Source organism: Choloepus didactylus, chromosome 10, assembly GCF_015220235.1.
Source record: "Choloepus didactylus isolate mChoDid1 chromosome 10, mChoDid1.pri, whole genome shotgun sequence".
In the NCBI taxonomy this organism is placed as follows: domain Eukaryota; kingdom Metazoa; phylum Chordata; class Mammalia; order Pilosa; family Megalonychidae; genus Choloepus; species Choloepus didactylus.
In genome coordinates, this window is record NC_051316.1 from 32,630,986 (window position 1) to 32,686,947 (window position 55,962).

At 41.8% G+C, this 55,962-nt stretch overlaps 2 protein-coding genes across 2 annotated transcripts; both read right to left on the bottom strand.

Annotated features, from left to right (window-relative positions):
* Nucleotides 1–3,030: 3,030 nt before the first annotated feature.
* On the bottom strand, nt 3,031–3,546 carry LOC119504991 (gamma-aminobutyric acid receptor-associated protein-like 2). Its single transcript, XM_037797645.1, has one exon. It carries the CDS (start codon nt 3,473–3,475, stop codon nt 3,122–3,124), a length of 354 nt encoding a protein of 117 aa, XP_037653573.1. The 5' UTR covers nt 3,476–3,546; the 3' UTR covers nt 3,031–3,121.
* Nucleotides 3,547–5,745: 2,199 nt separating this feature from the next.
* Nucleotides 5,746–49,075, bottom strand: FBP2 (fructose-bisphosphatase 2). The gene is made up of 7 exons (XM_037797596.1): nt 48,906–49,075; nt 43,089–43,251; nt 40,725–40,817; nt 37,879–38,019; nt 33,282–33,419; nt 9,450–9,569; nt 5,746–5,940 (listed from the first exon to the last, which is right to left on the bottom strand). Exons 1-7 carry the CDS (start codon nt 49,073–49,075, stop codon nt 5,746–5,748), a joined length of 1,020 nt encoding a protein of 339 aa, XP_037653524.1.
* Between the last annotated feature and the right edge of the window lie 6,887 nt (nt 49,076–55,962).

A 55,962-nucleotide genomic window follows, 5' to 3' on the forward strand; every position in this document is an offset into this window, starting at 1 on the left:
AGAGGCAAGGAAGGATTCTCCTCTACAAGCTTCAGAAGGAGCGCGGTCCTGCCCACAACTTGCTTTTGTAGTTCTGGCTTCCAGAACTGTGAGAGAACACATTTCTGTTGTTTGTGGTAATTTGTTACCACAGGAAACTAATATACCTGATCATGCAGTTTTATGCTCACTTTAGCAACACACACAGCACAACAAGGTCAGAGCGTACAGCCGGGACAAAGTCAACCTTGCTAAATGCCCAAACCGCACTAGTAAGTAATCTGTCAGCTAAAAATCGGTCACAGGCATTTATCACGTGTTCGCTCCTTTGAGGTCTAGTTTTGTTTTGACAAGCTACAAAATCTAGCTATTAAGGATTCTGCTAAGCTCAATGAAATGCTACAGTTCATGCAAATAAAAAAGAGACTACTATAAGGAGAAGGTGCCCAAGTGGTTTAACGGGTATCACCAGGAGCAGCAGACTTAGGGATTTGCCAAGCAAAAAAAGAATACGAGACTGCTTCAGTACCTTTTCCCATCCTTGCATGACATCTTTCATCTAAATAAAGCACTGCCTGTATTTCATAGCAGCAGTAATGACTTTTATGGAAAGACATTCTCAAACATTAAAATGGACGGATGCACCCCAAAGACAGTTTTGTTTTTTTTTTTTTAAACTGGGTGATAATTAACATGTTCTTTGTTTTCTGGCTCTACTTTCATCTCATAACATCACGTGTTTCCTTTTTTCTCCATGAGGAAGGAAAAGAACACAAGAACAATATGAAAGAAAAGTAGGAGATGATGCAAATAATACTTTAATATGATTTATGCTGCTCAAAAAAAATAGTTCTGTAGGAATAATATGTAAACTCATAGACATAAAATCTAGACTACAGGTCACCAGGAGATAGAATGAGGCTAGAGAATGGGGAGTGGTTGCTTAATATGTGCAGAATTTTTAACTAGGTTGAACTTAAAACGCTTGGAAGTGGATAGAGGTGACGGTAGCATGTTATTGTGAGTATAATTAATAGTGCTGAGTTGTGTGTGAATGTAATGGAGAGGGGCACATGTGTCACCAGAAGGAATGCTAGAGGTGAAAACATGGGAATCTATAACACAGTGAATATTGTGGTGGATGATGACTGTGATTAACACTAAAAATATTAAAAAGCTTTTTTCATGTACCAGAATAAATGTATGACTATTACAAGTTGCTAATCATAGAGTGGTACATGGGAAAACATGTACCTATTGCAAAATATGGACTATAGTTAACAGTAATATCTTAATTTTTTTTTTTTTTGGAGTAATGGAAATGTTCTAAAATTGATAGTGGTGATGAATGCACAACTATGTGATGATACTGTGAGCCACTGATTGTATACTTTGGATAGATTGCATGGTATGTGAATATACTTCAATAAAATTGCATTAAAAATAGTTCTGAAAAGGGGTGGCTCACACTACAATGGGAAATATTGCTGGTCTCTTTGACACTAAAGTCCTGGTCTCCAATTACAAAGTAGATTTGTGTCCTCTCCCCAAAAAACATATGTTGAAATCCTAACCCCCAGTTAGGATGTGACCTTAATTGACAATAGAGTCACTGCAGATGTAATTAGGTGAATCGAGATGAGATCACACTGAAGTAGGGTGGGTCCCTAATTGAATATGATTGTGTCCTTATAAGAAGGGGAGAGGAGACAGACAAGAGAGAAGACGACCATGAGACGACAGATACAGAGACCAAAGTGCTGCAAGGAAAGCCAAGGATGGCCAGGAAACCACTAGAAGCTGGAAGAGACAAGAAAGGCTCCTACTACAGGTTTCAGAGGGAGCAGGAGAGAAAATAAATTTCTGCTGTCTTAAACGACCGAGTTTGTGGTCTTCTGCAGTATTCCTTGGAAACTAAGAGAGATGGCTCCCAGGGTTTTGTGGCCTGACCTTTGCTTTCTGCTGTTTCCTTGGGCAATTTTTGTTTTCCTTTCATAGCTCAAGTGCAGGAAGTGAGTTAATCATAGTCTGTGATTCATGATGTACCGTCATCAAAGTTTCTTGTGAGACTTTGGGAACCTTTTGTCACATGACTGTCATGCTGGCCTGGGTTTCTGTTTAACTCCCAAGAAGAAGACAGCTTAAAGAGAGATCAGCAGCATTTCCAAATAAAAAGCCCTCAGGTGCCTAGAAAGTTCCCTTGTTAAAGAACAGATCAGGAAACATAGTTTCAGCTGGAGTTAACCATTCATTGGATGAGAACCTGCATTTTATTTTTTTTTCACCGAGTTTTCTCATCTATAAACTGTCAATCAGGGCCATTCCTGAGAGGTGGTTGAGTAAGGTCATGGATGAGGAAGGGCTTTAGGTTCTTTCAGAAGAAGGATGCTTAGAAACATGAATACAGTATTTTTATATGTTTTGATAGATAAAAGTTTGCAATGCTTTCCCCAGTGTTCACCTGGCTTCTTCCCCTCCCTCTGAACTTGGCTCAAATATCTTCCTCCCTTTCCTTACCTCCCTATCTAAAACTAAAATAACCTTTCCCAATACTGCCCGTTCCCTTGCCCTCTTTATTTTTTCCATGGCATTTATCACCATCAGGACACACTGTGTTTTTTTTTTTTTTTTTTTTTTTTTTGCCTTTATAAGAGGAAGTTTTATTGTTAATTATTTACCTTAATAGTGTCAGAAAGAGAAACAGATTAGCTCAGTCCAACATGATTGGTAGTTGCCAAAATCTAATGAAGCAAGTGTTTTGATTGCTAAGGATTTAATTTGGATGCTTTTAATACTTAGCCATCTAACACTTCAAACATAATCCAGAATAAATGCATCATCTCCCTCCCTTTTCACTTTAATACCCCACCTACCTCACTTCAATACGGAAATATCTTCATTAAATATGATTTCCAGAGGAACAAGTTACCTGGAGAATATAGCCATGAGGACAATGCACAAAAAGAACTCAAAATAAAACTCTGTATGATAATTTACTAGTCTAAGGAAACCTTCCAATATATTAAGAAATAAATCCAGTTACAAATGCACTATTAGTGAAGAGGTTTTGTAATAACTGAAAATGGCTGGCTATTTACAAGATACACAAGCAGGAACAGTGCACCTAACCCAGCACAGGCCCTCAGGCGCCAAAAGTGTTCTCTCCGCTGTAGGCCACATATAAGAATCCATCTTCATCTTTTTCCTTCTCGTAGAGCTGTCCCATAGTTAGGCTGGACTGTGGGACTGTCTTATCCACAAACAGGAAGATTGCCTTTTCAGAAGGAAGCTGGATCCTTTTCCTGATGATCCACATGAATTGAGCCACAGTGATGTCCGATGGAACCAGGTACTTCCGTTTGTCGATATCAACAATTTGAGAGCCTGAGACTTTTTCCACAATCACCGGAACCCGGTCGGGATATTTCGCTCTGATCTTCGCGGATTCCACACATCTGTGTTCCAGTGAGTGGTCCTCTTTGAACATCCACTTCATGACGGCGGCGGCGGCGAAAGGATGGAGCCGGCTCTCGGAGCCGCGGAACTCAGCTCACCCACCACAACAACAACGACGGCAGCAGCGGCGACGGCGACTCCACACTGTGTTTTATTTCTTTGCTTTCTTTATTGTCTGTCTCCACACATTAGCACTTAATCTCTACAGAGGACGAGGAATTTTGTTTTGTTCACGCATTTATCCTCAGCACCAAGGACAGTGCCTGGCAAAGTGGAGGCATGGAGTAAAATCTGCGGAATGAATTAATAACTGATAGATACAAGTTAACCATGAACACATTCTCATTGTTTTAAGAGTCAAGCAATGAACATAAAGCAGAGATCCCCGTTGGTGCGCCATCTCCCCAACAACCATTCCCCTCCCCCAGAGGAAGGAAAAAAGAACAATTATGAGCTCAGATATCTCTGTCTAGTTCCCTTTCTGTGTCTTTACACAAACACACATGCGGATTTGTTTGCCTTGTGCTTCTTTTACTCTATAAAAGCGGCATCATGTCATACGCAACCAATCATCTTTTCAGACCTGGAATAATTTTCGCAATACTCCTGAAATCTTTGGTAGGTAGCTTCTAAGAATGGAATGACAGTCCCAGGTTTTTCCTAGCTTCTTGTTCTTGGATATGACATGCAGGGACCCAGTGTCTCAGCTTTATGAACACATATGAACCTTGAATGGCACTTTCCCCTGAGCATCTGCCACATTCACCAAGGTAACGTACGCCATGTTTAAAGGCGCTCTCGGCTTCGTATCCAACATATCCATCTCCCGCTGGGTGTACAGTCTTTAAACCACATGACATGAACTCACCAAATCAAGGTATTCATAAGATTTTTTTGAAGTGAAGATTTCAGTTTGAATCTTTGGGATATGTTTCAGAGGAAGTGTCTAATAAAGTACACTAACTAATAGCCCACTGGTTTGAACCAGAATTTTTCTCAGGAAAAGCAAATCTTTGTTCCTTCTTGGAAGGATGAAAAATTTTCAATAATGAATTAAAATTTTGCTACTTCTGCTACTGCTGCCAAGCTGTAGCGGGTTGAGGAGCAATGCTGAGTGCTGAATTATTCCCCAAGTTGAAACAAGGCTCTAGGCTGTGTTAACCACCCTGCCCAAAGCTAATTTGGAGGAAGGAGAACGTGGTTCCTCCCACCCCTTCTGCTAGCCCCACCTCCAAACTCCTGTGTATTTTTTCCCTTAATATTATGAATTACTCTAATAGATATTCTAATGTTGAATCATTCTTGAATTTCTGGGTTAAGCCTGATTTTGTCCTGATGCATCTTTATTTTAAAATTTCAGTAAGGAATTTGGCTTCCAGGTTCACATATGTATAGCAACTCTTGTTAAAACTAGCTGGAATTTCAGACATACATGCCACTTCCCACCCCAAACTTGACATAATTTGGACAAGTGAAGAGTTATCTTAACCAGTGCACTCTGGGTAGGCCCTAAGATTGATTAAATAATTCAAAAAAAAAAAATGAAAATGCAAGGTTGAGTGGATAGATGAAAACATTTCCCCCAACATGAAAATGTAAGATTAAAAGGTTGAGAAAAACAGGTATTCCTTTTTAAATATTAACTCCACTTAGTGTCTGACTTTCTCAATGGGTGACCACATTTTCCATTCAAGTAGTAGTTAGTCATCCAAATTATTTCCTCTCCAAAACAGTCTTGATCAGAAAATTTAGAATTTAATAGCCATGAGTTTTCTGACTCAAAGCTTATCCACACACAAAAAAAGAAAAGTTCTCCCAAGAAATTAAGTGAGCCATTAAAAAATATATAGATATAGATAGATTAGATGGTAAATAGGTAGATGATGATACATAAACAGAGATAAATGAGGAAGAAAATTAATACCACAGTATAAGACCCTGGGTTCAAATCTGAAGCCAAACAAGATAAGTCCTTAACTGATCTATACACTTTTTGCCCATGAGTGGAGAGCTGGCAATTACTTGTCTTGACAGACTTAGAAATTACAACCGTCTGCTGCCGTTCACTACAGAAGACAAATCAAAGTCATTCTTTTCACACATAGGTTTTTATTTTTAGCCCTCTGCATTGACCACAAAATTACCTCTGGCTTCTGGACCCGTCATTAGCAGTTTGTTGTTGCTCTTCTGTATGTGATTGGGTGAATGGGTCTTTTACTTTCTCATCACCACCATCTCTATTAATCATTAATTCAGGGTCCTCAGTAAAAGGTACAAGGAATGAGAGAAGGGCTTGCAAGGTCAAGCTCACTAACTGCCTGCCTGGTTTTTCTGTACACAGGTGAGGTACTCTTGCACGTCATCCGGGGACCCCAGGATGAGGGGGACTTGCTGGTGAATGGTTTCGGGCTTCACGTCCAGTACTGGCTGGGTGCCCGTGGTGGCCAAGCCACCCGCTTGCTCGATGATGAAGGCCATGGGGTTGCACTCATACAGGAGCCGGAGCTGCAGAGAGACAGAGTCATGTGGGCAACATGTGCAAGTGGCTGAAAGTCCCAAGTCGTGCCCCTAAAGCACGGAATTTGAACTGCTGAACTCCAGTGTGTCTCCTTTGCACGAGTGTACCAGTGCCCCTCCTGAGACTGGGTTTCCAGAACCCATGACTAGACAGGCTGTGTGCCTTGGTGGATGTTCATTGCACCTGCCTTTGAGGTCACCTGTGGCCAGGTGGCTGAGACACCTATCTACCTGTCTTGTGCCCTCTGTGCATACTAGAGACTGCCTCTTGACTTGGCCTTATGCGATCTGGGTACCTGTTTCTTGTTGGTGAAGCTCTGAGGCAAGTGGATTCTGCAGGCCTGGTTAGTTAGAAGCCTTGATATGTGAGGTCCATGGCTGGTAAGGAATTGTTAGGATGGAATCCTAAGGTCACCTGGAGGGTGCTAGATGGTCTCTCTGGGGATTACTACAGTGGCTGGGCTCATATGGAGGAAACCCACATCTAGAGTTTCAACTTAGTTAGTCTGCTGGTGTTTAAATGGCCCTGTCTTTTGAGCCCTGAGATGAAGTTAAATCCCATTGCTATCCACTCCCACAGTGAGCACACCAAAGTCTGCTTAACACCTGACTTCCTCCCTAGTCTACAGGTTCCTTGAGGGCAGGGACTGTGGCCTTGGTTGGACACTGTGGTGTCTCCATTGCCCTCCACAGTGCCAGACACACAGGAGGTGTCCAACAAGGTCACTGTGTATCTTGCACAAGGGCTCCCAACTGAGGACAGAAATGGGGCTTATAATTAACCTGCACCCTACTTATGAAGCTATGCGCAAGGATCCCAGGTTGAGCCTGTTCAGAGGAAGAAATGCCTTTCTGATTCCTCCAAGGGCACCATAAGAGCTAGCAGGAGCCCTGTGTCCAAGAAGTACACGGTGAGTTGAGCTGGGTCGGGCTGAATGTCCTTTTTGATCTATTTCTGTGATTATCCCGTGATCTGCCTTACTCCCCTCCCACCTTCACATTAGACTCAGGGCCAAGTTCCAGCTGGATGCTCTGCTGCCATGTCTCTGGCTGAGTGTCACAATATCTTCTTTTTCCTTCTACTCATTGGTGCAAAATTTATTATAATAAATGAGAATGTTGACCTTGCTCTCTGCAGCCTTGTCCTTTCCATCCTTTTCAAATTCGTGTTGAATGTACTTTTGAATTGCTTTGAGGAAGAATCATATCTTGTGCTGATTTTATTATTATTTCAGGAAGAGGAACAAAATCACTTTGGTTTAGGTTGGAGACCCAGGAATTCAGGGCAGAGTGAGTTATGACTTCTAGGGGCATTTGGGGCTCAATTCTGCTATTTTGATATAAATGCCCTACACCTCTGGCTCTTAGAGTAGTGGACAGCCTGGAAGGGTGCAGAGAAACCCCCAAGCATATGGGCAACCTTGGGTCAGCTGATTTTGTCCCTGATCATCTCCAGGAGGAGCCCTGGAGGCCACATTATCCTGGACAGGCTGCTGAGCAAGACCTCCACCTTGGCAGCTGGAGGGCTTGGCTTTTTCCTGCCCCTTGCCCTTGCCCTGGGGATTGGGTGGGATTTGGGAGAGTCGGACAGAAAAGTCTCGTATTGAAGCCAATGAGCCTTAGTTTTGACCATGTTGTTTCAGGGATTTTAAAAAGAAGAAAAAAGCTCAGCGTTCAGAGGAAGTACATAAAGCCTCTCATGCAGCCAAGTTACTTTTCCTCTGACTGTAGATACCCCTGTTTTAGTAAACTTATCTTAAAGCCAAAATGCCCAGGTCTTTATGGGGCTTTGGCTTGCAAGCCATATGATCTGTTTTTTCTACAATAAAAAGCCACACTGTTATGATACAGTCACTTTGGAAGAAAGTAGGGCGGTTACTTAGAAAGCTAGACATAAGTGTATCATACAATCTAATAATCATGTCCCCAGGCAGTTACCCAAGAGAGCTGAAAACTTATGTCCACACAAAAAACCTGCACACGAATGTTTATGGCAGCTTTATTCATAACTGCCCCAATTTGGAAGCCACTAGGATATCCTACAATAGGTGAATGGATAAACAAACTGTGGTACATCCATACCATCACTTTTTATTCAGCAACAAGAAGAAATATGAGCTATCAAGCCATGAAAAGATGTGCAGGAAACTTAAATACACATTACTAAGTGAAAGAGCCAGACTGAAAAAGCTCCATACTGTATGATTCCAACTATATGACATTCTGGACAAGGCAAAACTATAGAGACAGTAAAAAGATCAGTGGTTACCAGGGGATGGGGTTGTGGGTGGAGGGATGAATAGGTGTCACTCAGGGCATTTTTAGGGCAGTGAAATTATTCCATGTGATACCAAAATGGTGGTATCATGGCATTATGCATTTTTCAAAACCCACAGAACTGCATGGCATAAAGAGTGAACCCTGATGTAAACTACTGATTTTAGTTAATAACATATCAATATAAATTTATATACAGAATTATATGTGCTTATGGGAGATGTTTATGTAATTATATGTGGATATCTTCTGGCTCATTTATGATCATTTAACTGAATAGGTGGCATGAGTGATTTCATTTAAGAATTTCTACATCTTCTATTTGAGTTCACTTAAAATTCAATAGCACTTTCCCTCCCTTCAGCACCCCTTGTGCAGACTCATCTGTGATACTTAGTTCAACAGCTTAATATACATGAGTTAAACATTCACACAAAGAGAAGTGCCTGATACACCACCCTATGTGTTAAAATCTATTCTCTGGTCTCATGTGAGAGGTTAGATTTTTTATTGTGGCTTTAAGTCTGTCTTCTGTCATTCTAATAATTCAAATGGCAATGTCCACACTAATTGACAAATGTGCATCAGAGAAGAATGGCAGGTCTTGGTTTTGATTTGGCTACCCAATGGAAAGTTCTATTCAGGATAGACGGATTTGGATCATAAGATTTCCACTTGATAATACAAGTATTTTCATTAAGTTGCAGTCAGACCTTCCAGGAACTAAGCATCTTTCCAGCAATACTGAATGAATGGGAATTCTTATTCTGGAGTTTGTGGGCTCTCTAGGGGATCCTTGGGTAGACTTCAGAGCATCTGCGAAACACCTGAAAATGAATGTAACATGTGCATGTTTATGTGCATTTTGATTCTGGGAAGTGGGTCCCTAAGCTGCATTAGCTCCTCAAAAGGGTCCGTGATCTAAAACCAGTTGGTCCTAAAGCTAAAAATGAGACACAGCATGTAGAAAGTGGGAGATGAACACAGCTGACTCATGCTGAGTGATGGGAGTAAGAACAGGGGAAGGGAAGATAACCAAAAATCACCAGTGACAATAACCAGCCTTCTCCAAGCCTTCAGCCACAACCTCACAATTCACAATGGGATATATCCCTGGTTTCTCTTCCCCTCGCCAGTCACAGACAGAGACACCAAGGAGCAGGGCAGTGGTGGAAATGGAACTGCAACTGGCTCCTCGGCTGTGGACAGTGGGGAGTTACCTTGCCCTTGGGACTCTTCTGGTTGGCCGGGTACATGAAGATGCCTCCGTACACCAGCGTGCGGTGCACATCGGCCACCATGGAGCCCACGTACCTGGCACCATAGGGAGCACTGCCATCCTAGGAGACACAGAGAGGAGAGACAAGGTCCAGTGGGTTTGGCAATTTGGCAGCCCCAGCTCCTGGGTCACTCCCCACTCAGTTGGTGCAGCCTCTGCATTCCTGGCTCTCTGTCCCCCACCCACTAGTTTAGGAAAGGACAGCATTATGTAATTGAGCACTTCCTTCATGAAGAACCCCCAAACCTCAACCAGTGACAGAATGCATTAAATGCAGAACTACTTAAAGTAAGGAACAATATACTTACAGCAAAATTAAAGAGCAACTAACCAAAAATAATAATAATAATAAATAAATAAAAATTGGAATTATACTCTGTATGGCTTTTGTATTATTTTTGCAATTGTCCTGTATGTTTGCTTAATAAAACAAATATACACGAACAACAATTGTTCGGCAGCCCCTTGAAGTTCCATCTTGGTTCATAGTACTTTCCAGCTTTCTGAAAACCAGACTTCCTTGAAAAATCACAAATTCCACACCCACAGCAAACAGTATTTATTTACTGGCAAAAATTTAAACGACTTTAGAAATCATTCAAAGAAGTATGACAATTTATTTGTAAACCTCATTTCCACCTGTGATGTATTAAAAAAATATTTGTTCAGAGAGAAATACGTTAAAAGGTAGGGCATGGCAGGTAATGCACAACTATATGATTAAATTGCTCCTTTAGGCAGGTTAGTTTTTGTCCCCATTCAGTGGCCCATTTCTTTGTCTAATCTAATAATTCTAATTTCTTTGTCTTATTTGATAAAGTGCAAGTGAAGATAGCAAATTCCTCAGGGCAGTCATCCAGTGTTTTGTGTTTGGACAAAGCTTGGGAAGAACTCAGCATGGTATAAACAATGAGTAATGATAAGTGAAGACAAGCTTCAGGATAAGTACTTGGTTTGGCAAAAACAGACAAACAAACAAAAAAACTTTACAGGCTTTAAAGAGTTGAACCCCAGCTGGAATGATTAATGGATCAAGTTGAATAAATAAAAGTAAAATCAAAGGTTCCAAACTGGTGTCCTTTTGGAGGTGTTTTGCTTAGAAATCATGTTTTGTTTTGCTTTTAGTTACCAACATTTGGAAACTGGACCATTTCTCATAAACATTCAGGTTTAAAAGACTGGCAACACTGGGTCTCCTTTAGACCATGAATTCTGCAGAAAGCCCTGGGGCCTCTCCACCCCTGTACACCCAGGTTGGCCAACCTGAACTAGATATTCCCGTACTCACATCCTTTGTCTAGGAGGAGGGGAAAGGAAAGGGTATTGACTATTAAAGGCTTCCAAGGAAAGAAGAAAGACCTGTAGAATTTAGACTTGGTTGGGCAGGCAAGAGAAAGTCATCCAGCAAAAGAGTCTGAAGAACATCAAGGAAAGGAATAAAATCAGGTCCTATAGCAATTTCAAACTCTGACTATTATTATGTGAACTAAGTAGATGGCATGCAAAACCTGCCATGTACTTTCTTAGGTAATGACGCAAGTAAGTGCTGTTCAGAAATTGTGGGTAAAACTCAATTCAATAAATAATTTTCCAGCACCAACTTTATGCCTTGCACCAGACTAGCCTGAATACCAAGATTAATAAAATAGTCTTTGCCCCAAAGAAGTCACTACTAATGGAGCAGACTGGCATAACAGGGAGGAAGGAAGCATTGTTCATTTGTTGTTTTTTTAATGGGAGAGATTTAGGGTATTTCTAGGTTAGGGAAGGAGGCAAAAGAAAGGATGAGATAGAAAATACAGGAGAGAGGAAGTTCACATTGGAGAGCAGTCCACCTTTACCCCATAAGTTTGAAATCTCTCTTTTATCATAAACAAAATTCCCATGTATATTTGTGTTTGGCTCTAGATTTTCTATTCTGACCCACTGATCTATCAATCGTTGTGCTAAACTATGCTGTTTTAAATTAATGAGGCTTTAAAATACATTTTAATATTTTGGTAGCACCCTTATTTTCACCTCACTGTTCTCTACTAGCTATTATAGTTTGCTTATTTTTTTCACATGAATTTTAGAGTCAGCTTGCCTAGTACAAAAAAAAATGCTTGGTGATATTTTTATTGAGAATAATTAACTTTTTAATGTGTATTTGTTGTCTTTATTTTATTACTCATCTGCCCATATACTGGGAGTGTCAGTCACAAGGTTTTCACAGTCACACAATTTCAGAGTCATTCAATAAAAGCTATATAGTTATACAATTATCATCGAGAATTAGGGCTCCTGCATTACAATTCAATAGTTTCAGGTACTTTCTTCTAGCTATTTCTAATACATAAGACACTAAAAAGGGTTATCTATGTAATGCATAAGAATAACCTCCAGAGTGACCTCTTGACTCCTTTTGGAATCTCTCAGTCACTGAAACTTTATTTTGTTTCATTTCTCTTCCCCCTTTTGGTCAAGAAGATGTTTTCAATCCCATGATGCTGGGTCAAGGCTCATCCCCGGGAATCATGTCCCATGTTGCCAGGGGGATTTACACCCCTGGAATTCATGTCCCATGTAGGGGGTTGAGAGAATAATTAACTTTTAATTGGCCAATTCAATCCACATGGGTTCCTTCCTTCCATTCTAAAACTAACCTACATTTCGAACTTTGCATTGTAAGTACTCTCAACAACAGAAAATTGAGGAAGGAAAATCACAAAGGTGAGAGGGAAGAGAGAAAGAAGAGTAGAGCCGCAGAAGAGGAAAGAAGAAAGATTCAAGACAATGGCAGTGGTCAACAGATTCAAGTGATCAGAGACGGCAAATAGTGAACAGAAAGAAACAGTTCAGTAGATTCAGCCACAGGGCAATTATCGTTAATGTTGGCAAGAACAGTTTCAGTGGAGTTGTAGGGACAAAAACCCAATTTCAGAAGGCTGAGGAATACATGGGAGAAGAATAGGAGACTGAAGGAATCATTTCTGTGTGAGAGTCTTCATTGCAATGTGAAAGAACGGGATTGGGTGATGGGCGAGTGGGGGGTTGTTTTAAGATGGAAGAGGTGAAACTTAACAAGAAAACCAATAATCCAATCTCTAAATGGGCAAATGATCTGAAAAGACATCTCACCAAAGAAGATATACAGATGGAAAATAAGCATATGAAAAGACACTTAACATCATGTAATTTGGGAATTGAAAATTAAAATAACAATGAGATATACCACACCTATTAGAATGGTTAAAATCCCAAACACTGACAATACAAAATGACAACAATGACGTGAAGCAATAGAAGCTCTCATTCCTTGCTGGTGGGAAGGCGAAATGTACACTGCTTTGGAAGACAGTTTGGCAAATTCTTACAAAGCTAAACACAGTCTTAACATGGATTCAGTGACAGCACTCCTAGGTATTTATGCAAATGAGTTGAAAACACATCCACACAAAAAAACTGCACACAAATGTTTACAGCAGCTTTATTCATAATTGCCAAAAACTGGAAGTAAAACTCAACAATAAGAAAACAAACAACCCAATTTTAAAAATGGGCAAAAGTTGGGAAAGAAGCTAGTATGTTCATAGGCTGAAAGGCATGGAAAACAACCAGCAGGGAGTAAGAGGATGAAAATAGAGAAGAAAGATGCAGCAAGGATGAGGCGGTAGAGCTGAGAGCACAGGTAGAAGAAGGAACCTTGGACCTGGGAAGGCATTTTAAAAAGGAAGGGAACCTCAGTGTGTTTATAGGTGTGGGAGGGAGAGCTGCCAGGAACTATATTTTCAGTTGGTAAGGACCAAGCTCAGTGAGAAACACTGAGAAACCAGTACAAGTGATAGCGCTTTTTCACCTGGTTATACTCCACTGCCTGTGCACTGGAGTGGAGGGTCACCAGGGATGACTTAGGGATGGGAGAATGCAGAAGGTTAAGAAAGTGAGGGAGTGGCAGATGCAGGTGACAGAAAAGGTGATGTCATCAACCACAGGGTGTAGGTTGTTTAGCTGCTCAGTGGGGTCAGGAGAGGAAGAAAGGCTAGGGACATTAGGACAGGGACAAAAGGAAAAGATCAAGGGGAATGATGGACCCCAAATCAGGGTTAGTGGACAAGGGGGTGGGGTGGTGTATAAGAAATATTGAAAGGCTGTGTTTGGAGAGTGAAATATGACCATCTACAATTTCATAAGTACAGCAATTCCAATAGTTAATAATACCAAGGGTTTAGTTCTGGGACCAGGTTGATGAATTGAAACATAGATGAATATAACTGGAGTTAAAGAACTATAAGTACTAGTTACTGGATAGGTTTCCCTGTTGACCCTGAAATCACCCCAGATGGTGGCAGCAGTCAGAGTGGAGAGAGAGACTGAGAATCACATGTCACTGTCTTGATAACAGTCAGGGAGAAGCCAAAGAGCACAGCAGGGCTTTTCAAACTTTTTGTTTCCTTTAAAGAAATTTTACATAAAAATACAGTGTGCATGCTTACACACATTCAAAAATATTTCTTAGATTTACTCATTTCCTTCTCTTCTCTTCCCTTCCCCTCCCCTCCCCTCTCTATCCATCCCTCCCCTCCCATCCCCTCCCTTCTCTTCTCCATTTCATTCCTTTCCACTCTCATTTCATCATCCACTGATGGGTTGTGGAGCATCCACCGGCTCTGGATCCAGATGGCTTAGATTTGAACCCTGGTTCTATTAGTTATTAACAGGGTCACCTTGGAGAAGTTACTGGACTGTTCTGCACCTCAGTTTCCTCATCTGTAAAATGGGGGGTTGCAGCATGGATACTTTTCTCGTAGCTCTGTGGGAGAATTAAATGGGTTAGTATGTGGAAGCCCTTGTGTCAATGCCCAACATAGCGTGTACTAGCTGCTGTGGTCATGACCAAGTGGAAGAGTGCAATCAGGGACAGGAGATCCTCTATAAACAGGGGATGGAGAAGGCAAAGGAGGACTGAACTTCCACAATGGCAGGGGAGAAAAGGAGAGAGACACCTGTGCCACTTCCTCTCCCCTGGGGGTGCTGACGGTGGGAGCAGGGCTTTCGCTATTTGAAGATCCTGTAGGGAAGCAACAGCCTCAAGGAAGAATCAGGAATGGGGGGAGCACTCAAGAAGAGCACTCAGTCTGCTCACAAATGGCATGGGGCTTCCAGAAGGCGCAACTTTGGGTAAAAGGTCAGCAGTGGAAAGAGAAGTCAGGGGTTCAGACGGCCTCAAGAGACAAGTAAGGCAGGCTTGGGGAAGCTGCCTTACCTTCATTTTCATAGACATGTGCAAGACATAGCAACAGGTCATCGATAGTGATTAGCAGACACCAGCTGGAAGGCTGCTGGGTCACCCAAGCTTCCCTCCTCAGGCCAACGTACCAGAAGTTTTAAGGGCCGTGGTCCCACAGGTATTGCATGAAGAGCTGGGGCAGACACTCGGCAGGTGAACTCCTGCCCTCCCCACTACGTGGGACTTGACTCCCAGCAGTGTGAATCCCCCTGGCAACGTGGGAATGACTGCTGGAGATGAGCCTGGACTCAGCACTGTGGGACTGAGAGGATCTCTTTGACCAAAACGGGGAAGAGAGATGAAACAAAATAAGGTTCCAGTGGCTGAGAGATTTCAAATGGAGTTGACAGGTCACTCTGGAGGGTATTCTTATGCACTATATAGATATCACTTTCTAGTTTTTAGTGTGTTGGAATGGCTAGAGGGAAATACCTGGAGCTGTTGAACTGCAACCCAGTGACCTTGGTTCTTGAAGATGATTGTATAACTATGTAGATTGTGTAGTGTGACTGTGACTGTGAAAACCTTGTGGGTCACACTCCCTTTATCTTTGGACAGATCAGTGGAAAAATGGGGGCAAAATTAGATGAAGAATAGGGTGGGATGGAGGGGATGGAAACAGTTGGGTGTTCTTTTTTGCTTTTATTTTTATTTTGGAGTAAGGAAAAGGTTCAAATGTTGATTCTAATGATGAACACACAAATGTATGATGGTGCTGTGAATAACTGTGTACACTATGGATGACTGTAAGGTGTGTGAATACATCTCAATTAAACTGTATTAAAAAAGTAAATGAACAATGGGGGGAGGAAGGGAATGGAATGTTTTGGATGTTCTTTTTTAATTTTAATTTTATGTTCTGGAGTAATGAAAATGTTTAAAGTTTGATTGTGATGATGAATGCACAACTATATGACGATACTGAGAACAACTGATTGTACACTTTGAATGATTGCATGTTATGTGATTATATCTCAATAAAATTGCATTAAAAAAGAAAAAAGAGCCAGGGCAGAACCCCCAGTCTCTTAACCTGATTCATTTGACTTTCCCATACAACACATTGCCTCCCTTCCAGGAAGAGGGCCGCTCAACTCTAGAAACAAATGATTCTTCTCCTTCCTTTGGCAGTAAAACTATTCTGTCCCAGAGTTTACATTTTGAGAATGATACCCCTCCCTAACCACCCAAGCCCCTAACGATATCCCGACAGCTTGTTCCCCATTGCCGTCTAATTCTCTGAGTCCTAATGATGTGATATACATGCTGTGTACCCAGTTCCATGCTGATGGCCGTGGATTTGTCTCCTCAGCTCCTACGAGAACAGGGGCATTGCTAGAATGTGCCCCATTCATTCATTCAATGATATGAACTGGGGTCCCAGTATGTGCTGGGTACAAAGTGCCTGCACTCAATTAATATTCAATACTCAACTCACGACCAACTCTTTGACTGGTTTGGCTCCAGAGTCGAATGCTAAAGCCCACATAGGGCATCTGCATTTTTGGATTTAGTGTCTGGACCAAAACATGTTATAACCTTGCCACGAGATGCATGGGTGGGACAACTGGCTGTTTTCTCCATGAGGTCCGGCCCTACACCAGTATGTGCCACAACCACACGATGGCCTCCAGCCTAGCACGGGAGCAGTTCTTGGAAGTGTGAGCTGTGGCCCCTTTTATCAGTGTGGGGCACTAAGAGTCAGGGGTCACTGCGAGGGCCGGCAGGGAGCCACATTGAGTGAAGGGAAGACGGATCCCGTCCAACGCATCTTGGGCAGCCCCCAAAGTTTGAAAAGCAAGGACTAGTGACCAGCAAGGTCTTTCTGGGTGCAATTCTCTAGAGCCCCTCCCCCATCACCCTGTCTCCCACCATGTGGATGAATTACAACAGGCAGCAGGAAAGTCTCTGGGGAAAGTGTGAAAAACACACCTAAAATCACATGCTAAAGAATATTTCCTCCTAAAAAGAAGGAATCTCCAAATTCTTGGATGAAACTTCCTCTTTTTTCTTATTTTCCCTTCAATCAACCCTTTGCAACGTGGACCAAACAGAAACTTCCATTTTTACTCAATTTCATAGTCTAATAGAATGGCTTTGGCCAACCACACTTTAGGCACTGAGAGATGTGTCATTCATATTTATGAGAAGGGGGGGGTGCATCCAGGAAACCTCAGACTTGGGGGGTCCTGGTGAGCGAGGCTTCCCCACTGCTGCCTGCCCCCCTATTTTATGATGCTTCTGTGAGCTGGGGACCTGGTTCGGCAGCAAGTGGGAGCCTAGCAGAGGAAATGGGGGACAGCTGCTTTTCCTTTTTTCTTTCTTTAGCCTGTTTCTTTTTTTTTTTCCCCAATTTTACTGAGATATATTCACATACCATGCAGTCATACAAAGCATACATTCAGTTGTTCACAGTACCATTATATAGTTGTGTGTTCATCACCAAAATTAATTTTTGAACATTTTCATTACCACACACACAAAAATAATAAGAATAAAAATTAAAGTGAAAAAGAACAATTAAAGTAAAAAAGAACACTGGGTGTTTTGTTTTGTTTTGTTGTGTTTTTTGACCCTATTTTTCTACTCATCCATCCATACACTGGACAAAGGGGAGTGTGGTCCATATGGCTTTCCCAATCACATTGTCACCTCTTATAAGCTACATTTTTATGCAATCGCCTTCAAGATTCAAGGGTTCTGGATTGTAGTTTGATAGTTTCAGGTATTTACGGCTGGCTATTCCAATTCATTAGAACCTAAAAAGGGTTGTCTATATTGTGCATAAGAGTGCCCACCAGAGTGACCTCTCGGCTCCTTTTGGAATCTCTCTGCCACCGAAACTTATTTCATTTCCTTTCACATCCCCCTTTTGGTCAAGAAGATGTTCTCCATCCCACGATGCTGGGTCTACATTCCTCCCCGGGAGTCATATTCCACGTTGCCAGGGAGATTCACTCCCCTGGGTGTCTGATCCCACGTAGGGGGGAGGGCAGTGATTTCATCTGCCAAGTTGGCTTAGCTAGAGAGAGAGGGCCACATCTGAGCAACAAAGAGGCATTCGGGAGGAGGCTCTTAGGCACAATTATGGGGAGGCCTAGCCTCTCCTTTGCAGCAACAGTCTTCCCAAGGGCAAGTCCCGTGGTAGAGGGCTCAATTCATCAAAACACCAGTCCCCTATGTTTGTGAGCACAGTAGTTTAGGCTGGATCACATTTGAGCCTTTGGGTGCTTCCTGAGCCTCTTGAGTCAATGTCAAGAATCAAAGAAGGCCCAAGTGGCTTTTCCCTGGGGCCCCTCCTGTCCTGTGTGGCTTTCCCACAGGAGGAACACAGGGATCCTATCCCACCACAGGGACCGTGTGAGATGGGAGAAAGAAGAGTATAGCATGGAGAAGGCACCCCTGAGCACGTGGCTGCACGTGATACCACTCTAGGATGTGAAGGAAGCTGGAGGACAGGAAGGTGAGAGCAAACAACGATCCCGGTACCCCTGAGGGGGAAGGAGAGATCAGACAGGAGAACAATACCATGGAGATGCCCCGCTACGAACATGATAGCTATGGGAATGAGATGAGTGCAGGGCAGAATCAACAGATACAGCACTGGCAGGAAGTGAGACAACCGGTATTGTGAAAAATCAAAACATCCTCTCTTCTGTGGTTTTGAATGAGCGTTCTTAGATCATGAGGCCCTTTGGCACCATTTCCACATTCAGATATGTTTGCATGAAGAAAATAAGTAGGTTTTGGAAAGAAATGACACCACCTGAGGAAGTGGTACTGATTGGATCTCCAGGGGCAAACCAAAGCAGGAAACTTATTTTCTCAAAAGCTTTGAAGAGAAATTCTCAAAATTTCCTACAGGACAAATATTCTGGAAGGAAGAACAATTTGTTTTCGTCAAGAAAATGTGAAGTCACTCGATTAGACTGGAAGTTTGTGTTCTGTTACTCTGAGTTAAAAACTAGTGTGTTATTTTCTGTGTACCTAGGAAGATAAATGTGGTATCTATTTTACACGCATGCTCTTAGCTCCCAAATGCACCTACTGTAATGCACTTCTTATCTATCTTATTATCTCCAAAATGGCAGAGTACAGTCATTTGGATGTACTGAAGGAATTAGTGGTTGCTTGCGATTTCCTCATGTTGGACAGTTGACCAGAAGGAAGCAATTGTCTGGCTGTCCTCTTTAACTGAATGGTTGACAGAACTAAACTGGGGTGGTCATGCTTTACAATATTTGGAAGCCACAAACTGGCAGCCTGTAGGCTGCATTTGGCCACAGAAATGCTGTGCTTGCCCCTTGAAGTAGTATTGCTGTTGTCACAGAATGTGAATACTTATTTATGGGACTCTCTCCCAGTGCCGCAGGCCTCACTACTCCCTATTGTCTTAAATCTGCCCACTTCAATATTTATCTTATCTGCTTAACCCCTAAAGGCAGCAAAATGTGTAATCCCACTTCTACATACAATCTACAAACTGCATCATCCTGCTTCTTCAATAATGTACTCATGACACTCAGTGGTTTATTACATGACTGATATGGCCTGATATTTATAATGTGGCTACCACAGGTTAAAGAAGCCTATTTATTCCCTTACCATCCATCTTACCACCCTATGAGACTATCCATATTGAGTTTGGATGCAAAAGCTGACACTCATAAGCCACAGGGTCTTTCATAATTCCTTTAGGTTTAAATAAGGAATGCCAATCACAGGTTATTAGTGTCATATTCATCTTTCCCTTACCAGTTCTTAGCAACAGTGCCTAACATGTAATAAAAATTTGTGGACTAGATGGATTTTAATCTGAAAGTTAATAGATAAAGGTCATAGAAGGGTCTATAGAAGTTAAAATTTTTTCTGCCAAAAATATTTTTTCATAAATATTAATGGTTACATACCTCAGCCCATGCTTAGTTGATATATTTAAAGATGTTTAAATACCAGGTTTTGTGGCAAGACTGATTCCAACCCATGAGCTAAATTAAGAAGGCCACGTTTCAATCACAGGACTCCAACCCTGTGGACAGTCAACTCTCTCAGGAGTTTGGAACTGAAATAGCAATTCCTGCCATCAATCCTGACCATTTGTTCGAGTTGAAATTGGGTGAATTTGGGAGCAAGGTGGCCATTTTATGGCAGCCAGGATTGGCGATGGGCTTTCAGAAGCAGGGGGAGTGGTCAGCACAGAGGGAGCAGAGAGGGACTGATGGGCAGGGACACAAGAAAAGGCAGCCCTAGAAAGAGAGAAATGAAGAGAGAGCAGCCACCGACTTCTTTCAGTTTCTGCTTGTTGCCCTTGATACGTCCTGCCCTTTGGTTCTAGGGTACACACAGTGTCCTCTCTGGTAATGTGTGTTTTGATGAAGGTACCTTGAAGTTGGTTTCTGTTACAAACACACACAAACCCACACACCTAACACACAGCATATAATAGTCTATATACAACTTGACCTGTTAGTTTCCATTGGACAAAATTCCTAGTTGGGACATTTAATACTTTAAGGGAAAAATAGGCTTAAGGGTTCTAAGATGGCCATGAATCCATGAAAGTCCTTATAAATGTTTTAAATGCATTTTTTACAGTTGAGTTCATTGGAATATGATTTATATACAATAAACTTTACCCTTTAAATGATATATTTTGACAAGTTTTGACAAGTATATATGCTCATATAACTACCACCACAATCAAATAGAACTTTTCCATAACCCTGAGGTTCACTGATGGCCATTTGGAGTCAATCTCCTGTCCCGACTCCTGGCCCTTTGCAATCACTGATTCGATTTCTTCCCCTGTAGTTTCTCTTTTTCTAGAATGTCAAATAAATGGAACTGTACAGCCCATAGCCTTTTGCTTCTGGCTTCTTTCACTTAGCACGATGCTTCTGAGATGGGTCCATGTTCTTGCATGGATTGATCAATGTTTCTTTTTATTTCATTTTATGAGTGTACCACAAGTTGTTTCTCCATTCACCACTTGGTGAACTTGTGGATTGCTTTGGTAACAGATGGTGGTCTCCTACTAATTTTACTTTACTCTCTGTTGCTCATTATAAAACTGTTTAGGATCACTCTTCCTTTCCATTTCAATGTGCTGCATGTACATTTGTACTGTTTTTCTGTAAATAAGAGATGAAGGACTGTTTTTGTTTTCTTCTCTGTCAGGTCTAATACTCAAAGGTTGCAATCTCTTTTAAAAAGCATCTGTTATTTTTTCTCAGCCTTTGGTGCCTCCGCAGAAGCTGAGAAGGAGTTGCATTGTTACAGCCTTTTCCACTTGCAATCAAATGAGCCTTGATGCAGACTCTAAGAAGTGACTGTGTTTGTTCTCTATCTTTTGTGTCTCTAACTACAACCATCACCTACAACAGGGCTCGACCCCAGACATTTAATCTCTACCCAGAGAAGTACATTAAATTAATTGGCTGCTAAACCCTAGGTTCTAGTCAGTCCTCATAATTACTCAAGGAGAAGACATTCAACATTTCAAATGACTTCACTCTTGTTTTCCTCCCAAATACTTCATCTATCTAAAAGTCTATTTTTTTGGTAGAGTCCTAATGACAAATAAAACTATTGAGCATTTTGCTAAGCATTTTTCATGGATTTAAAAAATTTAATCCTTACATTAACCCTCTGAGATAGAAACTATTACTATTTTCACTTTATAGATAAGGAAATGGAAGCACAGAGAGTAAAGACATTTGCCCAGTGTCACAGCCCGAGGGGGCTTTACCAGTCAAAAGACCAAAGAAAACATCCAGCATTTGCTGAAAAGTGAACTTTACTTGGGGCTTACTCACAGGGAGACAGAATTTAAACGGCTTTTCTCTTGCCGGGCAGTTACCACTTTCGCAGGGAAAATCGGCCACTCGATTCAGAGAACAGCAAGCCCTTTTATAAGGGTTTTAGACAAAGACATTCCTAAGGGTGGGGGGAGAATAGATGCAGGAACAGGTCACTCTGACCTGAGGGGTGGTGCAGGAAGGACTAGAATAACACTTGAACAATTACATTGTGCTCTTTTTGTGAGACTACAGTCTCTCACTTCCTGCCTGCTTCCCATGAAGTTACATTTGAAGGTCCATTTACCCTTTTTCTCCTTACTGGCTTACAAAGACAATAGGTTAAACATTTAGCTGCCTTGGTCACGCCAACTGCTGTGCACCAAAGATCTGCAGGCCTGTTTTGCTCAGGCCATGTCTTGCCACACCCAGGATTCCAGAGCTTCCAGACCCAGGATTTGTGCAGAGGTAGAATGACCTCTGAGGGACCTCTTGGCCTCTACACTCTTGTTTTTCTTTTCTGCTATAATTTCAAAAGATTTTTTTTTTCCTATAAACAAAGTTACTTCTCAATTTCATGGTGAGAATAGCCATTGGCCAGGGAATGTATTCTTCTCCTGTCAAACATCTTATTTCTGGGCACAAGCTCACAACTCTTGATGAGGTAACCCATGTACAGTACTTTTAATTTGACTCAGTTCTCCCCACCTCTGGCTCACACTAGGTACCTCCACCCTGGGCGCTCACTACTGATGGCTCTTTATTTAGCAGGAAGGGTACAAACAAGGTGATAGCCTTTAAGTCAGCAGTTATCATGGGCAGGGCCGAACAGTCAACCTTTATACCCTTTCCTTTAGACCTACCCTATCCAAAATGGCACCCATCAGACACGTGTGCCATTTACATTTAAATTAATTAAAATGAAAAATTCAAATGTTTGTTTCTCAGGTGCACTCTCCACATTCAACTCCTCAATAGCCACATGTGATTAGTGGCTGCCATCTGGACAGAACAGATAGCATTTTTCTGTCATTTCAGAAAGTTCCATTGGACGACACTGATCTAGACTAGGAGTTCAAGGGAGTCTGAGTGTCAGAATCAGGATGTGCATTCAGAGCTCACATCTTGACCTCTACTTCCTCCAGGATGCTGTGTTCTGGTCATAAGCTGCTCAGCCTCAGACTGCTTCCTGGATGTGGGGATATCTTCCCCTGCTCCATCTTCCCTCCACCGTAGCCCGGAGGGCCCCACTTCTCTGCTGACTGTTCGTGATTGATTTTGTTCCTGATTTATATTAATGAAAGTGAATTTATTAGACATTACTAGTTATGCACCTTTAAGCAAATTTCCTAGTTCTCATCATTAAATATCTTGATTGGTTTAATTGAAAAGTATCCTGAGACTACAAAATGGGTGTTAGAAAAATACTGCAATTATAGAGCAGTTTGAAATCAGGATTTTTCACTGGAGAAGCATGTAAATCACAGGGAGAGGTTGCTGAGAACCTGTTACTATAATCCATTTCCCCATTTCAGAACTTTGTCATTGAATAAGTAGGTGTGGCAGCCTGTGGCCTGAGCAAAACAGGCCTGCAGATCTTTGGTGCACAGCAGTCTGTGTGACCTAGCCAGCTAATGTTTAACCTATTGTCTTTGTAAGCCAGTAAAGAGAAAAAGGGTAAATTGACCTTAAAATGTAACTTTATGCAAGTAGGCAGGAAGTGAGAGGCTCTTAGCCTCACAAAAAGAGCAAAATGTAATTGTTCAAGTGTTATTCTAGTCCTTCCTGCACCACCCCCCAGGTCAGAGTAACCTGTTCCTGCATCTAGGCTCCCCCACCCTTAGGAAGGCCTTTGTCTTAAACCCTTGTAACTGGCTTGCTGTCCTCTGCATCAGGTGGTTGACTTCCCTGTGTATGCGATGCCTGCCCGGCCTGAGAGAGCCGTCGTGATCTCTCCATGACTTCTCACCCTGTAAGTAAGCCCTGAATAAAAGTTCATCTATCAGAAAATGCTCATTGTCCTCTTTGGCCTCTGGACTGGCATGGCCTACACGGGCTGCGACAAGTAGGTCTCCCTGTTCATACTGATTCTAAGTGTTCTAAATTTGAAGTTATCAAATAGATGCATAAAATATTCATAAAATATTTTTTTTAATTAAAATGAGAAATCAGGGGCAAAAATTCCTTTCTGTATTCAGATTCTATAGTGTGCTTCTGGGCTTTCACTGTCTCTCTGTTTGTCTTCTCAGAATAAGAATTGGACACTCCCAAGAACTTGCAGCACTTCAGACAAAATAATTATCACTTTGGCATCAATAAGGAAATTTCTCCCAGGACTCGCTGGAATTGCCTATGGAAATTATCAAGGATTCACACTGGTCTTCCTAGAAGTTATCATGTAGACAAGCCTGTGGGGACCATATCCAACTAATCCCTGGTGCTCAATTTATGGAACTTGTAAGGGATTTGTTGTTAAAAGCAAGCAAGCAAAACCAAAACTCTTACAGACAAAACAATTCCTCTTATGCCAAGGGCCATTTATATTAAATCTAGGATTTAATGTTAAAAAAACAACTGGAGAAATCTGGAGTGTTATTTTATTTTAAGGAATTATGTGACTTATTTGTTGTTTAGAAGTCTTATTTTTAAAAATGGAAGGAGACAGATTTGGAGCAAGATGGCAGAGTGGGAGGTGTGGAATTTAGTTATTCCTCTAGGGCAGCTGGTAAATAGCCAGGAACTGTCTGTAACAAATGTTTGGGGGACTTCTGTGACCAAGAACACATCATACACCAGCCAGGTACAGGCGGAACAGCTGAGACTGCAGCAAAGAAATGCAAGTTTCTCCAGCCAGGGAGCTGGTGCCCCTCCCACACAGGCATGGTGGACTGTCTTGGAGTGGTTCCCCAAGGGAAAAGGAAGCAGTCTGTGCTGGGAGCAAGGAGGGGGGCTCAACCAGGCTCCAATTGCAGAATTAATTAACCAACTCAGACTGCTGAATAAAAGCTCCAAGCACAGATAAATCAAGAGCAAACACAAAAGGAAACAGGAGGTTTTGCCCTGGCAGAGGAGGTGGGGCTAACAACAACAACAACAACAAAACAGAGACTTTTGGAGTTGGAGGAGCTCAGAATACTGGAACAGGGTTGGGTCCTAAGAAAAAGTGGTACCAACTCAGACTCTTGATTGGCAAACCTGGGGAGTTGGGGATGGGATCTGAAAAGGGCTTTTTTTCCTTTTCTTTTCTTTCCCTCTGATCCTTCCTTCCTTCCTTCATTTATTTATTTTAACTTCTCAATAGCTCATTAGAGCTAGCAGAACTCTCAGGTTTCAGCACTGCCCCAGGCAACAGTGGAATTAAAGTTGCCTGAGAGTAACTAGTCAGGTAAAGGAGACAATTCCCTAAAGGGAGTATCTTTAAGTTGTCTCTACTGGGAGCAAGGGAAAGTAGCTCAGCAAAGCTAAAACTGTGGCTTTAATCCCGGCAGAGAGGAGGTGAGGCTGACAGAAAAAAATAAAATGAAATAAAATAAAAAAGAATAAAGACAGAGGCTTTTGGAGTCAGCTGAACTCAGAATGCTGGAAAGGGGCTCTGTCTCAAGAAGCGGGGTGGGGGTGGGGTGGGGACAGTGCATGGAGCCAGGTACCAGCCTGACTGGTGAGACTGGGGGCTGGGGAAAGTTTCTGAAAAGAGATTTATTATTTTTCTGACCTTGCTTTATCTTTTTCATTCTTTTCTTTCTTTCTTTCTTTCTTCTTCTTTTTTAAAAACCATTCTAAGTAGCTCACTAGAGAAAGCCTTGGATCTTTTCAATTGGGAGCTGGACCCAGGCAAGGGCAGAGCTAAGATAGGTCTGAGAGACAAAGCAATGAGTCTAGTGGGGGAACTTCACCCAAGAAAAGGTGGGGGGTGGGGGGTGGGGCCCAGCTCAATTGGCAACCCTCTTCAGAGAACTCAGACCCCAGGGACTGGAAAACAGAAACAGCTTGAGTCAGCCACACCCCAGGCAGGGATAGGATAGTCTAAGAATTAGAGGCATGGCATCTCTTTACACCAGTGGGGAACTGTGGGCTGACAAGTGCCACCTGCTGGACAGGATAGGAAAAGCACAGAGTCTAAAGACTTCACAGGAGGGTCTGACAAACTGCTGGTCTCATTCTCAGGGAGATTTGATATGAATCACACCCTCCTCCTGAGACCTGGGCCTGTCTGAATTGTGAAAATCTGAATGGAGTTGATCATATCTGGGGAGACCTCCTCATCAAAAGGTTACACAGAGGCAGGGCAAGAACCAGAAAAACTAGGGCTGAAAAATTCTGATCAACTAAACCAAAGCTACAGTAGAGATCTAGAATAAGTTAAACTGTATGCCAAAGAACAGATAGAGAACAAAGCCAACCAACCAGAAAATCCTAGGCAAAAGGGTGAAAATGAGCTCCAGAATAAACTAATCAAGAAAATCAGATGCCTAGACAGCAAAAAATCATGAGTCATACTAGGAAACATGAAAATATGGACCAGCCAAAGGAACAACCTAATACCTCAACTGAGATACAGGAGTTGAAACAACTAATTAAAGATGTTCAAACAAATCTTCTAAATCAAATCAATGAGCTGAAGGAAAATGTGGAAAAAGAGATGAAGGATATAAAGAAGACACTGGGTGACCATGAAGAATTCATAAGCTTGTAAAAACAAATGGCACAACTTAGGGAATGAAAGGCACAATAGAATAATTAAAAACACAATGGAGACATACAACAGCAGATTTGAAGAAGCAGAAGAAAGGATCAGCGCACTAGAAGACAGCCCACTTGAAATCATACACACAAAAGAACAGATAGGGAAAAGAATGGAAAAATACTAACAGGATCATAGGGAACTGAATGACATGAAGCACATGAATAAAGAAATAATAATAGAGGAAATAATAATAGAGGAAATAATCCAAACTCTTATGAAAGACATAAAATTACAGATTCAAGAACTGCAGTGTACCCCAAACAGAATAGATCTGAATAGACCTACTCCAAAACACTTACTGATCAGATTGTCCAGTGTCAAAGACAAAGAGAGAATTCTGAAAGCAGCAAGAGAAAAGCAATCCATCACATACAAAGGAAGCTCAGAAAGACTATGTATGGATTTCTCCACAGAAACCCCGGAGGTGAGAAGGCAATGGTATGATATATTTAAGATACTGAAAGAGAAAAACGGCCAACCAAGAATTCTATATCCAGCAAAACTGTCCTTCAAAAATGAGGGAGAGATTAAAATATTTTCAGACAAACAGACAATAAGAGAGTTTGTGAATAAGAAACCTGCTCTACCAGAAATACTAAAGAGAGTGCTACAGACAGATAGGAAAAAACAGGAGAGAGATTTGGAGATGAATGTAGAAATGAAGACTATCAGGAAGGGTAAAAGGAGAGAGAGAAAAAATAAGATATGACATATAAAACCCAAAAAACAAAACATAAAAATCTTTTTACATGTGGGAGAACAAATGAATGTCAACTTTGCAAGGTGTTGAAAAAGGGATGGTTTTGGGGAAAAATATAATCAATACAAACTAGAGTCTATGGTTAACAGTAACATTGTAAGATGCTTCCGTTAATTGTAACAAAGGCAATATACCAAAGCTAAATGTTTCTAAAAGGGGAATATAAGGGAAGGGTATGGGATTCTTGGTGGTGGTGGTGGTGGCGTCTGACCTTTTTATTTTATTTTATTTTATTTTATTTTAATTTGGAGTAATGAATGTGTTCAAGGGCTGATTATGGTGATGAATGCACAACTATATGATGATACTGTGAACAACTGATTGTACACTGTGGATGACTGTAGGGTATGTGAATATATCTCAGTAAAACTGAATTTAAAAAGAAGGAAGAAAGGCAGTTCCTCAAAAATGAAACACAGAATTACAAGACCTGTCAATTCCACTCCTAGGTATATACCCAAAGGAATTGAAAGTAATGACTCAAACAGATACTTGTACACCAAGTACAAGCATTATTCACAATTGCCAAACGGTGGAAGCAACCCAAGTGTTCATCAGCAGTTTAATGGATAAACCAAATGAAGTCTATCCATACAATGGAATATTATTCACCCACACAAAGGAATGCAGTTCTGATGCATGCTACAACATGGATGAACCTTGAAAACGTTATGCTAAGTGAAGTAAGTCAGACACGAAAGGACAAATATTATATTGTTCTGCTTATTTGATGTATCTAGAGCAGGCAAATTCATAGAGACAGAATAGTGGTTACCAGCAGATGGGGAAAAGGGGAATGGGGAGTTAATGCTTAATGGGTACAGTTTCCAAATGGCATGATGTTCTGTAATAGACAGTGGCGATGCTTACACAACATTGTGAATGTACTTAACGCCACTGAATTGGACACCTAAAAATGGTGAAAGTGGTAAATTTTACATAATGCATATTTTACCACAAAATGTTTTAAAAATAGGGGGTGGGGTGGAGAAGAAGAGTCTTATCTTTGAATAAACATCGAAATACTGATTAATATATTGAACTCAATAGTCTTACATTTTATGATTCAAGTGATCACCAGACTTTCTGGTTTTAAAGAGTTACCAGAAAAGTCATGAGGACTTTCTAAATTTTCATTTGGTGGAAGGGGGACTACTTCACTGAAAAAGTTTTGAAGAGTGAGGAAGAAATGAATCCAACCTGTTTTAGATTATGTTGCATAAGTCTTACTAGCTGAGCACCTGGTTACAATAATATCTAAGCCATCAAAAGCGCTTAATCAGGCTAAAGTTAACCTGATCTGTATCTAATGCAAACACTTCCTCCCATTCTTTTTATTTCACTCTGCTCATTTTGAGTCTATGGATTAACTTTAAGATCTAGTGACATGTCTCAGATCTGCCTAATGTAGCATTTCTTTAAAACTGTGGATGGAAATCCATTAATGGGTTATAAAATCAATTTAATGGACTATTACCAGAATTTTCTTTAATGGAATAGAATGAATGGAATGAAACAGAATGGAAGAGAACAAAGGAAAACAGAACAGAAGGGAATGAAATGGAAAAGAACATAACAGAATAGACTAGAATGAAAAATATTAGCATGCCATAGAGCAGTACAGAAGTATAACTTTGCTTTAGTTGTGTGTGTGTGTGTGTGTGTGTGTGTGCATGTGCATATGTTCTGAATTAGAAGCAAAATACATTGCTTATAATGGTCACAGTCAAAAAATTTTGGAAAGCTTTTCTTACTCCTAAAACATCTCTTTGCAAATTCTGAAGATTCTCTTTATATATTTTCTCTGTTTTGTAAACTTGCAGAGAGATAATTCATTCATTGCTGGTGGGAATGTAAAATGGTGGAGCTGCTACAGGAAACAATTTGGTGGTTCTTCAGAAAATTAAATATAGCATTACCATACGATCCAGCATTCCCACTTCCAGGTATATACTGAAAAGAATTGAAAGCTGGGACTTGAACAGACATTTGCACACTGATGTTCATCATGGCATCATTCACATTTGCCAAAAGCTAGAAGCAACCCAAGGCTCCATCAACAGATGAATGGATAAACAATATGTGGTGTATCCATACATGGAATATTATTCAGCTGTAAAACTGAGTGAAGTTCCAATACATGCAACAGCATAGATGAAACTTGAAGACATCATGTTGAGTGAAATGAGCCAGAAATGAAAGGACAAATATTGTATGATCTTACTGATATGAAATAATTACAATAAATAAATTTGTAAAGTCAGAAACTAGAATACAGGTTACCAGGGGCCAGGATGGGGGTAAGGAATGGGGAGTTAATGCTTAACCAGTGCAGAATTTCTGTTTGGGGTGATGGAAATATTTTGGTAATGGGTGGTGGTGATGGGAGCACGACATCATGAATGTAATTTATACCATTGAATTACACATTTGAATGTGGTTAAAAGGGGAAATTTTAGGCTGTGTATGTTACCAGAATAAATTTAAAAAAAATATAGGACTCTACAACACAGTGAGCCTTAATGCAAACTATGGACTATAGTTAATAGCATAATTATAATAGCATTGTTTCATCAATTGTGACAAAGGTACCACACTAATGCAGAGTGTTAATAATCAGGAAAGCTATGTATGTGAGGGGAGTGTGATAGTTAGGTTCATGTGTCAACTTGGCCAGGTGATGTGTCCAGATGTCTGGTCAAGCAAGCACTGGCCTAACCATTACTGCAAGGACATTTGTGGCTGGTTAATAAACCAGAAGGCTGGTTTATTAAATCATCAGTCAATTGACTGCACCTGTGAATGATTACATCAATGAAGGGTGTGTCTTCCACAATGAGAGAATTCAGTCAGCTGGATTTAATCTGATCAGTTGAAGACTTTTAAGGAAGAGAGAGAGAGAGGACCTTCACTTCTTCTTCAGCTAGCCAGTGAAGCATTTCCTGAGGAGTGCATCAAACACCTTCATTGGAGTTGCCAGTTCGCTGCCTGCCCTATGGGATTTGGACTCGTGCATCCCCACAGTTGTGTGAGACACTTTTATAAAATCTTATATTTACAGATATCTCCTATTGATTCTCTTTCCCTAAAGAATCCTAACTGGTAAAGCTTGGTACCGGGAGTGGTTCTTGAGAAACAGAATCTTAAAATTGGCTTTTACAATTAGTTTTCTACTCTGATTAAATTCAAAGGCACTAATGACTTCATTTCCATAATCAAGAGGGCACTGACAGTCCGTGGTGTGAGTTGACAATGGAGATATGCAAAATATCACCATTTGATTCTCCTAATCATACTCTCGTATGAAGCAAGGCTTTGGGTGGCAGTGTTTTTTACACCTTAACAGAGTTGTGTGGCGTTAAGAGGTATAATGATGTTGGCTGGTTGCTCTTAGATACAGTGGATAAAGTTACAAGAGAAAGGGATGAGCTAAAGGCTTCAAATTTGAAACTTAGGTGCTGTATGACAGATGTCAAGGTTTCTATGTGTGCCCTGGAACAAAATCTTATTTCCTGTGGCTGAAGACTTGAGATTTCTGAAAACCAGACCCAGGGTCTCATTGTGCAAGTTGCAGATTTACAGTGTAAACTAAAATCTCAACCTCACCAGATGACTACTGTTAAAGTAAAGGCATTGATAGGAAAAGAATGGGATCCTGAAACTTGGAATGGGGACATATGGATTGATAATAATGGCAGTGAGGAACCCTGGATTCTGCTGAGTCTTTGCTAGACATACCTGTAATGGTCTGCCCTGAGGAAACAGCCCCCCCACCTCCAGTCTGCCCTGAGGAGCCTTCCTCCCAACCTCCACCTAAAGAGATTAACCCTTCAGTGCCTGCTAAACCTCTAATCACCTCCCTGAGGAAGCAGCCCTCACTCCTCCATCTGGAGAGATTAATCCTGTTTCATGAGATGAAACTGCAGTGGAATGTCCTGAGATAAAAGGCTTGAGGGATACTTCTAATTCTTTTCATGGCCCACCCCACCATCAATCTTTGCTTCAAGACCTATAACCAGACTAAAGTCCCAGCAGGCCCTAAAGTATGAGGTACAAAGTGTAATCCATGAGGAAGTACTCTATACTCCAAAAGAACTGTAGGAGTTTTCCAATTTATATAGACAGAAATCAGGGGAATATGTGTGGGAATGGATATTAAGACTGTGGGATAATGATAGAAAGAATATAAAGTTGGATAAGGCTGAATTTATTGATATGGGGCCACTAAGCAGAGATTCTGCATTCAATGTTGTAGCTCGAGGGGTTAGAAAGAGTGTGAAAAGTTTGTTTGGGTGGTTGGCTGAAACCTGGATCAAAAGGTGGCTGGCATTACTGGAGGTTGAAAGCCAGAACTGCCCTGATATAATGCAGAGGAGGGGATTCAAAGGCTTAGAGAGATTGGAATGTTAGAGTGGATTTATCATGGAAGACCTGCTCACATGCCCCTGGAATGTCCAGAGGACACACCTTTTACAAGGACTATGAGGAATAAATTTGTGAGACTAGCTCTGTCATCTCTGAAGAGGTCTGTAGTCACCCTTCTCTGTAGGTCACATATTACTGTAGGAACTGCTGTCACTGAGCTGTAATCCTTAAACACAGTGGGGATAATCAGATCCTGAGTTAGCAGAAGCCATGTGGCAGCAGTTAATCACCAAAGTCAAGGTGGGTGTGGCTACCATAATGGAAAACAGGCTCAAGGCAGCAGTCAAAATAATCTGACTTGCAGACTTATGGCATTGGCTAGTAGATTATGGAGTACCTAGAAGTAAAATAGATGGGCAGTCTACTAAATTCTTGTTTGATCTGCATAAGCAGAAGAATTCTAGGTCAAGTGAACAAAAGTCTACCTTGAATTACAAAAACAGAGAGTCACAGCCCCTTAATCAATTCCCAGACTTGAGACAGTTTACAGACCCAGAGCCCTTTGAATGTGGGGAAGGCCGGGTACCCTTGGGGAAGGACCCTTTTTTTTTTTTAACAGACATTCAAGAGTTGAACCCCAACTAGAATGATTAATGGATCAAGGCAAGTAAATACAAATAAGATCAAAGGTTCCAAACTGGTGTCTCTTAGAGGTGTTTTGCTTAGAAATCATGTTTTATTTTCTTTTTAATTAGTTACCAACATTTTGAAACTGGACCATTTCTCATAAACATTCAGGTTTAGAAGACTGGTAACATTGGGTTTGCATATACACAGGAAGGTCTACATTAGACCAGGAATTTTCCAGACAGCCAGAGGGCCTGTCCACCCCTGTACACCTGGGGCTGGCCAACCTGAACTAGATATTCCCTCACTCACTGTGATGGTTGGGTTCATGTGTCAACTTGGTTAGGTGATGGTGCCCAGGTGTCTGGTCAAGCAAGCACTAGCCTAACCATTACTGCAAGGACATTTGTGGCTGGTTAATAAACCAGAAGGCTGGTTTATTAAATCATCAATCAGCTGACTGCACCTGTGACCGATTACATCAACAAAGGGCGTGTCTTCCTTAATGAGATAATTCAATGAGCTGGTTTTAATCTAATCAGTTGAAGACTTTTAAGGGAGAGAGAGAGAGGTCCTTCACTTCTTCTTCATCTAGCCAGCAAAGCATTTCCTGAGGAGTTCATCGAACACCTTCATCAGAGTTGCCAGTTCGCTGCCTGCCCTGTGGAATTTGGACTTGTGCATCCCCACAGTTGCATGAGACACTTTTATAAAATCTTATATTTACAGATATCTCCTGTTGGTTCTGTTTCCCTAGAGAACCCTAACTGATACAGGGGGTATAGGGGAACTCTGTATTTTCTCTGTGACTTTTCTATAAACCTCCAACTTCTCAACTTCTCTAATAAAAAATAAAATTTTAAAAAAGCAAATGTAATGGACAAACAGAATTTCCAAGTAGTAGCTTAGCCAACAAATGACTTGAGAAGGGCTCTGGTCTTGATGACCTTTGAAAAGATGGTCCCTTTCTTCTTCATAAACACTTTCTCCCAGAAAAACTGAATCGGGGAATATTACCTTTAGGCGATAAATTTTAGCTACAAAAACTATCGACAGCTTATGAAGAAAAGGCAGAGTCCATCAGTCTCACGCTAACCAGAGCCATGCACAGCAGCACGAACCCCTTCTTACAGGCTCCCAAAGCCCCTTTCCAAGGAGGAACCCACTGAGGCAGCTCTCTCCCTGCTGCCTCCTAGGCTTTCTTCACTCACCTCAGGAAATTTCTTTTTCTGCACATATTCAGTAGTGGCAGAGTCAAAATACTTGGCATAGCCCTCATTGAGGCTGTAAATCTTTCCTTTCTTCTTAATCTTGACATCTTTTTCTACCAGGACAAATTCACCGAGAGCCTAGAAAGTTGAGGAGAGCCATTCAGGAAGGAGAAGGATGCCAAGAAACAGAAGCACAGCCAGGGAACACGAGCCAGGGTCGTTTTGGAGCCTGTCCAGTGATGGTTTCATGGGTTGTACAAAGAACAGTCATAGGATTGGGTCTGCCCAGGAATTTCAAGCAGTAGTATAACAAGAGGTAAATAATTCAAAGGAAAGAGAGCCCAACGTCATCTTTGTTTTCCTTTGCAATGTTCACTGGTGAATTACACTCGATTGCTCTCTCAGCTCGATTACTCTTTTATAAGGAACCTAGTGGTACTTATTTCCCAAGTTCTCATCCCAGCTTAATCCCTAATGTTCTATTTTTATTATTAAATTAATTGGTTTATAAAACACTGCAGACGTCATAATTGTTAACAAAATTTACCAAACTGTAGTTAGCCAGTACAGTTTCCTGAGCATGTTTTATAAAGGAAAGGAAATGTCAAACCCCTGGTAAAGTTGTTTGTTCCCTCGCAGCCCAGGAGAACAAAGGAGATTTGTTTCTCAGACACTTAAATCAGGTAACTAAAATAGGAGAAGAGTTTCTCTCCCCCATCTGAAGTGGCTCCATCAGTAAAAAGAGTCTGATAAATATAAACGAGACAGTCTCTGTACTCAAGAGATTCCACAATTTGTAATGCAGTAACAGATGTTTACCTTCAGCTTCAAAGTTGGAGGGTTTGCTGTCATTTAATTTTTAAGTATCAAACTGCTAGTGGCTTTTCGGCTGCATCGTCTTCACTCTGATAATCAGTCTTCTTCACAATATATTTTTTCTAACCTCACACCAAAGTTTTTTTTCGATAATTCAAGGTCTGACTCTTCCAGCAACTTCTTTAGCTGTGGTTTATTGTCCTTCTGGTATTAGCACTTTAGGTTTCTCGGGTTATTCTAACCTCTTTTTTTTTTTTTTTAATTTTAATGGTATTTTTTATTGTGGAATATAACATATTTACATAGAAGTGATAACCTTCCAATTGCAATTTAACAAGTAGTTAGCAAATTTCAAAGAATGTTATGGGTTTCAGTTCCACAGTTTCAGTTATTTCAGCTATTTCAGTCATTTCATTATTGTGAAATATACATGCAAAAAGGTAATAACTTTCAAAGTACGATTTAGCAAGTAGTTATATAGGAAATTTCCAAAGTTATCATGAGTTATAGTACCATAGTTTCAGTTATTTCCTTATTGTGACTTTATAACATATGTACAAAAAAGTGTAGCTTCCAAATTACAATTTAACAAGTAGCTATAGAACAAATTTCAAAGGATGCTATGGGTTACAGTTCCACCATGTCAATTCTTTCCTTCTAGCTATTCTAACATCCTAGCAACTAAGAAAAAGAAAATTATACAAAGATTCAGTATTCATAACCCTTTGTTAAATTCCATCTTGTCTGTTGCTACCCCTTCCTCTAGTTTAGTCACTTTCCTGATCTTCAGGGATGTCTAGGCAGTGATCACCCTAACCTGTTCATATTGAAAAGGGGTGTCAACAACTTTATGAACAAAGGAGACACATCTAGTTGATGCTCATGAAGAGGCTATTGCCTCTGGGTTTGGGGACTTAGGTGGCATAGGAGCTCTCTGAAGGATTTAAGTTTCTGCAGAATAAACTTAGTGAAACTTTTATCGAGTCTCAGATAGGGATCCAGATATTCTTCAGGGTTTTGGAGACTACTGCTGACTTGGGCTTATCATACTGTGGTCATTTGGCATATCTAGGTGAAGCTTGCATAGACAGCCTCTTGACTCTATTTGAATTCTCTTAGCCACTGAAACTTTATTTGGTTGCCTTTCTTTCTCACCTTTTGGTCAAAAAGGCATTCTCAACCCCTCTATAACCTCTTTTTAATTTCTTCTTGCCTTTTCTTCTGTTGATGTTCTTTCTCTTTGTTCTCCTCTACCATTTTTTTCTTTTCTGAAACTTTTACTTCTGCTTCCTTTTTTTTTTTTTTATCATCATTGTCATTCGAGTTCTCCTTGATGTCCTTGTCTTGGTCCTCACCTTCTCATGGTCCCCACCAGCAGTAACACTGCTGCCCCCCCACACCCCACTCCCACCTCCTGCATGGGGTCTTCAATAGAGAACATGTCCGCATCTCAGGAGTTGGAATCCCCTGCTGTCACCACCATCTGAAGCTGGTGTGAGCATGTGCAATGGGGAGAGCCACTGAGGGGTCACTGGTGGAGGTGAGTCACTAGATTTTCAATCCCTAGTGTTTTCATGAGGATTTGGGCCATCAACAAGAGGAAAACATTACATGGCTGGGATTTGTCATAAACGTGGGGGATGCAACTTGACCACAAATATGTTGTCCCATTCTTTTATGAATCTTAATGATTCAATCCTGGGAGCCATTAAATGTTCCCGGCATCCCAGAAACTGTCATCTGGGGAAAAGAGGAAATCTCTTCATTCAGAAACTGTGTTCACTTCACATAAAGAGAGAGGTGGTAAAGACTGAAGAAATCCCTCAGGGTCATTTAAAAAAATTGTGGCCAATCGCTCTGCAGACAGGCTCAAACCAACAGCTGCAGAGCACCTTCAGGCACCCCTACGCCCGAGAACCCGGAAAATAGTCCCTATGGAGGTGATAAGCAAGCTACAGGCATCACCTTTAAATGCTGCCCAATGTCCCTCCAAGTGACTAGGAGGAAAATCATGGCCTGGGAACAATATGTCCCTTTTGTAAACAAATGCACTGACATTGTGGACCACAACTGAGAGTTTGGTTCCTAGAGATGGTCCCTGTGTGCCAGAACAAAATGTGTGCACTGACAAGACCAAACTGTCAGCCCCACAAACACGAGGATGGGACTGGCTTCAGGTGACCCTAGCAGGGAGCTCTGCCTAGTGGGGCCTGCCTGAGTCACCAGCTGTCCTCCATCCATGATATTTCTATATGTGACAATTGCCATGAACTATTGCAAGTTGAAGTCAATACTCCAAATAGGCCCTAAAGTTCATACATTGGGTCTTTGCTCAAATTCCCTTTTTTTGTAGGATGATATGATCCAAAGTGTTTTCAGGCTAATAAAGAGAGAGCAGAAGACATGCCTCTATGGTTCGTCTCTTCCTTCTGAAAAGCTCTTGTCCTCCCCACTGTCCAGGCTGACCCTCCCGTCATAACCACAGGCCGAAGCATGGGCTCTGTAGAATCCTTGAGTTGGACTTCTGAGCCAAAGGCACCTCCCCATGGCCTTAACTCCACTTTGGAAAGTTGTTGGAGATATTTTACTTGCCCTCTATTCAAAATTCAGTCTGGTGTAGTAGTTAAGTACAAGACTGCCTGGACCTACCATTTATTAGCACGATTCCCGGCAACTTACCCTCTCTGTGCCTCAGTTTTCTTGTCTGAAAATGAGGCTAATAGAACTTCTGCTGTGAGGTCAATGCATTAAAATACGTCAATCACTTAGAACAGGCACCTATCTCCCAGTTAAGAAGCACCGTAAAACTCTTAGCTATCATTCTAGAACAATTTTGGAAAGGACATTTTACTGTTTGATAGTAATATCTGCAAACTATAGAAGCTCTCAGCTTTTGCCTGCTTCTTTGAAAATCAGGGGAAATTAGGGCACCATGAACTGACATAGGGATGGGTATTGGTCTTATGGGTTCACGTGTGAAATTTTTATATTTGAAAAGTTACCAATTTTCCATACTGTAAACTTTTGTTTAATTCTGTTCTAGTTTGAAAATTTTAAACCCTCTTCCTCCACACACAGGCACTAGCATGTAAAGTCCACAAAAGCAGGAATATTCATTTGTTTTCATTAGTGTTGGATCTCCACTGCCCTAGAGTGTGGCCTTAGGACATAGTAGTTGCTCCATAAATATTTCTAAACCTCATGAAAGCACTCTCTACCAGTCACTTCCCATTGAGAAGGACATGTATTTTGGGGGAAATCCTCCAGAACTGTGCTGCTCAGTAGGGAAAGTATACATCTCGGGGGGCTATTTAAATGAATTAAAATGAAATAAAATTAAAACCCCCAGTTTCTCAGCCACACTGGCCACATTTCAGGTATCTAATAGCTATGTGATATTAGTGGCAACTGTATTGGACAGTGCAGATTGTAGAACAGAGCCACCAACACAGAAAGTTCCACTGCCTGGCACTGTTCCAGATGGTCCATTTTTCTGTCTGAAAATAGGTAACAATGGGATTTTTAAATTGTGGTATTCCCATAACCTAAAGGGGTTGAGTGCATTGTTGGATTATAAATCCCTTCAGGACAGGGGCTGGGTTGACACAACTGGCTCTGCAGATCCTCCCACTTGGATGGAGGGCTTCAACACTTTTGATGATGGTGCTAGCTCCCCCAAAGCAAATGTTATGAATGATCAGGAAATTATCCCCAGGGATTGGAATTAAAGCTCAGAGAGCCACGGAGGCCCGAGGGCTGATCTGCCACATTCAGCACCTACCGGGTCAAGCATGAAGAGGTCCACTCCTTGCCCCGTGGACAGAGCCACCAGGGTTGCACTGCCGTAGAGCGCGTAGCCGGCAGCCACGATATTGCGGCCAGGCTGCAGGGCATCCTTCTCGGAAGGCTCGCTCTCCGTGGTCTGTGGAAGAGAAGAGAGAAGCATGGTGTGTCACTGTCCTCTCTGGCGAGAACCCTTTGCCAGAGGCCTGGGTCTCCTTGAACCCCTGAAGGAAGGGCATTCTCAGAATTTCAAGCGGCTGCCAATGCCTCCAGAGGAAATAAGCTAACACGTTAATGCACATTTCCAGCTGAGTCATGGCCAAGGCCATTCTTGGACTTTGCCCTTTTTTTCTGAACACTTCCATCTGCCTTATGCCAAGCACTCCAAGATGCTAAAACCACAGGCACTCTTAATAATTAGTTGTGCTCTTTCACCATGATAATGCTAAATGAAGATTAATGAACTCTGATTTTGTACAGTGTCTCATTCTACATTTTCAACCCCCCTCTGAAATCACCATCATTGAAATCTCCATCACACAGATGAAGAAAGCAGAGTCTGAGCCATTGAATAACTTGCCCAACATCACAAAGTGTCTGTATTTTATCTAAAATGTAAGAGGAAATCTCTCTGTTCAAATCTTCCTAAATTCAAGGATGACTGTCCCCTTCGATATATAATAATTGTCCTTTGTCTTTCAACCAAGTGGTCTTAAGAAGATATTCAAAGCCACAGTGGTGGAGTTACACTGCCCAGGTTTGAGTCCCTGATCTGCCATGTACTGGCTGGGTGATTCTAGGAAAGTCACTTAACTTCTCTGGGCTTGCATTTGTTCATCACCAAAAAGAAAGGGGGGGTGGTGGTATGTGGTATCTGTGCCTACTTCATGAGGTTCTGGTGGAAACGATCTCAGGAACTCTGTATCTGTAGAACACGCCTGGCTCATGGTCAGCTGTCAAAGTATTAGCTGTAGTGATAAAATGAATATTTAAATCCACTGCCAAGTTACACCTGGACGTCCTTTTGAAAATCTCATAAATATTGCACCATCTATTTCTTTCTGTTTATCCCTAAGCTGCACCTCAAAGACAGAAACAAAACTCTTTTACTCCCCATCTTATTTTTGTTTAACACCAAAACATTATCTTAGTCTTTAACATCTCAGCTACCGAAGAAAGTCTCCTTTTCTCTCTCCCCACAAAAAAACTGGGAAAGAAAATCTCCATGGGATTCCTCTAGCCAAGGATGACTAGGCTTGGAGTTTGCTCAAAAAGAGAGAGTGATGTATGTTTTCCTTGCTTTTCTTCTAAGAAAGTGAAGTTTAGGTTAATGTACATGTTTTGCTAAGGTTCGTTTTCTGATAAACTTTTGATAGGTTACCCCTAAAAATAAAATTCTGGCCCCTTTTTTGGGAGAATAATTCACTAAGCACAAATATTTGCTGAGGGTCAATAACTATAGATCTAGGTGAGGTACCATGGGGCAGACCCAATCCTCCACTGAGTTTTTGATCCAGAAAAAGAGATAAGAATAATCACATGAAAAGTTAATTATACAGAAATTAAGTAATTCGTGTCAAATTAGTACTATAGAAAATAAGCGATGCTGCCACTTGCTTTTTTCTGGGTAGCTGAGTGGAGAGAATGTGTGCTTTGGAGCAAGACAGCTGAGTCTCTAAAACCAGCCCAGCACTTTATCTGAGCACACGTAACTCAACTGAGCACTCCGTGAAATTCTCAAGTGCCCTTGGCCTTCTACCTGAAATTCCCAAGAGCACTGGCCCAGCCACCCTGATGGGAGCGAGGACTGCCTCCTTGTTGAGACATGGCTAAGCCACAACACCTGGATTATATGGTCTAACATGAAGCTTCTGATCATAGTAGTTGGTCTCAAACCAACCTATTGGATCTTCTCTGTTGGAAGGTGTGTGGAGCAGGCTGAATAGCCCCCAAAGACACCTCTGTCCTGACCCCCAGAACCTGCATGTACATTGCATTATATGGCAAAAGGGACTTTGCAGATGTGACTAGGGTTGCAGAGCTTAAAATAGGGAGAAATATCTTGAGACCTTCAGGCGGGTCCAGTCTAATCAAATGAGCCCCTAAAAGCAGAGAACTTTCTCTGGCTGGAGGCAGGAGAGCTGAGGCAAAAGGGAGGTTAGGAAGATTCAGAGGGTGAGCACTCCACCCACCTTTTCTGGCTCTGAAGATGAGTGAGGGGATACAGACGGCCTCCAGAAGTTGAGAACAGCCCTCACGTAGGAGCCAGCAAGAAAACGGGAATCTCAGACCTACAACTGAAATGGAGCTGCCAACAATCTAAGTGAGCCTGGAAGCAGATTCTCCCCTATAGCCTCCCAACAAGAGCCAGGCCACTGACAACAGATTTAGGCTTTATGAGACACTAAACAGAGAGTGTCTAGCCAACTCTGCTGGACTTCTGACTACAGAACTGGGAGATACTAAACAGGTGTTGTTTGAAGCCTCTAAATGTGTGGCAAATTGTAATGGCAGCAATGGAAAACTAATACAGTGTGAACTGGAGATACACAAGGAGAGAAACGGGGGTTTTGGACACCGCTTGGAGCCTAATGTGGTGCCTGACATTTGCACAGCTGTCCATATTTTCAAAACAAGATCCTGTCTATCATTACAAGAATTCTGTTTAGAAGGTAGAGGGAGAATCACCAGTTTAATTCTTCAGATGAGAAACGTGAAGCAGTGAGGTTTGTGATTTGCCTATGGTCATATGTCTAGGTGGTATAAAAGCAGAGCTTAGAATTCCACACTTCACTTCCCAGATGCAGCCCAGGAAGGAGCCAGCCTGCCAGCCTGTTCGCTCACCTTTCTGTAGATAGCAAATATGGTTCCAATGGAAGCCAAGCAGTCGATGTTGGACGAGCCATCCAGCGGGTCAAAGCAGACCACATATTTGCCCTAAATGAACAGAAAGAGGAACCACCGAATTAGGTTATCTTATGATCAGACCAAGTACTCTAAATAAGTAGCTGCCCATGGCAGATAATCCTAAATCAAAGAGATTTAGATGGACAGGATATCATCATCAAAAAACGCAATTATGTAAGGAGAATAGAGTTTATCGGTATTTCTGAATGAATTAGTTGATGCCCACATGGGGTGACCCAAAGTCCCATCCATCTCCAAACAGCTCTCCTCATTTGCATGATCTGGCTCTGCCCTCCCCTCCTACCTTCGCTCAATGGGGCCTCCGTGCTGCTAAGTGAGTTATAGGAAACCAGTTCTGAAGTGGGTACCTTGCAGGGAAGCTGAGGCTAAAGATAAACTTGGGCTACTGCCCCAAGGTATTCAGGGCCCTCTCGACTCATGTCTACATTAAAATACAGTATTGATTTACTGATAAGTCTCTCTCAGATTGGTGTTTTAATCTTGAATGCCATTTTGGGGCACTTTTGCCAAAGACTCTAGAAAATCGCCAAACAACAAGCCAGGGCCTCTGAGTCTGTCTTATTAGGATAGCAGGTATGCATACACACATCAGGAGAATGAAATACTATTTGGGATGGTGCTGCATCCAACCCACCTGCCTAATGGGAAGACTGGGCAGGTGGAGTCTTGAGAAACTCATGTTACCCCTCCCCATTGCTGTCTCAGGCATCTCTGGCCAAATTCCACAGAAAGAAATTACCAGATACTTTTTACAGGCCTATTATGTGCAAATGTCTCCTGGCTAATTAAACATTGGTAATAAAACAGGTAAATGGTAGTCTTTTATCCCTCCACTAAAATTATTTTCCCCTGACTTCCCAATGAGTAATGCCCTAGCTTAATTTGAGCTTTATTTCTTTTTCTTTCTTTGCTCAGCCAGAGGGAGGGGGAAAAAAAAAAAAGAGTGGGCTAATCCACAACCTTGGAAATTCCTCAACCTTACCCTGAATAATCCAACTTAGTTCATTCATTGATTCATTCATTCCACAGATGTTTGTTGAGCATCTAGCATGGGTTGGATAATGTTCAAGGAGCTGGGGTTTTGGTGGTGAATCACAGAGGCTCTGATTTTATGGAGCTGACATCCAAGTGGCGGAAACACACTCCATAAGAAAGTGCCTTCATGCACAATTGTGATAAGTGCCCTAAAGAAAAATCAAGCAGGGTGAGGGGCTCAAGAGAAGTGAGGGAAGTAGAACTACTTCAGATATGACGCCAAGACAGGCTCTCTGAGGAGGTCATGTTTGATTAGGGTCTAAAAAAATTGAGAAGTGGAGAGCAGAATTCTAGACAGAGAGATGAGCGAGTGCTCCCTGAGTGGGGCAGGCTAGGAGTATTTAAGAAATCGCATGAAGACTTGTATGGCTCAAGTCAAGGGGAAAGAAAATGGTGGAGATTAGAAAGGAGAGATAAACAAGGCAAAGTTGACAATAATAGGTGTCATTCAACTTAAATTCTGTGATCAACCAGCATAAAGTGACTTGCAAAGTACCTGACAAACAGTAGGTGTTTAATAAATAGAGTTATCTTAATAATTAGGTTTATCTAATCATTTCCACCCTTCCAGCTAATCATGAAGAGATGGCACCTCATCCATTTATTTATTTATTTTGTATTACTGAATTGCAGCTGGACACTGGTTGAATGTTTTGACTACGAGCTAGCCTCTCTCTTTAACAAACTGACTCTGTAGTGAATAAGGACTTTCCCCAACCATGCCTTGCCCTAACCAAATTTTACCACTGAATTAGGCAAGAGCTCAGTGTCCTTATGATTTCCTTTCTACATTAGTCTAACAGTTTGCCAGGCATGAAGAAATCTCTGTGCAAATCATTACCCCAAGGGTTATGATACAGCTCTTCCCGTCAGCTCTACTTTTTACTGACTCTGAGATTTTCAAGCCCAAAATGATGCACCACATGTTACTGACATAGTCAGTGAAACCCCAGAAACCCCCACTCATGAGGCATTTTCGACAAATCGCTCTGCAATATTTCCTGAATGAAGCGCTGCCGAGCTAAAGAGTCCTCTTTTCACTAGATAGCAGGAGACTGCTAACTGATGAAATAGGTAATCCTTTGTTTCCAGAAAACAGATGTTAAGAAATAAGAAAGAAAACACCAAAAACGAAAAAACAAAAACAAAAACAAAAAAACACTAAAAACAAGGTGACCAATCGTCTCAATTACACAGCGCTGTCTACTGGTCAGGAGGAAACTGCAGGCCACCAGCCACGCTCACCCTCTTTTCCTTGGCTGTGATAATAGCCTCTTTATTCTCTTCCGAGACCAGGACGCAGGTGCTGTAGGAAGACTGCAGCATGTTGGTCACTAGGGAATTGGATAACACGTCCAGTTTCTTCACCTCATCTCCAGTCACATTCATGCTTCCAGCAATTCCGTATCTAAGAAGACAAAAGGCTGAATGAAATCTCAAAGGGAGACCTAACTCCAGCAGAGAAGTCAGGATACCAAGACACTAACTTAAGCAGAGGCTTAGAACACAGATGTGTCTTTCTATTTATCCCTCCTTTCCTTTCATTTCTTTGCGGTCTCCAAATCAGACATACAGAGGAAGCATATTGTATCTCACAGTGGCTATTCTTGACCTTGCTTCCTTTACAACTCTGGGACATTCTCCTGATAAGGTCAACCACAATTCAATCTAAAATACAAACCTACGCTCAGCAAGGGCAGGTGGAGAGGGTAAGAAAGTTTATAAAGTCAGACACATCACAATAGTCACTGACTCCCTAAAGTAAAGGACCGTGGCCCTCCGGCACTTATATTTCAAGTTATTTGTTAATTCTTCTCAAATAGTGCTCTGCAGGAGTAAGTTAAAAATTGCCCAGGGGCAGCTTGGCATTAGTTGAATTTAGAAAGAAATTTGGGAGTGGAGCATAATTTAATTCAGTTCTTCACTACCATCCTGTTGGGGATTGAATCGTGTTCCCCACAAAAGCATGTTTGTCCCCGGAAAACCCATTTATAAACAGGACTTCTGAAGATGTCATTACTTAAGGTAGCTGAAACTGAGTGAAGCTGGGCCTTCACCCAATGTGACTGACATCCTTATAAGAAAATGAAATTGGACACAGAAGGAGAAGCCACAGGGAGCAGCCAGAAGCTGAATGTCAACGGAACCCAGAAGAGAAAGGAAAGATACCACCATGCTCATTTGCCATGTGTCAGAAGAGCCAAGGAATGCCAAAGATTGCCAGCCAGCCAGAAGACAGCGACCCCAGGAGGAAGCACGCCTCCAGCCTCTGAAACTGGGGGCAGTAAATGATTGTTATTAGTCCAACCCCTTTTATGGTATTTGTTTTAGCATCTAGGAAACTGCCGATTTGAAGCTGTTATGGACCCCAGAAGAGCCATGATCTTTTAATCCAATCTTGTGGGTTGGGACCTTTTGATTGAATATCTCCATGGAGATGTGACCCTGTTCAGTCAGGGTGGGTCTTAATTAGATCACTGGAGTCCTTTAAGAAAGCTCACAGAGAGAAGGAGCTCAGAGAAGCTGAAAGAGACATTTTGGAGAGAAGCTAAAATATGTAATCCAGAGTTTGCCTCCAGGAGAAGCTAAGAGCTGATGTTTGGAGACGCTTGTAGATGCAGAAAGAAAGACATTTGGAGATGCTAAGCTAAGAGAGGAAACCCAGAGTTTGCCCTGGAGAAGCTAAGAGAGGACCCCCAGATGCTTAGAGAGAAATGTCCTGGGAGAACAAGCAAGGATGCACAAGAGCTGAGAAAGAGAAGCTAAGAGAGACAGAAGCCCAGAGACATTTTGGAGAAAGCCATTTTGAAACCAGAACCTGGGAGCAAAGGACCAGCAGAAGCCAGCCACATGCCTTCCCAGCTGACAGAGGTGTTCCGGACACCATTGGCCTTTCTTCAGTGAAGGTATCCTCTTGTTGATGCCTTAGTTTGGACACTTTTATGGCCTTAGAACTTTAAATCTGTAACCTAATAAACCCCCTTTATAAAACTCAATCCATTTCTGGTATTTTGCATAATGGCAGCTCTAGCAAATTGGAACAGAAACAAATACACATCCCAAGCAATATAAGAAGGTGCACTATGATAAAAATTATATCTAGATTCTTTGTGTTTTAGAATATGAAAATGCATGGTCTGCCTGCATCCCACTCACCCCTTTCAGGGTCTTCTTTGCACAACAGCTGAAGGGGTCCCTGTCACGGGTGAGTTGGACCTGTCTCACCCAGAATCAAAGCCCCTGCCCTCACTGTGGGCTTCAGACCCCATCCTCTGTGCCAGCACCATCCTGCCCGTCTCATCCACGTCCAGCCTCAGTTCCTGGTTCTTTCTGGAACTCACTGGGCACACACCTGTCTTACAACTGGCCCTGGCTGCTGTATTTGCTGCCCCCCTGCCTGGGATGTTCTCCCGTCTGACAGCCAAGTAGCTATGACCCCACTCAAGCCTTGACTCAAAGACCATTTTCTTGGGAGGTCTTTCTGCCCCCCTAACCCCCACTCCACATCTTTTCTGTTTTATTTTTTCTCCCTAGTTCTTGCCACCATCTGACATTTGTTTATTGTAACGGCAGGATTTTTTTTTTCTTTTTTGTGCACCCCTGTGTCCTCATCTAGAAGAAAACCTAGCTCAGGGTAGAGCTCAGTAAATATACGTGGAATGAATAAATGAGAGTGAGGTTATATTTTTGCTGTCTAATGATCAGGTAGTTAACCCTATTTTAAGTTACTTTGCACCCACCTAAACATTTGTGATAAATGATCTCCTCCAGGGCCAACTCCAAGCAGCTTAACTTTGCAAACAAGATTCTCTATCTTCTTGCACACCCTCTCCCCGCAGCTACTGTCTCATCCTTGCCTCACCTTTCTTGTATTCCAACAAGTGCAAATGTCCTGTGGTCTCCAGCAAGCTCTTCCTGTCCATTTCACCTTCACTCAGGACATGTCCACATAAGAATACTCTCTGCCCACCATTACCTCCTTCCTACTTACCCTACTGCTCCCTTCCAGGAAGCTTCCTGCCCTCCTATGTGTTTCTACTACACTCCAGGCATACCCCTCCCACTGGCTCACAATCTCCTCATGGAAATTTCTTTCCTACTGGATTATCTGCTTGCCGAGGGCAAGAAATGTGGTTTATGCCTTTTCGTTTCCACAGTGCCAGGTGCATAGTAGATGCACAATATATGTTCACTAAATTATGAAGAAAAGGATGGCAGGGAAGTAATCTCCCTTCCCCTCCTTTAAAAAAAAAAGTCATTTATTTGTTGAGGGAATCCTCAGGTGGTCTTGTAAGTAGCCAGTATTGAGAACCAATGATCTACCATAAGCCAGGGACCACTCATACGCCACCCTTTTCCCTGTTTTGATTTGATGTGAATGTGATGTGATGAGCCAGCTGCCTTGGCAAATAACACTGGTAAGCCTGGCCTCAAAGATTGCTGAGAATTTCTTTGTACCTTTGGGTTCAAAGCACAAAGTCAAACAACAAAACTGGGTCATTTTGCATCAGAGGGCGACCACAAACCCAGTTCTCTTGTTTAAATCTGTAATCTTGACGCAGCTGGAAATGAAGAGACAGAAGTGGCCCAGGCTTTGCAAACCTCATACCCTCCCAGCCTCCCACCCCCATCTGCTTTGTCTACCCATTAACATTCCTTCCTCCTGAAAGAACGGAAACATTCACAGGAAGGTGCAACTGGCTGACAACTGCTTCCAGTTAGGACAATATCTTTTAGTATTTTAACTAGCACTAAAGCCTTTGCTGACATTTTAAAAATTGAATGTCCTACCATTTTTGCACTGGAAAGCCATGGAGAGGCTTTCAGGGGCAAGCACTATAGCATTTCCTCCTTCTCACTGTAAGGAGAGGGAAAGCAGCAGCAGAGGAAAACGTCTGGTAAATTTTAAATCACATTTATCAAGATTGTGCCTAGAACTGCCTTCCCAAAAAGTAAGGAAAGCAAGGAGGAGCTTGGGGTCCCCTAAACTGGGAGAGTGGCAGGAACACACTGTAGTGCCAATCTGAAGAGCAGACGTACGCCCGCACCCAAACAGGATGCCACGTTTTACCTTTCCGAGAAGCAATTCCAGGGTCCTTCTAGAAAATTCTGAATATCTTGTTAGAAAGAACTTTATGGCCAATGGGCTTCTGCTGCTTTTAAAAACCTCAGGTGTGATTATGGTTCATTAATTTTCTTTTGGTATGGTAGGAGTATATTGGAAGGAATGAAGTTATTTCAGGATATTTGTTTTTCCCATTGCTTCCCTTTGTTTGGAAATTTTTTTTATTTGATAAATAATTAAAAAAAAAAAAAAAAAGAAAGAGGTTCACAACTAAAGACCCAAAAGAAATAAAAGGGATTATAAGAGATTAATTACCATGAAGACCCGGACACCAACAAATTAGATAACCTAGGTGAAATAAATGAAGTCTTAAAAACACATAAACTGCCCACAATAAAAATAACCCGAGTATTTCTCAGAAAGAAGGGATTTCAAGCCTACGGGCTTCTCCTGCTGCTGTGCGAGCGTCCGTGACGGAGGGAAGGACCGCGTCTGAATGGGCAGAGGGCGCCGGGCCCCCAGAGGACGCGGAACCCGGGCGTCTTGTTTGCACGGGCAGTGCCTGCCACCTAGTGGTCGGCCCGCGGCATCGGCCAGCCCGGGGGCAAATTTTCCCGGGTCTGGGCTTGGAGTCCCGGTTAACAAGCAGCTATCATTGAAATATCATTGGGGCGGCCCTGTCGAGATCATCATCACATGGACTTATTAACCCTTACAGCGACCCAGTGAGTCAGAGGCTGTTGATAGCCTCTCCATTTTACCAACGGGAAACCGAGGTCCCAGCGAGAGTAAGCCTGCAATGATGTGGTAGCAAGAGGGAATTAAAAGCTAATTAAGTTAGAGGAGCACCTTTTATCAGCTAACTCCAGAACCCATTTCATCTCTAAACTCAACGGCCACAAATCCCACCCCAGCAGTTCCGGCCAGCAGTGTGTCCTGCCCAGGGAGGAGAGGATGCGTATGGGAGGACAGTGCCAAGGTGTCAGCAAGCAAATGGCCCCAAGCTCAGCAGGGGAAACACCAGAATTAAAATAAAAAATAAAAAAAAATAAAAGCCAATCATAGTACAGCCTTAACCATTTCTGGGTCGCAATCTATACTAATAAATTTATAATTTGTTTGTGATAATTATATCTTGTGATATCGTGCTACTTTTTGCATTAAAATCACTAATTTGTTAAGAATAAATATTTTAAATTATTGGACTTTGTCATTTATTCACTTGGGGACCAAAAAAAAAAAAATGCCTTCCAATTCTGAGAGAATCTCCACTGGAATCACCACAAAGAAAATGGAAACCCCAATAAGGTCTGTTTATTTTTATCGCATGCCTACTGACTTTGCCTCATTCTGAGCCCGCTTGGATAAAGCATAGAAGAGAATCCTCCCAGATTCATGAATACCAGGTGGAGAAGATAAAGAAAGGGTCAAAGGGAAGAAATTTTAAAAAAGAAACATTGCTGGAAAAAGATTGTTTTCAAGGGTGCAAGAGGAGATTTAGGGTGGGGCCCTGTGAAGTAATCTATTTTGGAAATGATTCCTAGCTCCTAATGAACCAACAAAGGCTGTGATAATAAAATGCTCATATCTGCAAAAGCCACCAAGAGAAGCTTCAAGTCTCTTCGCTGTTGCTTTGCGCCCTTGAAAATCTCCCTGTGCAAATACAGGTGATGATCATTTAATTTATTTTTTAATGTAGTAAGCCGCTGAGCTTGTTCTCCTAATCATCGATGATCATTGGAACGTTATATATTTTTTCCTCTCTAGCGTGTCTTGGAGTGTTTTGCTTCTTCCTGGAAACAAGACACGGGATCTTTGATCCAAGCACACCTGATATGAAACTGCACATGCAGCTTCCCTCTGGGGCACACTCTTGCCTAGGAGGCAAATAGGCTTTGGGGCCCGTTTCTTGCTCAGGTACCTGTAGCTTTTACCCCCTTCCCCTGCCAGGTGGCATTCCTGAGTTTCCCACCCCCTTCCTCCCCACCTGGACTCACAGGTTGGCCAGGCCAGCTTTGCGCACGGCAGAGGAGATAGCCTTGATGGCCGTCAGCATGGAGTTCAGCAGCTGGGTCAGCTCCCCCGTCCCTTTGGCCTGGCGGCCCCTTTCCATGACATAGCGGGTGAGGGTGAGCATGTCCGTTTCGAACGGGCTTCTGTCCGTCATCGTGGCGGGTGATTTTTCAAATCCTCCTTGTCTCCCTGCAGGAAGCCTTGCTGATGTCTAAGGGCTGTGTCTCTGCGGTATTAAAGCAAGTCGAAACCCATGCTAGGCATGCAGGACCTTTAAGAAAGTCCCCACCCATGTGACTGCAATAACTGGACAGGTCTCCAGGAACCCTCACGGGCACCTCTGATTCCGGAGACCGGAGACCGCTAAAGCTCCATAAGCTGTAAATAGAACAGCACTGCCCGGAAACATAAACCCAGTTTCTCCTAAAGAGCTGAAGAAGCTGCCATTTAGTAACAGAGAGGAGATGAGGAATCCGAGTTAATAAAGAGAAATCAAGAAAGTCCTTTCATTCAAGGACTCAGAAGGATTCGTCACACACATCTGTGGCAGATCTTGACTGTCTCTTGGCAGAATGGGCAGATATTTTATCTGGGGCATAGGTCATGCAATAAAGTAATGATAGTCCTGGAATCTGAAAAGGACACTTCCCTCCTCCATCCCCTCCCCACTCCCTTCCGGGGGCATGAATCACTTTCATAATAGAAAACAAATCTAGAAGAAAAATATATATTTTTCCAGTGCAGTGCCTCACATCAGTGTTTTTTTTAAAGCAGTGTCTCTAGAGTTGCACTTTTAAAATGAAGATAGTACTTGCTTATTTAGGGAAAAAGGAGCACTACAAAAGTATATAAAGAGAAAGGAAAAATTCTTACCACCAGTGCATCTTCCATCCCCACTCTCTAGAAATAACTGCAATTAGAATGGGTGGGGTCTGGGTGATGGTCCAGGTGTTCTGTCTGATGGCAGGCAGACCAGGCTGTGAGTCCCAAGTTAGTCATCTCCTAGTTGGACAGCTAAACGCCTTGAAGCCTCAGTTTTCTCACTTGTAAATGGGGATAACAATAAAACATCTACTTTATAGAGGGGTTGTGAAGATTAAAATTGCTAAGATCATATGTAAGTCTGGCACATAGTACATGCTCAATAAATGTTTGCTATTATTAACCTTCCAATTTTTTTTTTTTTTTTGATGTATGTCTTAGCTCCAGTCTGCTATGACACGTAGCACCCAATGGGTTGGTTTAAACCATAAACAGGAATTTATTGGCTCACGGTGTCAGAGGCTGGAAGGCTGGCTTCCTCTCGGGGACAGTGGGGTTCTGGCTGGACGGCAATCCTTGGGTTCCTTTGTTTTCCGTTCACATGGCGATGAACTCTCCTTTCTCTTTCAGTTTTCCCCTGACGTCAGCTCCCTCCTCCTCCCCACGGCTTTCTCTATATAAGGGCTCTTGTAATAGGATTAAGACCTATCCTGATTCAGTTGACTATACTTAACTAAAAATAACATCTTCAAAATGTCCTATATACAATGAGTTCACACCTACAGAAATGGATTGAGATTAAGGATATGTTTTGTTTTCTAGGATACATAATTCAAACTACCATAATGTATATATAATTATTTCCTGTCCCATGGCAATGTCCTCTCCTTTGGGCTCTTAAGTGACTGCAAAATGAAGAGAGGGGACTGGTTGATTGGTTTCTAAGTTTCCTTCTTAGTCTAACATGTCATCTGATTCTTTTTTTTTTTTTTAATCTTCATTTTATTGAGATATATTCACATACCACGCAGTCATACAAAACAAATCGTACCTTCGACCGTCCACAGTACCATTACATAGTTGTACATTCATCACCTAAATCAATCCCTGACACCTTCATTAGCACACACACAAAAATAACAAGAATAATAATTAGAGTGAAAAAGAGCAATTGAAGTAAAAAAGAACACTGGGTACCTTTGTTTGTTTCCTTCCCCTATTTTTCTACTCGTCCACCCATAAACTAGATAAAGTGGAGTGTGGTCCTTATGGCTTTCCCAATCCCATTGTCACCCCTCATAAGCTACATTTTTATACAACTGTCTTTGAGATTCATGGGTTCTGGGTTGTAGTTTGATAGTTTCAGGTATCCACCACCAGCTACCCCAATTCTTTAGAACCTAAAAAGGGTTGTCTAAAGTGTGCGTAAGAGTGCCCACTAGAGTGACCTCTCGGCTCCTTTTGGAATCTCTCTGCCACTGAAGCTTATTTCATTTCCTTTCACATCCCCCTTTTGGTCAAGAAGATGTTCTCCGTCCCACGATGCCAGGTCCACATTCCTCCCCGGGAGTCACACTCCACGTTGCCAGGGAGATTCACTCCCCTGGGTGTCTGATCCCATGTAGGGGGGAGGTCATCTGATTCTGAGAGGGCTTCCTGTGAGATGGTATAAAGCAATGCCACATCCAGTCGTATCTACCCTAGAGAAATGAAAACTTATATTCACACAAAACCCATGCATGAATATTTACAGCAGTTCTGTTTATAATTGTCAGCCACTGGAAACAACCCAGATGTCCTTCAATAGGTGAATGGATAAACCAACTGTGGTATATCTACAAAATAGAATGCTATACAGCAATGAAAAGGAACAAACTATTGTTATCTGCAGTTACTGCTCATGGGCATTGGCATCAGGACAACCAATCTAAAGTGTTTTCCATCACAAAATATCTTGCAAACACATCCACTTCAGTATACAGGGAATTACTGCATATATTTCAGCATATGGACATTAAGATTATTTTGGGAGTTTTTGCTCTTCAATATGAGAGTATATTATTATATGAATCTCAAAGGCATTATGTTGAGTGAAAGAAGCCACTCTCAAAAGACAGTACACTATATGATTCCATTATTTGATATTCTCAGAAAGATAAAATTATAGTGATGGAGAACAGTTCAGTGGTGCCAGGGGTTAGGGGTACAAGAAGGAGATAGGACAAGGGTTTTTTTGTTTTTTTTTTTCCATGATGGAACTATTCTGTATCCTGGTTGCAGGGAAGGCTATTTGAATCTATACATGTGTTAAAATTCATAGAACTATACATTAAAAGGAAAAAATGTCACTTTTCCTGTAAAACAAAAATACAAAGTGGTTCATGGACAATCCACAATCTGTTACCAGACCATGACAAGGTAACTACAGAAATCCAGAAATTTAGAGTATTTGGGAATTTCTCCAGCAACTTGCCTATGTTATGCTTGTTTGGATTATATTTATTGAGATTTAACTGAAAGTTTTTGTTTTCTTTTTTAAAAAACTTTTTATTGTGGTAACATACATATGCAACTCTAAATTTCCCATTTTAACCACTTTCAAGTGTACAGTTCAGTGGGTAATTGAAATTTAACAATAAAATGTAAATTAAATTGAAACAAAATTACAATCTAACCATAAGCATTTGGGGCTTATATTTTCTATGTATTTGTTTTTTATTCTGTTTTTCCAGTAATTCTTTTTATTGTGTTTTCCAAAAGTATTTGTTCACACAGATTGAAAGGAAAGCAAACAAACAACAACAGCAAAAAAAAAAAAAAAAATAGAAAGAAAGAAAACAAAGAACAGTGCTTCAGCACAAATTAGAGAAGCTTTGGTGCCCAAAACTCTGTTGGATGTTAAGAATGAGCAAAAGACCAGATAATCTGTGAACCTGGAGGGTGAAGGGTTGGCTTGTGTCATTTGTAAACAGTCATTTACTCTCCCATAAAGGCACTAAGGGGAAGGGCTGCCTTTTTTTTGTTTGTTTGTTCGTTTTTGTGTTTTTATTTAAAATGTTCCTCTGTGCCATTTTATCAAATTTCCAACAGCATCCATATACCCAGTCCAGCCTGCCTTTCTTCCTTCTTTCCTTCTTTTCTTTCTCATTCAGTCTTTTTTTAATGTAATTTTGAGATATAATCACATAACATACAATCATTCAAAGTGTACAATCACATTACTCCAAAAAATAAAATAAAAATTAAAATAAAAAAGAACATCCAAAACATCCCATTCCCCTCCTCCCCCATTGTTCATTTACCTTTTTTTAATAGTTTAATTGAGAAATATTCACGCACCCTACCATCATCCACAGTGTACAATCAGTTATTCACAGCACCATCATACAGTTGTGTGTTCCTCACCAGAATCAATTTTTGAACCTTTTGGGAGGGGCTGCACTTGCTGCCACCACGTACCCAGGCTGACAGTCGGGTGCAGCCACCACACCCCTCTGCAGCTACGTTTAAATGTTAGAAGTTTGAGTTACCCTCGAGTTCTGAAATGGCAGCTGGTGACCTTTCAGCAAATGCCAAAGTTCTTGCAGGGCTCACAACAGGCTGGTAACTTAAGGAGCAGCTGCTGTGAAGTACAAGGCCAGGGATCAGCATCCATCTCACATTTATTTCTGTGCCACTAGATACTCTGGTGACCACAAAGCTATTTATGGCCTTGCTCTGCCCACTGAAAGATGCTCACAGGTGGAGTCTCAGTAGATAAGGACAAACAGACCCTCCAAAGAGTTAAGGCATTCCTGCTCACGAGTCAGGGCCTATCCCCAGAGACTAGATCTAAATTGAAAGCAGGGACTCAAACGGATACTTGTGCACCAGTGTTCATAGCAGCACTATTCATAGTTGCCAAAAAGTAGAAGCAACCCACGTGTCCATCGACCGATGAATGGGTGAACAAAATGTTAATCCACACGATGGAATACTATTCAGCCAAAAATAGGAATGAAGTTCTGATACATGCTACGGCATGGCCAAACCTTGAAGACATCATGTTGACTGAAATAAGCTGTGCTAAACGAAAGGACATTATCTCACTCATATGAAACATTTAGAATAAGCAAATTCATAGAGACAGAAAATAGATTAGAGGTGACCAGGGGATGGGGAGGGGGTGGGGAGTTATTGTTTAATGGGTGCAGAGTTTCTATTTGGGGTGATGAAAGATTTTTGGTAATGGATGGATGGTGATGGTAGAATGACACTGTAAAGGCGATTAATGCCACTGGATTGTACGCTTAAAAAAGTGGCAAATTTTATGTTATATATGTTTCCACAATGAAATTAAAGTTAAAAAAATGCTGACAGGTCTGGAGCAACTCACAGATTTACTACAGTAAAATAAATTACAAAAAAAAAAATATCTAGAGTGTGACTCTGGAGTATGAACTGAAGGAGTGTTGTTTGTTAGCACAACTTTGCTAAGAGGCTTTGCATGCATCCTCTCATGTAGCTCCAACATATGCCTTCTCATGGGACCTCAGCATCTCTGTGTGTAGCTGTGTGCTCAGCACATGAGCCCCACTTAGAGAACAGTCCACACTGCTCACCAGAGGAAGATCCCAGGCCACATTTGTCTCCCGGCTGCAGCTGATTAGACCAGGGAGACACTTGATGCAAGCTGAGCCAGCTCCTGGAACACGATTTGTGACACGGAGACACTAGTGGATTGGATGATGAGGCTGGTGCTAAGAGGGGTGTAACCTTAGGGCCGTGTAAGTAAGTGGTCTTTTGCCATGGGTGCTGGGTTTCATGGGATCCCATGGAAGCTTTCCAACAAATTCCCTTCCTGATTTAGCCAGGAGCGGATTTCTATTACTTACAATGAACATGTCTGGACGACAAGTATTAAGTATTACAATAACCATTTTGCAAATGAAGATACCGAGGCCCAGAGAGGTTAAATAACTTCCCCAAGCTCAGTTTTAGGATAGCCTAGGTTATGCTGCAATAAAAAATATGCCCCAAATCCCAGTAGATTAATACGACAAAGGTTTATTCCTCCTTCACATCAGTCTGATTGATGCAGAGAGGGCCAAGGCCTGGGCACCCAGGCTCCTGCCAGGTCGACAGTGCCACTTAAAGTACATGACTTCAGAGGTTGGCATGGAAGGGAAGAGAAAGGATGGAGGTTGGTGCATTGGGTGAGCAACTTAGAAGTAACACACATCATTCTACCCACATCCCATTGGCCAAAACCCAGGCACATGACCCTGGTCTGGGAATGCAAGGAAGCCTGGGAAATGTAGTTTTTCTGAGTCCACGAAGAGAAAACCACTTTGGTGAGCATTTAGCTGGCCTCCATCAAGTTCACACAGCTGGTAAGTGGGGGAGGTTGGACTTAAAATCAGTTGCTCTTGCCACACTGCCTCCTTTGCAGCTTGCAGAATGTCCAGCAGGCAAAGGAGTGCAGCTCCACGCTCACTACCATCTTCACCTGCCTCCACTTCAGCTTGAAAAAGTCACAGTGAGTTCCCACACGTGAGAAGCAGAACTTCGGTATTTCAGGGAAGCTAATAGAAGCATCTGAAAGAAAGGACAGAGTTTAATCCTTCAAATTCCCAGAATCATGTTGTCAACAAACAGCCTGACACCAGTTGGCTGGGGATGATCATGGTGAAGGAAGAGATATTCTCTGGTCTGTTGCATGAGGGATCCTGACTTATATCACTTGGAATATGTGATTAGAGAAAATACACACAAAACCACCACATCAGGAAGGACATCGTATTTCTTTCCTAGGGCTGCTGTAGGAGAAGCAGCTTCTTCCAGCTTCAAGTAGCTGCCAGCATTCCCTGTCTCCATTGTCACATCTCCTTCTCCTCTGTGTGTCTCTTATAAGGACACCTGTTATTGGATTTAGCACCCAGCTGGGCAATCTAGGATGATATCATCTTAGGATCCTTAATGAAATTGTGTTTGCAAAGACCCTTTTTCCAAATAAGGTCACATTCACAGATTTCAGGTATTTGGACATGGACATATCTTTTGGGGGTAACACCACTCAACCTGCTACAGGCATCTTTAAGTTATACCTGATTCTGAAGTTAGGGACCAGGCCAGAGCCACTCTCGAGACTTTGGGAATCAAAGATGCTGAACTGGAGCTCCTACAGCCATCCTGGTCATCAGGTGTTCTCTCAAATACCCAAAGGCAAAAGCCAGGTCTAAGCAAAGGCAGTGCAAAGAGGTCTTTCTAGTTAAATTGGAGTCCTGGGGAAGGCTTTCT

Coding starts and splice junctions, on each gene's coding strand:
- LOC119504991 (XM_037797645.1), bottom strand. CDS start 3,475: ATGAAGTGGATGTTCAAAGAGGACCACTCACTGGAACACAGATGTGTG.
- FBP2 (XM_037797596.1), bottom strand. CDS start 49,075: ATGACGGACAGAAGCCCGTTCGAAACGGACATGCTCACCCTCACCCGC. Junction 40,818..43,088: donor TCACAGCCAAGGAAAAGAGG/GTGAGCGTGGCT, acceptor CTGTTCATTTAG/GGCAAATATGTGGTCTGCTT. Junction 9,570..33,281: donor AGAAAAAGAAATTTCCTGAG/GTGAGTGAAGAA, acceptor TGTGTCTCCTAG/GATGGCAGTGCTCCCTATGG.